Source organism: Halichoeres trimaculatus, unplaced genomic scaffold, assembly GCF_033239565.1.
Source record: "Halichoeres trimaculatus isolate MK-OKI-2021-1 unplaced genomic scaffold, fHalTri1.1 fHalTri1_scaffold_8, whole genome shotgun sequence".
NCBI classification, from domain to species: domain Eukaryota; kingdom Metazoa; phylum Chordata; class Actinopteri; order Labriformes; family Labridae; genus Halichoeres; species Halichoeres trimaculatus.
This window is the reverse complement of record NW_027437186.1, coordinates 18,003,516-18,075,604: the sequence shown is the minus strand read 5'-3', so window position 1 is coordinate 18,075,604 and position 72,089 is coordinate 18,003,516. Positions and strand designations below refer to the sequence as shown.

General features: G+C 39.0%; 4 protein-coding genes across 4 annotated transcripts; all 4 read right to left on the bottom strand.

Moving 5' to 3' along the window:
• Nucleotides 1-27,646: 27,646 nt before the first annotated feature.
• On the bottom strand, nt 27,647-34,103 carry mtx2 (metaxin 2). The gene is made up of 10 exons (XM_074676281.1): nt 33,923-34,103; nt 31,982-32,029; nt 31,816-31,862; nt 31,322-31,394; nt 30,881-30,957; nt 30,696-30,788; nt 30,541-30,579; nt 30,323-30,448; nt 30,115-30,191; nt 27,647-29,561 (listed from the first exon to the last, which is right to left on the bottom strand). The coding sequence occupies exons 1-10, from the start codon at nt 33,960-33,962 to the stop codon at nt 29,402-29,404; spliced, it is 780 nt and encodes a 259-aa protein (XP_074532382.1). The 5' UTR covers nt 33,963-34,103; the 3' UTR covers nt 27,647-29,401.
• A 3,544-nt stretch (nt 34,104-37,647) lies between these two features.
• On the bottom strand, nt 37,648-39,023 carry LOC141795447 (homeobox protein Hox-D4b-like). The gene is made up of 2 exons (XM_074676330.1): nt 38,588-39,023; nt 37,648-37,961 (listed from the first exon to the last, which is right to left on the bottom strand). The coding sequence occupies exons 1-2, from the start codon at nt 39,021-39,023 to the stop codon at nt 37,648-37,650; spliced, it is 750 nt and encodes a 249-aa protein (XP_074532431.1).
• Nucleotides 39,024-60,066: 21,043 nt separating this feature from the next.
• On the bottom strand, nt 60,067-62,404 carry LOC141795494 (homeobox protein Hox-D9b-like). The gene is made up of 2 exons (XM_074676397.1): nt 61,717-62,404; nt 60,067-60,311 (listed from the first exon to the last, which is right to left on the bottom strand). Exons 1-2 carry the CDS (start codon nt 62,402-62,404, stop codon nt 60,067-60,069), a joined length of 933 nt encoding a protein of 310 aa, XP_074532498.1.
• A 4,430-nt stretch (nt 62,405-66,834) lies between these two features.
• LOC141795523 (homeobox protein Hox-D11b-like) lies at nt 66,835-70,522 on the bottom strand. The gene is made up of 3 exons (XM_074676431.1): nt 69,494-70,522; nt 68,584-68,722; nt 66,835-67,000 (listed from the first exon to the last, which is right to left on the bottom strand). Exons 1-3 carry the CDS (start codon nt 70,104-70,106, stop codon nt 66,907-66,909), a joined length of 846 nt encoding a protein of 281 aa, XP_074532532.1. The 5' UTR covers nt 70,107-70,522; the 3' UTR covers nt 66,835-66,906.
• Between the last annotated feature and the right edge of the window lie 1,567 nt (nt 70,523-72,089).

Sequence of the window (72,089 nt, the reverse complement as noted above, 5' to 3'; positions counted from 1 at the left end):
TGTCTCTTCTTATTTCCTGTGAGACCTATGCACCTCTCAAGCAACAAGAAACCTGTACCTCAAACTGGCTCTCGATGACATTTAGGATTTCTGATTCCGGCGCAATTTAAGACTGTGTTCATTTTTTTATCTTCAATCCACTAAGAGGAACACTCTCAGTGGATTCATGATTTTCCCTTAACATTTAGGCTTTTTTGGTGTACAGCGATGTCAGTTTGGGAATCAGGGGATCAGCTGTGAAAGCATCATGAAGTATCCTCTGGAGACTATGAACATCCACAACAAATTCCAGGAAACTGGTGCAAAGGGCTCTGTCAGATCTACCTCTGCATCTCTGTCTATCAGACACAAAAAGATTTAAAAACTCCTCAAAGTGAAAGGAGTGTTGTGAAATGTCATCTAATGAAGAAACCTGCATATGTAATGTAGCAACATTTTTTCCACCTTTGATGTTTGTCATCTCTCAACCAGCCTAATACTTTGTTAGTTCAAATGGCACGCTGATGTTTAAAGAGAAGTCACCGCATTGTTTCTCTGTGTACAAAAGGAAACTGGTCAGAGAGCTGACGCACACCCAAAGGTTGTGCTGCAGTTATTTTTTCCGTCACACACTGGTCAGCTGCAATCTCTGAAACATGACGTTAGATTTCAAACCAGGCACACATCACAAGTCGTGTCCTTAAAAGGATTTCCTCCCGTCATATCTAGAGGGAAAACACTTATCTCATCCAGCCAATCCCTAATCAGACTTCTCCAGTCCTTCCCCTGGTTTGTAGTTTCCCTAGCAACAACCCTTAACTTCCTCCATTCCAGAGATGGATGGTTTTTGGAAACAGATAGGGTCAACCTCTGAGGAGGGTGGATGTACTGGTAAGTTTTACACTTTCAGTTTCCTGTACGATGCTGTGAAGTTTGAAAATCAGAGTTGAGGTTTTGGTCAGAAGTTTCCATTGGTTCAACAGGAAGGCAGAGGTTGAAGGGCTTCACGGAGCTATGTGTGTGTGTGTGTGTGTGTGTGTGTGTGTGTGTGTGTGTGTGTGTGTGTGTGTGTGTGTGTGTGTGTGTGTGCTGCTACTGTTTCAATACAAGGAAGCCAGTGTGACCCTGAACAGTAGAAGAATTCCACAGCTGCAAAAAAAAAGAAAAAAAAAAAAACTCTGTAGTAACTGCTGCCTTTTTTTTTTTTTTTGCGTTGACCTTTCTCATGTCACTTTGTTGTGTCACACATAGTTTTAGGCCCCGCTTACACCTTAACATTTAATCTGAAAACGCTAAAGCGCAATGAAAAAAAACGCTGTTTACACAGAAATGCTGAGGGACTGAAAACACTGTAGTAAGCATGCCAGGCCTGTAGTTGGCGCTATAACTGTCTCATCCAGAAGCAGCTTTTGGTAGATCTGGTGTAGTGGCGAATAGGGGTGGGTGATACTTGGAATTTTGGTATCGATCCGATACCAAGTAAATACAGGGGTAGTATCGCCAATACTGATTCCGATACTTTTTACATGAAATGTAATGATCATTGAATGATTTTGTGATTTTTGCCTTGAGTTGGTTGATTTTGATTATGATTATGGCAAAACACAGCACAAAGATTTTAGGCAATAGAAATGCTTTTTATTAACTAACCCCAACAATAGAACAAAATGTTAACAGTATAAAAGTAATGAAATAAATATCCTACCACCACAATTGTTTTAGGAAAAAAAATCACAAGTGCAAAATAACAAAAAGGTCCCTCCAATTTGCACAGAGAAGTGGCAGATGGAGGAAAGTAAAGTAAATTACTGGACAACATAAGAGAAACTGCAGTATCGATTTCATCATGCTAGTATCAATCTGATACTAATACTCATCTTGGTATCGATACTATTGATATTTAAATCGATACGCCCACCCCTATTGCCGAATACTCAGTGCAGAGAGGAGCAACAGATGCACATTACGTTGACAGACAGTCAGCAGATTTAGCAGATGGAGCAGCACAAGGACAACCTAGTGGTCTGTGATGATCATAACAACGGTACCTTTGTTGTACTGTTGTACTTGAGCTTGAGCCAAGTGGAGTGTGACGTTAGCATTTCCCCTGAAAACGCACGCTTACTGTTTAATGATGTCGGCAGCTTTTCAGAAAAAAATCCACTCTAGAGGTTATTTTCAAAAGTTTGCATTTTAGGTCGGCCAAATCGCCATTTCTGTGTAAACACAAAGCCGAAACATAACAAAACTTTTGCGTTTCACTCTACAACCGTTGTTGCGTTAACGGCCCCTTAGTGTCCTGTAGGTCAGTGGGCCTGATTCATAAGTGCACACACTGAGTGGATGACTCATTTTAGTGGATCATGTGTGATAAAAATGGTATTGATAACATTTGTGTCTAAAAAGTACAGTCAAAAATGTTAATAATTGGGGTAAAGTGAGAAACAAGGTCACAGAGAAAACTGTTGAACTCTTGTACAGAAGTTTGTAAAGAACAGAGAGGAGGAAAAGTCAGACAATGCTTGTGAGATGTTTCAAACACATATATTCGTTGCTGAAGTGGTTTCATCATTATAAAGTATGACCTAGAATCGCTCCCCGTGGAGCAGCACAGAGTGCTTTGGCTGATTTAGAAATTTTCTTTTACAGCTGATTCAGGGATTATCAGCAGCAAAGCCAAACAACATATATTCATCACGTGACAGCAGTGAGGTTTTTCTGGGAGTCATCTGACATAGGAGAAGGACAGTCTGCTTCAGGCAGAGCAGGTAAAGGGATCACGGGTGAGCAGGTTGTAGCGTGAGTGAGCATCAAGCAGAAGTCGAAGGTCTCTGTCTTTTTCAAGTTGTGGCATTATGTGGCCTTATCTTCTGCTCCAGTTCGGCTTACACCTTGAGTTCATAGCGTACCTGACCTAAAGTTGGAGTCAGAGTGGCTGGAGCCCAGAGAATCTGTCATGCTTGAAGTTTGTTTTTGAAAATTTGTCTGGCTAATGATGTGAGCAAATTCAACAATTAGCGAATTCCCAGATGAATCGAAAGTAGTGCAGAGATGACGTATCAAATGTTTTAGCACTCCATACTACCCTCTGCTGACAAGATTTGACAAGATGCCGATTCGATTTTCCAGCAAGCTCCTGCCCACACTGCCAAAAGTACCAATAGCTGGTTGAACGGCCATGATATTAATGTGCTTGACTGACGAGCTAACTCAAAGGACTGAACCACATAGACAGGTAGATGAGACATCAGACCCAGTGACACAGACAAACTGAAGGCTGCTGTCAAAGCAACCTGTGCTTTCATGCCTCACCTCAGCAGAGCCACAGGTTGATCCCATCCATGCTACACTGCACTGAGGCAGTAGTTCCTGCAAATGGAGCTCAAGTATTGAGTAAGGAGATACTAAGTTAGAGGTTTTCTTTAATGGTAAGCCGTAACTCACATACTGAAAAGGAATAAATGTTTGAACAAGAAAAGCACTAACAGAGCGCTGACCTCCACTAAGCATATTGTGATTGTCACGCAACACTTTAGTCCTACTTTAATGTTATACTTCCTTTCATCAGGCTGTCTGCTATTGTGTTGAAAATTTTGATGACCCAGTACATATTCCATATTCCAGATCTTACTATCCAAAACATTGCCAGGATCTAGATCATACTTTTACATCTGTCGAAAATTATCATAACTTGTCTTGTATTGTTTTCCAAAACAATCTGACCATTTATCATGGAGTTATTTACACATATGGTGAAAACGGCCCTATCTCGCAACGATAAAGAATCCTTTAGAAAAGTCCTGGATCTAGACGGTGATCCAGATCAGCTCCAAAATTTAATCACTTCTTTCTTATCCTACTTTGAACAGATCCTGAAAATTTCATCAAGATCTGTTCATTACATTTTGAGTTATATTGTTCACAGACACACAAACAGACGGCCAAAATCTCCCATAAACATAACCTACTTGGCGGAGGTAAATATTTCACTCTGTAGGTAGTGAATTTAATTTATATAGTGTATGCTTCACTTTTTTAATAAGCTCAAATAAATAAAATGATTTACTGAGATGCACCTGGGTTTTGTTTGTTTGTTGTTGTTTTTTTGTTGTTGTTGTTGTTTATTTTCTTAGTGTCATTACTTGATATTTCTCTTTGCGCTGTTTTTGAATTAAAAATCAGTTTGAAAATCAAACAATCAAAATTTGTCTCTGTAAACACTGAAATGCCTTACAGATGTTTTGGAATTGGGGTGGTAAGGGTTTTTGTTTTGTAGACACCCCAGACAATCTGCAAAAGTGGCTGCTATTCTGAGTCAGTGTCTGTAGTGTGTGTATCATAATTTAAAGTATGAATTATCATTGAGACAGTTTTAGAACAGAAGTATTAAATGTGATCCAGCAGGAAAATTGTTTGATTAAATGAGGGTATCATAAATGCAATAGAGGTGAAATGAAATGCTGTCTGTATAAAACTAATTTAGTTATCTCACTCCTTCCTTATCTCTCTTCTTTGTCGTCATGACATGCAGCACCCCTCTTGTTAATCTCTCCTGCTCCCTCTCCACGTCAGTTTCCCATCACTTGTAGTTTTCCTTCTCTTTTCTGCGAGCCTGATGAGAGCAACCAGAAACACTGAGTTTTGTTTTTCTCTCTGTGTTCCCACAAAAATCTCATGATGAAATAAAGGACTTGACCTGAATATGACGGAACACAATAGTTGGACAACACTTTAATGGATAAGACCAAAACCCATTAGGTGGATGGTATTTTCTCAAATAAAATCTCTCTCAATATCATTTGGTTATCCAATAATGTGATTCAGTGTCTTGCGTGAAAGGAGGAGGAACACAGAGAGGATCCAGTCATGCACAGCTGACAGGTGGACCAACAGGATTACAGTCGAAGCTCCTTCCACTTTCACACTGCAAAATCTCTTGAGAACACCTCTAATCCGTCAGGTGTGAGATGCATATTTTTCTTGTAATCCCAGTTTTTTCATTCTTCTTTTGTTAAACTCTGCATGTTACATTTATTTTTAGCCAAGCTAGTGGTGTGGCTGCATAAGGATTGGTCTGTTTTTCTGTGAGCTGCTGTGGTTCAGGCTGAACTGTTGGTGTGCTGACCTGCAAGAAATTTTCCAAACAAAATAATTCTAACCTCCAGAGAATAGACGCTCCCACATTTTATCAGATGTTTTCAGACATATTTTAGTTTCTCAGCAAAATACCTCGTAGTTTTTGGGTTGTTAGGAATATTCCACCCAGAAGTTTAAGTAACATCTAAAATCAAATATGGCTATAAACTTAATCCAATAAGTATCTAAAATTATATTTTTACAGATTTTTTATTTACCTTAAACATTTTTTGGCTCATTTATTCTTTTTCAGGGATCAAAGCATCAGCATTAGCAAAATGAACCAAATACAACAAGGTACTCACATGAACGCAGGGGGCGCAAGCCTGGCGCACCCTGCGCAGTGCTAATTTCGTGAGGTGCACCGCCGTGCACTGCCAATTTGACAATTTGGTCGACCGTCTGCGCAGAGATGGGTGTGACGGCGTGCCAGGGGGAGTTGACGGCGCACCAGGGGGAGGTGTCAGCAGATTCATGTTGACGCAGTGACAATTTCGTGCCAAAAAAGTGCGCTGAAAGCTCGCCAGCTCCAACCTGGTCTATCCTCGGCGCAAGGCGGAGCGCACCCCACGCAGCTGTAATTTGGTGACAGGCGCACATGTGCGCACATGTCATCAAAGCCTCAGAGGCAGGTTTCCAGAGTGTCAGGTGCATTTTAATGCTGTAAACAATCACAGCAATCAATATTTAATTTAACCGTCTAAACCGGCATATACATTTATATCTATATTAATTTTCCCGTCACATCTGATGTCAGATTAAAGCCGTTTGTCATAATGGAAAGTTAACCTGATGGCAGCTGGAAGTTTGATGCACATCTTACATTTAAACAATAAACAGCCTTAACATCTGATACTGAGTATCAGAGTAGTAAAATTGAGCTTTTTAGAGCCTACTGTACTCCACTGTACACTGCTCATTTATGGTGCAACTACAGTAAAGCTAAAATGAAAAAGCTACAGGTAGCTTATAATGATGCTTTCAGAATATTTATTAAATTACCTCGATGGTTGAGTGCAAGTCACATTTGTTTATAACAATGTGCCCACATTTTATGCTGTTCTTAGAAACTATACACACAAATTCATAGGTCGTCTGGTTGATTCAGACAACAAAATGATAATGTCACTAACTCAGCTTGCAATGAGCGACACTAAGTTCACATCCTGCTATTGGAAACATTGGTACAAATGTCTCTTTGTGTTTTAAATTGCTGTCATTGTTGTATTTCTATGGATCTAAGGGTCTGGAATAAAGTATAGCTAAGTAGGGATGCACGTTGTTGAATTTTTAAATCATATTTTCTGCGTTATCTCTTTTCAGAAGCATGTCTTGTAGATCTGAAGATTGAAGCACAGTGACTGTGTAAAAGTAAAAGTGTGTGTTAATTTTTTCATGTTATTTACTGAACCTTTACGCAACTCACCGAGATTAAAATTGTTTGTTTTTCAAGAGTATCCTGTTTACATGCAGTTTAAGAAATCAGACTATGAGCTTAGTAAGACCAGGACTGGACTAAGCATAGCTCGATTGACACAAGTGGATAATGTGATTCTCACCAGACTGAGGTTTAACTGGGCAGGTCTCTGTACACCTCGGCATTCAGCATAAAACAAATTTCTCCAGGAAGAGGAAGTAGTTGACCATGAGAACCACTGCTCTCCAACTCAACAAACACCATGTAATGTAATTAACATGCATAGTGTAAGAAATATAAAAAGCTACAGCTGTTCCCATCTTCGTTAGGATGTTGTTTCCTCTTCAGGTGAACTGAAGCTAGTTTGATACACACCCAGCTGCCGCCTATTGAAGCAGAGTGAGACTTCTCGGCAAGAAGTCTGATTCTCTTTTCTGCATGTTTTCCCAGACAGGACTAGACCCTCCACTGTGACAGTGCGAACGAGCTGTGACCTTAGTCAGATTTCTGCGTGCATATAAACCAAGAACTGAGTAAATTATTTTGTTCATGATTCACCAAAAGTAATACAGCATGGTGGATTCAGCCCACACACTAAAGTTTCTGGGTGTGTTTTACAGACTCCTCCGCTCTCCTCTCCTGATAATCAGCACAGAGAATCTACTTCTCAGAATTTTTGTCCCAAAACAGATTCTCTGACAGCTGAGAGGAGGGGAACAGCTTTCCAGCCTTAGTTCTACAAGCTACAAATCCTCTTTCTCTTCCTCCCCATTTACACAAATCCTCACCTCCATCTCCCTTCTCTCTCTCTCCTCACAGTTAATACTTTCTACTTTATAAAGGCTTTTCTGTCATGCCATCATGACAATCTGCTGAGGAGCAAAAACAATGTTGATGTGAGACAAACAACCCAAAAAAGCAGAGACAGTAAAGCTGTCTGAGCAGTCGGTGTGGTTAGGGTCAGTTAGCTTTTTGGTTTAGCTGTAATCTAAAGTGGTACAAAAAAAGAAGCTCTAAGAATCTCGATCAAATGCTCAAATGTTTGTCTGTTAGGGATTGTGTCATCACCAAACCAATGGTATCTTATGAAAAGTCAAGGTTATACAAAGTTCAAAAGAAGTCAATAAAGCTTTGGGGAAATTGAGCAATCCTTCCTCCTCTTCATCACATCTGTGTGAGTTTAAAAACAGCAGCACAATCACACAAGAGCCCAATCACCAACAGCAGAGCTCTGTTATGGCAACTACGCTCTCTGGCAGCAGCACTGCTTGCTCGGGCTCTGTTTGATCTCTTTCTCAAGGGTGCGTCCAGATGGAGGTGTGAGAGGTGAAAGGTTGAATTGTGTTCATGTGTGCTGGATTCCAGGAGTCATACAATGAAATATTATCACTAATACAACATAAACAGAGCTTTGGTTTCAGACCCGAGCTTTTTAAAACACAAATTTTTCATTTTAGGTATGTTCATTTCTGCCCACTGAAAATGAACTAATGAATTAACTACTCTGAGTGCAGTTATTAACACATTTCCCCTGACGGTTTAAAGTGTTAAATACTACATGTACTCCATGCAAGGTTTTAATAGTTAACTAAAACAAGACTAAAAAGGAAAACTATAGTTTAAAATACATTCCAGTTAACTCTAACTAATAAAAACTAGAAAAGAAAACAAAAACAATAATTAAACTAAAACTGTATCTTGTGTTCACAAAACTAACTGAAACTAACTAAAATTGAAGACAAAATTCCCTTAGTTATAGTTTTTGACAATATTAATAGCCTTTAGGATTTAAATGAATCTGAAACATTTTCCCAACCAATTTTACTACAGTTTTCGGCAGTTGTCAGTGCTGTACAGCACCATCATAGCGACGTACTGGGACGAGCTTGTTCACTGCACTGACTGGCTGTGCGTTGTGCGCTGTGCGCGACCAAACGTAGTGGAGCAATGAATCAGAGCTTCTGTAATAGTTTAATTTGTCCCTGAGTCTGACTTTATTGTTACAGAGTCCTAGTTTCTAATTATCAAAGCTCATATTATATTGTTTTATATAATTTATGTTTTTATTATTTTTATTTAATTCATGTTAACATTATTTTATATAGTTCATGTTTATATTTTTATATTAAGTTTATATTATTTTCATGTGTTGAAGGCAGCAGCCAACAGTTCAGTATCAGCATTGACTGAGCAGTGAGCTCCATGTTGGACTGGAAAATAAACAGTATTACAAAATATTTACTCTGACCTTTTTGAATCCTGCACCTGGTTAATAAGGTATGAAAAACTAAAACTAAACTAAAACTAAGCCTTGTTGCAAAATTACAACTAAATAAAAACTAGAATGCCTGCTCCAAAACTAATTAAAACTAAACTGTAATGGAAAATAAAATGTCAAAACTAACTAAAACTAAACTATGATGGAAAAAAATGTCAAAACTAACTAAAACTAAACTATAATGACAAATCCAAAACTATTTTAATCTTGACTCCATGTCATGTTGCATCTGTTTTGCACACTTAAACTGTTTCTAACTCCCTTTTTTTATTATGGTCTAGTTTTGGGGGTTAGTAGGTCTTAAAATGGTATTTAACAAGTGATTGTCAGAAGTCAAAAGTCACCTCTGAAGCACTGAACCCTGAAGTGTTTCACTTTTTCAAAGCAAATCAACTTTGAAATAACTTTCAGAGAATCAAAACTGTTGGCTGGGTCACCTCTAGGTGATGGATCTTTTTAAGTTTCATATTTTATGAAATAGTTTATGTTTTTAACAAGAAAATAAATCTTTTATATCAATAAGGTTATTACAAAAATATTTAAAGGTCCCATATTATGCTCCTTTTCTGCAGTTTAATATGGATCAATGATGTCTTCATGAAAGACATCAATGATCCATCAGACTTGCCCCTGATTGGTCAAAAAAGGGAATCGCTGACGTCGGCAAATCCCAAAAATCCAAACCGCTCGTTTTAGATCAGGATTTTATATTCACAAGCACTACAAAGTACAGGTTTTGTCATTAAATATCACATTTTGTGGGCTGGGAGGAAAGCTAAAGACCCACAAATTTCACTAAAAGACTTATTAAAGTGATTTTTGCATAATATGGGACCTTTAAGCAAGAGAAATCACAAAAACAAGAGGAGGGACTTCAATACACAAAACAGAGCTGTGCCTCAGTGGTGGGGTCAATTGTCTCTCAGAGGGTTCAAACAGTGAAAGTGAATTAAGTAATCCATTTACAGCATTCAGTGCTGATCATCAGAGTTGTTCTTGCACAAATATAACACTTTTTTCCTATGTTTGTTTTTATCTTGGTAAATATTGTGATCATGTGATAACCCTGGGCCCCCAAAATCTGACTCAGACAACAGTTTATTGTTTTAATTTGTTGTAAAATTGTGAAAAAGTATTTAAAATGAATAATATATATGCCAGATGAAAGAGTAGATTTAAAGGTTTTTTTTTAATCATCCAGCAGTGAATATTCAATAGGATTTTAATTTATTTTGTGATGGCCCAAAATGTGTCCTAAGTTTTTGTCAACACAGTCAGGTATTTATCAAAAAGCAACAAAATCAGATAATCACTTGGTCAGCTTTATTCCTGAAGACCCTCCTTCTCCTGATGATGATCTGCCAAAGGCTATAAGGTTACATACAGGCCGTGCTGGCTAAGATGATGGCTAAATTTATGTACAGCAGCTATTCTGGTGTCATCCCCTTTTCCATTTTTGTAGACATTTTCCCACTTGTGCTAGAATTTAGCTTTGGTGCTACTTATCAGATGTTGTCCTGCTGACATTATGAATGTAAAATTTAACACTATTAACTGCAGCTTAAGGTCACCGTGCTGTTATTTAGGAGCATGTTAGCTAGCTGATGTTAGCATTTAGCTCCCTCTGTCACAGAGCAGCTAGCTACTGCCTTTGATCTAAACTGTTTTGGTTTCATATCATGAAGTATTCACACTTCAATGCTCTTCAGAGACTAAATAAATATCCTGAAGGTCCTTTGGTAGTTTCTAAAATGTGCTAAAAATCTTTTTTATTGGTTCTTTTTGTTGGTTTTTGTCGTCTGTATCTGTGCATTGTCCCTGTGCACAGTGTCACTGTCCCCTCTTCATAACTGTCATGAAAAGGTCAGCAAAGGCCTGCAGGTAGAAGAAGATGACGTCCAGTTATAAACAAAACAGACAGTGGGGGGTCTGATATGGGCTTTACCCTGGGCGACAACAACATCTGGTGAATTTTGTGTGTGTGTTAATCTCAGTAGAGTGTGTGTTTAAAGTGCAGCAGGATGATCTGGGAGAGGAGAGAAAGAGGGGGGGCTAAGCTTGTTGTTAGAAACAGATTCAGAGGAAGGGGATGGGAAATCCCTCACTGTGATTGTCTCTGTATCTCCCTATGGATTTGGAGTCAGTCCCCCCAACAACCCCCATTCATCCTACTCTGGCCCTCCTACAGTTGGAGTATAAGCAGCGTTTCCCAGACAGCAACAAAAAATGATTAAGAAGAGGTTAAGCTTGTGCTAATGTTCACAACATATCAAAAAAATTCCCCGTCCAAAGCAATGAGATTATTTTAAAGTGCTACACAAACCTTTAGACCTCCGCTCTGATTTTCATCATCTATAGACAAGGGATTCAAATGAGAGTGATGAGATTTTAAGGTTAAAGGACAATTCCTCTTCTTAGCTTGTTTTTAGGCCTGCACAATGTATGCCATGCTTTGGTTGTTAGTGATCTATCAGATCCAAAGTTTAGGACTATAGCTTTGGACTTCAACTTACATCAGGGCCAGTCTCCACTAATGGTGCTTTTAGGCTGTCTTTTTGTAAACAAAACTAATACACTTTACAGAAAAGCTGTCAGCTGGTTTTTGTCATTGTGTTCTCAGCAGTCTTTTGAATATCGTTCAACTTTTTGAACATCACTCTGCAGTTGTTGTTGTTGACTAAATGATACCATTTTTGGCAACAACAACAACAACAACAAAGCCAGAAGGGGAAAATGACTACACACCTCTTTTGAGGGTTAGATTTCCAAGTCTAAACCCGCTTGCGTAAAGACAGAAATCTTCAATGAATAAAGGAAAATGCTGTCAGTGGACACAGGCCCTTATGCTAAATTAGCTTTTCTAGTTTTTAGATCTGTCACAGAACTTTAGTTTTCATCAAGAGTTGCTTCCCTGCAAACAACACAAAATGTTTGTAATGTCCTAAATTACAAATACTTTTGTTACTGTTTGCTAACCAAGCTTTTGTGACTGGTGTATTAACCCCAAAGTGGATCTTTGCTTGTAGGAAAGTTGACAAGTAGTGAACAGAGATAGAGGTGATGTCAAGTTGAACATACCTGAATAAGATTTCTAAATCTGGAGTGCAATAGCACAGGGTTTTTAAGTTTACCCTGATGGTTTCTGTCAGCCAGTCATTCATCAAGAAAAGATGTCCAACATAACAAACATATCAAAACAGACAGAAGTAGAAAAGACATTATTACGTAACAGTACCCCTCTCAAACCCCTAGGTAGACTGCTCAGTGCTTGATTTGTGCCATTCCTGAGAAGAAGAAGTTTTATTTCTTATTGTTTCGTAACATCATAAGTTCAGTTTCACATTGAACACATTCGAACATCTGTAAACCCTCACAGTGATTCACAGAAAAGATATTTTAAACAAAAAAAGGGACAAACAGATTATACTGGGCTAAAGTTGGCAGTGCTAAAAAAAAAAGGGCCTGCGTGCTGCTCGGTCAAATAAATAAAAGGTTAGCCACGGATAAATCCAAGCAAACGCAGCAAGAGGCCAAAAGGCAACACCAAGTTCACCTGGATGCTATTTCTGGCGAAATGCTCTCACAACAGAGGCGGAAGGATTGGATTTCAGCGCCGAGGCCCAGTGGCTCCGAGCTAGTGGCTCTGGGCTAAAGGCTAATCGGACACGAGAGACGACCAGTCAGGCATGATGAGAAGGTAGAGAGAGAAAAAAAAACAAATAGAAAGACGGAGCAAAGTAAGAGAAGGGGGTTCTGTTGCTAGCAGTAATACATAAACAGCCAGAGGGATGAAGTTTAGTCAGTGGCCGGGGGCAGCAGTCCTATTTGATGCCTGATTAACAAATTAATCTGCAGTCCTACTCAATATGGATTAATGGGCTAAATATAGCTCTCATTAATCTGCCATAGAAATAATGACATTAGCATCATTAAGAGGATCTGGATAGTTAGCATTATATCCCACTGCCCACTTTACCTCTGTGTGTGTGTGTGTGTGTGTGTGTGTGTGTGTGTGTGTGTGTGTGTGATAGAGGAAAGTTTCTCAGATTAACCACTGAGCATTGGCATCGTATGGAGTAATACTTAAGTGGTTCAAGTCAATTAAAAGTAAAGACTGCCAGGCCTGAGGGTATGTTAGAGACACTGTTTAAATAGCACGGTCATAGAATAATAAAGTAAGGGCAGAGGGTTTGCTGTGGATCCTTAAACAATCTTAAAACGTTGTACATTTCATTTATAGCATGTAATGTCCTTAAAAAAAAATTAAAAATCTTAATTTTGACTTTAAAACTTCTTCAATTTTAGGTATCATTTTTATTTACATACATCTTTCTTAACCCTTTTAAGGAGGTCAGTTGATTTAGCCTTCTTTGCTGCCAATAGAATGAATTTGTTACACTGGAAAATTCACAAACCAAATTGTTGAGTGACTGTTAAATCTGGTTAATAAGAGAAATGTTGTGTTTGTTTTTGTCTTGTTTTGAAACCTGATTTTACCCTGTATAGATATATAATTTGAATATTTTGGCAATGAATTGAAAATGTATTTGATCACGAGCATGCGTTGATCTGCCTTGATGACATGTTATATGCTGTGTTGTTGTGAATGTGTCAGCATCTGTATCTGTCAAGGTCTGGACCATAGACTGTAAAAATTGGACGTCCTCTTGCTCGGCTCGAAGTGAGGTCACCACAAAAACTGCTCCCCCTGGTGGCTGGCTGCAGTATAGGTTAAAAAAATCTGGTTATCCAGTCATTCCAGATGGGCTGTGGTCAAACTTTGCAAAATTAGTACTCCTCGTAGAAATGTTTCTCACGTCCAATTGTTGTGGTGATAGTTATAGGTGGTTAAAAACAAGGCTTTACTTAACGTTTAACGATGACTGACAGCTGCCGTTCTTGTGTATTTTTGGGGGGGATCGTGAAATATGTCGAGAGGTAGAGTCAAGAAGTGATTAGACTCTCGAAAGAAAAAAATTATTATTATTTTTGTCACTTGGCTCCACTCAGATCCTCCCAGAATCCCTCACAGTCTCTACTGCACAAACTCTGGCTGCAATTGCTGCCAATGGCTGCGCCTGTGACGGGCGAATTTTGGCTTAAAAACCGTACAGTGAGAAATGGCGGAGCCACGTTGTCCACTGTATATACAGTCTATGGTCTGGACCTGTGTTTGTATTGTTGTCATTTATAAATATTAAAAGTATGAAGAAAAAAAACCTTGTGAATCAATTTAGCTATTTTAAAGACTTTAATGCCCATTTTTATGTTTTTTTCTTCTTTTTGAGCACCTGCACACCCTCTGTGACTCAACAGTTACTCCCTTGTTACAGATCACCAGCTGGCAAGCCCTGCATGTTGTCAACCAGCCTGCTACACGTATGGATTTAGGCATTCACAAAGCACCTCCCCACCCCATCGCCCTCTACCATTTCTGTTCCACCCTGTGTCTTCCTTAGAGATCCTAAAAAAGATTCACTGCAGATTAAAGCTGATGAACTTTGAAACATTTATGTGCAGCTCCTCTGGTCATGTATAAGAGCAGGTTACAAACAGATTCTCCCTGTAATGTTTGTCTGATCCTCAGCCCATTGGGTGCAGAGTTTTTTCTAAGAAACCTTTGCACATGAGTTAGTCCAGACCTCTAAAGCGTGACGGGGTGAATGTCTGGTTATGTGAGATTCGTGACTCTCTGATGAAAACCTTAAATCTCATTTTTGGTGGTTGTCATGCTTTGCAATCCTGCATGCCTCTCTCTAAGATTTGAAGAGCCCCACAGACAGTTTCACTTATAGAATTTACTTTTGTTCTTACGTATGAAAACACAGACATGTATTTTTTTTAAGTGGACTGCAACAACTCTGCACCCTGTTGGAGCAGAGTTAGAGGTAAACACAAGTTTTCAGGCCTCAAACTTGTCTCGGTGCCTCTGCTCTAAATGAAAAAGATATTTGACCATAAAATCTAAGCCTTCAGCATTCAGCCACAAAATCTTAGCCTCTATAATAGCCTGTGTCAGTTTCTTTCATCAGCTACACATCAGTAAAGAAGACAGCTCCAGAAAAGGGTTCTCCTCTTTGATGTTCATTGACTGACACTTGAATATGACATTTGTCACAGTCCTTTTAGATGTCTGAATAAAGAAAACTGTGAAGCTCAAGTACGGCAGCACTGGATCTGTCTCAATGCAGCATTGCGTCATTCGTATTTATCTGCAGGTGATCTGTGGGAAGAGTAAGTGCACTGCGACGTAAACCTGAAAATGGACCTGGTAATGTTAAAACACACTGACTGTGAGGGTGTTTCTGCATGAGGCTCAGAGATAAGAAACAGTGAGGAGGAGGAGGAAGGGTGGGCTAAAAGAAAGACAATATGTGAAAAAGAGGGTCTCTCTCATACACACACACACACACACACACACACACACACACACACACACACAGATGTCGGTGTAATGTGCAAAATATGGACATGACATGTACATGAGAAACACATTCTTTCACACCCAAGCACACACTCTGTTCTCATGTTTTCAGTAAATATCTCTCTCTCTCTCTTTCTCACACACACACACACACACACCACTAAATTTCCAGCTGTGCAGACACAGCCACTCAAACTATAATACAAGGAAAAAACACAAATATCAGCGGTAAAAAGAGGGCACAGCGTCTTTTCCCTCTCAAACGAAGCTTAATGCCCCTGGAGGACATTAGGAATATTATATTTGTGAGTGTTTGTGTTACTCAAAACCAGAAAGCTGAAACCTTACAGAAGAGCAGGCTGTGTGATGTTATCCGGGGTGTTAGACGAACCATTGGTAAGAAAAACAACCACCGAAGAACACTTGAAGCGGCCCGGTCTTCAAACAAAATCTGTTTTTCTGAAATGCGCAGAATTGGACCCCTGAATTCTTCACTGTGAACTTTTTTGAGACTTAAAGCAAGATGTTTTTGTGTGTGTGTGTGCAAAGAGGAAAAAAAATAACATAAAGTGAAAGTGAATAAAAAAGCTTTCTTACCTTTCTTTAAAAACTGGAAGAGCTGAAGAAGAGAGTGTTCTGCTTTCTTCAGACTGGACCTGATGTTTTCATAGACCTCTGAGGTGTGTGTGTGTGTGTGTGTGTGTGTGTGTGTGTGTGTGTGTGTGTGTGTGTGTGTGTGTGTGTGTGTGTGTGTGTGTGTGTGTGTGTGTGTGTGTGTGTGTGTGTGTGTGTTTAAGGTCTGTTGTTAATAGCTCTCATTATGATCAACCTCTAATCAGTAAAAATAGCAATGTAGGTCAGTGTTTAGTCTGCACACACACACACATATACACACACACACGCACACTTTCTGGGTGTTTCACATGATCGTTAAATTTCATGGCACATGTGTGTATGTGTGTGTGTGTGATTACATGGTGTAGGGGTCTTTGAGGCCACTTAAGCCCTGTGGTCACATAGGGGCCTCCACACACACACACTCACACACACACACTTACACAGAGCACAGAGTGAGGTCATAGGAGGGAGAGTGACAGCTACAGGAAATGAAACACACCTCAGATTACACTTAAACAACATGAACTAACATTTAAAACATGTGGCTTTGCACGGCTCTGGGTTTCAATCACCGCGGCGTGTTTCTTGATTGAGAACTTTCAGTCTCCCGTCGCCGGCTTTAAACACAAACACAGAGGGAAAGAGTGTGAAAATGTCACTCGGAGAACACCCAGGACTTTCTCTATTTTTTTTCACTCAATCTTGCTCTTTTTCGTCTCCTTCATTTTCTTCCTGTGGGTGTCTGCGCACTCTGCAAAGAAGCAGATATCAAGGCTTATTTTTCCCTCTCTTCATAAGAAGCCATCTGCTGCTGCTGTTTAATATTAAAATGGGGTTTTCAGAGTTAAGTAAACCATCACAGTAAACACACACATGCATCTAGTAACTCTTCACTTGCTGTCACTCACCCGACATCACAGGAGCAGTTCTCCACCGGGGTATCATCGTTAAAAAGTGTGATGCTGCCTCACTAACTTCACTGTTACATCCGTGCAGAGCCTGAAGTGAGCGATGAAAGGAGTCTACGTGCTAAAGCAGCTGCAGCTCATACAGCCTGTATAAATGTGTTTATGGCTGGTTAGCTGTGTTGAGTATTTAACAAGTGACTGATCATAACAAAGCCACAACACAGTGGTGAAAACTGAATTTAGTGTGGAAGAGTTCCTGATGTGTCCACTTGGGGCTGGCTCTATACACCAAGAAGGTCCCATAAACCTCTGTGTTAAGAGGTGCACTTAAACTAGAACTAAACATGTTTAATTTAATCATAAAAATTCTTGAATTACACAGAATTCATGGGGTTAATAAGCAATAAATCACACAACCCATGATTATAACTCAACCTCTAATTTCACTAATTAGGGCTGTGACTGAATTAAAAATAACAAAAATGATAGTGATAATAAAAATAATACTTTTTATTTGCCAAGTAATTTTCATCACAGTATTTCAATGTGCTACAGAGTTAAACAAGATAGGAAACAAGTCTAACTGCCTTCAGGGAAAGCATTTTTTTAAAAAAAGGTTTTGAAGCCCCTCCTAAAGAGTCATTGTTTGTGGAGCCCTCCGGTGGTCGAATAGGGTATTCCACAGACGAGAAGAGGCTGAGCCAAAAGCCTGATCTCCCATGGTCCGTAGCTTGGTTCTGGGGGGCTGGGGGGAGGTAGTTGTTACCAGAGTGGGGGCGTGACCAAGGGGCAACATCCGTTTAGCAAAAATGAAGCCTACACGGAAGTGCTAAATGTTGCTGTTCAACAAGAATCCACTTGAGGCTGGCTGCAGAAAGACCGTAAGTCAAGTACACACCCAGCCATAAAAACAGACTTTTACGGCATTAAAATGCATATTTACAGCCTGGTTCAAAAAAAGTCCTGGGTCTAAAACACTGATTTCACTATCAGCACACACTGTACGGTGAGTGATTTTTTTTTTCTAACTCTGCGGTTTAGAAGTTTTTAGGATTGTTTGATTTTCCAGTCAGAGGCACAGCTCAGGTCAAGTGACTTACGAGCGCCCTGTAGCTGTTTGAAATGAAACTCACAGCTGGCGTCATGAAGAAAGTGGCTGCGTCCACGGATTGGCTTCATTTCAAATGTCAGGAACAGATGGGTGACGTCACAGAGGCTAGATCAGTGTTTTATACAGTTTATGGGTGTGACGTGGTTTGGGATGTGAGTAGTTTTTTGAGGTAAGAGAGATTAGCGTTTCTGTGGATGCAATGACATGTTAGAAGAACCCAGATTTGTGTCTGTTTTACCTCTCTCTTTTTTAAGTTGCGTTTTTGGGCATTTTTGCCTTTGTTAGATAGGACAGCTGAAGAGAAAGACAAAATGTGAGAAGTAGATAGTGGGATGCAATATGAAGCAAATCATAAAAGCAGGGAGGTTTCTTTTTCCCGACATCTGTCCTGCAGCCTTTTGGAAAGTTGCCCTTTCAGGTATCCTCTACCAGCAAAAATGTATTTGAAAGAGGTATTGATAGAAGGTGGCCAGTGAATTACAGGGGGAATATCTTCTTACGACATAATAAAGCAAGATGACAGAATTTAATAGTCATGACAGTGATCAAACAGTGTTTCAAGAGGGGGACGTTATCTACCCCAGAACTAAATAAAGACCCTATCAAAACACAGCTCTCAGAAAGCATATTTAGCCTGCCTTGCTATTGGGATGATCCCACCCCAGTAAAAAGAGCACATGGCTAATGCTGGAGCACCATGTCCCACTTCATTAGAGTGAAATCCACATTTTAAGAAGAAAAAGAGGAAAGGAGATGGAGAGAAAAGAAGCTGATTTCAATGGGTCTTTGACCCCCAGAGCTGAACTTTCACAAGAAAGTTTGAGCTAATACCAGCAATGCAGATTCAAATCTAGCTGGAATCATACATATTTGTGTTTCTATATAAAGGTATAATATTAAGAATTTTATCGGTATCTCTAAGTGGATAGTTTTAAGTTGCTTGTCAATGAGTCTAAACTTTTCCGAAGTTTGTTTACAGGCAATTTGCAGCTGAACTATAGCCACAAAGTTTGCTTATTTCTGTTTCTTGAGCTGAAATGACTAATACTAAGTGAAATCCCATCTTAAGACACAATGAATAAAATCACCCCTATAGCTTTATTTTCCTGCCACTTAGAGATAAAGAAGAGGGGGATTTGACAAAGCAGTTTTCACACATTCAGCCAACATGTGCATGAATTCACAAGACGACTCAGACCATGTTGTTCCTCTCTGAAATAAAGATTTTTCTGAAACAGTTTTGCATTAAAACAAAGGAAGGAGCAGTGAATGAAAAAAATGAAACATCTGAGAATCATAAAAGAAAAACATACTTTAGAGTCATCAGTATGTGGTGCTCCTTCTAAACTTGTCTTTCAGTCTGAAAACAAAAAACCTTTGTAGTACAGAGGGATTGCTTTAAAGTGGGTGACTTGCATGATTTTTACTGACAGTGGTTACAATTGATTCCATAATTGCATTCTTTCATGGTGGGGAAAACTCTCGTACAGCATCATACCCTCCACAATTCATCTGTATACTCAGGATGTCTAAACATATATTTTTGTCAGTTTGACTGAATATGCTCCTGCTGTCTCAGGTTACATGCTGACCCTGCAGCACAGCCACTGATTACTGTAAACTAGACACAGACAGATGTTAATGGGCCATACTGTCTCCAAATGACACCGAGATCCTCCTTCGAAACAAGCAAAATAATTGCTGTCTCGACCACAAACCTCGTCATAAATCATCACTGGCATCAGAGACTGACTCACAAAACAGGAACATTATAGATTTTTAAACACTGGCACAGAATCATCAGATAACAGCTCACTTACAAATTGGATTTAAAGGATTTCTGGAATGAGGCCTCGCAAGCTTTGGTGGAAGATATCCAACGCAGAGTCCGGGCTCCAATCCAACGTCTTTGTGCTTTTTTGTGCCCAAATTTGTCGACGGACATTTGTACTTGGGTAATTGAGAGTTGGCATATGCAGCCCAGATTGTCTTACCATCTCATTATTGTGAAATAAACACCCAAATATGAAACTCTCTACCTCATGCATCAACATGAACTCTTCCTACACCTGGCTGTAGAGCAATGAGGTGTATTTTTCTTCTTCTTTGTGGGGTTTGTATACCAGGGTTCATAGTATGCCGGAAGATCTGTATGTAAAACTGTAATAACTAAAAGCAAAGAAGGAGAGTATGAGAGTCTAAAATCTTTAAATATTTAAGCCTTTTACAGTCGAAAACAACCCTCACCGAGACAAATCAGACTTGTGTTTTTTCAACAAGTAAATTCTGACTTAAAGGCTGCTGCAGCAAAGCGAGAATATCAGCAAAAACTGTGAAGTAACACGGTCATTTGGAAAAGACATGAAAATCACAAAGGAGGGAAGTTGTAAAGTGTGTGTGTGTGTGTGTGTGTGTGTGTGTGTGTGTGTGTGTGTGTGTGTGTGTGTGTGTGTGTGTGTGTGTGTGTGTGTGTGTGTGTGTGTGTAGCGTTAAGAGGACGGCCTGTGAGATGAGGAGAGGGGATTATCGACACACAGCTAATCTCTTTATTCCACTCAAATCTGCATTGCCTCAAAAGAAAAACACTTCCTTACACACTTTGAGCAACTGCACACACGCAAACAAGTGTGTCTGATAGACATCATGAGCTAACATGGTGACTAGACTTACACATATGCAGACCCCACATGAATAACACATACACATGCTATCCATGTCTCAAACTCAAACTGTGCATTGCATGCTTACATTTGATGCAAACATACCTATTTAAATACAGCTTCCTAATCTTTCTGTGTTAGCTTTTTTTATTTTAGGTAAAAGTTGTTCGCTGGTTAAAAGAAACCCACATAGAGAAATATTTTAATGCATATGAAAACCTTAACTGACAGCAACATGTGTCTCATTGTTCCCCTCTTTGGAGTTGGAGACTGTTAATAGCTATGAAGTGATGATGGTGACTTGACTTAGGGTTGAATACTCATGTCCACACTTTTTCTACTTTTGCAGACTGGTGCAGACTTTTGCAAAAGTCGGCACGTTCCAAAGGCTATCCAAACAATTCCCACAGTCTACAAACAGGCCTGTTGCTTTTTTTTACATGTACACATTTCTAATATCTTTGTGTTCCTTGTCAAAAATGACCTGTCCATTAAGACCCATCATAAAACTAAAATAATACAATCATCATAACTTTTTTGGTGTTGGAATGTCTTATTTCAATGTAAAGACTGGATCTACAGGAATTTTCATACTGTTGAGTAAACACAACATTCAAACTGCGCTCCTCCTCCTTGGCTCAGTGCCAGCAGCAGCACACACCCACTGCTTCTTAATGCTCACGAGCCAAGCAACTACCTGTAGCATCACATTTTGAAGTGGGAGAGCTGTGCACCTGACTTGGCATGTTTGCACAAGATGATCAAGGGTATTGACACATGACACATACCGACTCGCTTCGCTCTTTATACCATGCTGCTCTCCAAGTGCCTGAAAGCTTTATCTGTTTGGCGTTCATTTCACTTTGGTTGTGTTTTTCAATGTTACCACGCTTACATTCTGGTCAGAAACATCTAATACAACCAAAACATCATCATACAGGCAGAGTAGAGGGTTTGAAGCAGATATAGACACTGACACACATGTATAAAGACCCAAAAGTGGCGATTAAGCGAGATTATTCCTGTAAAAGTTGACGTCTTATTTTAAGGAAAATCCTTCAGACACTACTTTAAAACCTACTGTTGCAAACAAAAAGGACTCATGTGTTTCTTTATCAAGAAACTGTGAATGAATTCTTGATTAGATGAAGAAGAATATATTCATTATTGAAACCACTGAGAAGATTAAACTCTGTTAAACCTTAAAGGCTAGAACAGGCATGAGCAAACTACGGCCCGGGGGCCACATGCTGCCCGTTAAACGTTTTAATCCGGCCTGCCGAACTTGAAAAAATTAAATGAATAAACCTTGTTAATGTTTTATTTTCCCTGCAACTCTGATGATTCCCACTTGATGGCGCACTGTAGATACATTGGCTTTGTTGAGGTGAAGCGTAGGCCTATTACTCCATGTTTGCACTTTACCCTCTGACCCATCAGCCCTTCTGTAAAGATGAACAGACCTAAGAAAAGGAAAGTGGACAAGAATGTAGAGTGTTCAATAAGAAGTGGACAACTAAATTTTTTTATACTTAACACCAATCATCTGCTGTTTGCCTCATATGCCAAGAAACTGTGGTGGTTTTTTTAAGAGTATAATATTAGCCATCACTTTGCCACAAAAAAAAAACAGAAAAAAAAAGTCAGTTTTTTTTTTTTTTTTTTTTTGTTTTGAAACAGAATAACGAAAGAACAAACCTACAATACCTAAAAATACCATTATAATTCCATTCTCTCATATTCTATTTTTAATTTCATAACAAAATCAAAACAGCGAAAAATAGACCGTCATTTGTTTTCTGATTTTTGATTTGAAAGCGTAAAATTGAATAACAAGTCGTTATCCATTTTCCAATTTTGGATGCTAAAACGGATATGGAATGAACGAATGATACCCTGATAGTTACCAAAGCACTCCATCCATCTACTCCTGGTCCGGCCCCTCTGTCAAATGTTAGAACCCATTGTGGCCCACGAATCAAAAAGTTTGCCCACCCCTGGGCTAGAATGATAATAAAATACACATGCATGGTTCAAATAACACCTTTAAGTTTTGTCTGAAATTCACATGAGTTTGTCTTTAAGGAATGTTTTTGAGAATTTAGGATTAGAAAGGGTAAAACAGGAAACAGGACCGGAGTAGGGGGTAACGTGGGAAAGCGGCTGCAGTTTGGACTTAAAACCCAGGTCGACTCCTTGAGGGGTGAATGCCCTAACTGCTAGGTGGCATTTCACACAAATGTGGGCTCAAGTTGCACACATCTTAGTTCAGCCTTTGTGGGTCACTTTGACACATACCAATAGTATCTTTTATTTTCATCTAGATAAAAAAGTATTTTAACATTTTTCCAAATGTAATATATTGAGATTGAACTTTAAGCTTTATGTGCACACATCAACTCAAAAAAAACCTCAGGTTTGTTTAATGAAATTTCACTCATATCTCATGAACATACAGTAGGTTACATCAACGGTTTTAAACCATGGAGTTATTACTGCATTCATCCCAGTGAGTCTATTTGGCTTTGGTCTTTTAAAATAACAAACACAGTATGTCAGCTTAAGGTTGAAGTGGTATTTTTGAGCGTAAATTCAAACCCCCTCAGTAAGATAACTCCCTTAGCATTGTTCAACAAAAAGAGCTGTCTGAAAATAGTTTTTGTCTTCATGCCATCCGTGGTGCGAGGTTGAGAGGGGCAGGGTTTCCTGCAGTGCTGGTACTGCACTGAGCCACGACGGGGTGGAGGCAAATCACAGTGGATGGATTGTGGGGGATTGTGTCATGTCATATTTCACTAAATCAGCCGCGTAACCCTCGATGAAATTACTTTTTCTAGGTAAGAATGGTTGGGCAAAATGTTTATGTTCCAGTTTTTTGTATTCTTGTGAGAGCAGTTTCATCACACACACACATACATACACACACACACACACACACACACACACACACACACACACACACACGTCTCAAGCTCAGTCTTTGTCTCCCTCGGGTCTCCAAATCACGAGCACCTGAGACGTCACAATGATCCTGTTTATGAGAATGAGATCAGAGATATTCTGGGTCACAGCACCACACATGACTTAGTGCACTGGTTTTATCAGATTAAAACATACACACCATATGCACATACATACATAATGTACATACACCCACACTCAGAAAGGCTCCAGATGACAGATCATGACTCACTCAGATAATTAAACTGTGTAATTATCAGCCTACAGTGTTTTAGTCTATTTTCACGCTTATTTAGGAAAACTCTTCTTATTGCATTTGGAGATAGCTCACCCTCTTTTACACACACATTGTGCAAATCTGTCTGCTTTGGGATCTGCTACTGACTCTACATTAATGCCTGCCCCAAAGTTATGCTAGGGAAGGGTTTTTTTTGGTCATTTTTTAGAGTAATATCAACAGGGTTTAAGTTGTGCTGATCATTTTATTACAATAAATTGCCTTTTACTGAATCATCTTTTTGTTATATTATTAGCACCACCTGTGCTTAAAAGTTTGATGCATTCTGTCATTTCTCCAACAATAGACCCATTTGTTTCATATGCACATCTCATATGATGTATCATTGTGTAGCATGCATCAAGACAAATAACAAAAATCAGCATTAGAAGCAGAGCTATTGGTCACTACGGCAATGAGAAACAGAAATCAAAGACATAAAAAAAAAGATTTTACTCACAACTCCTCTCTGATCCAGGATTTTCACCTAAAACTGCAAAGCAATTAAAATCAATCTAATTTCATAAACTATTCTTTTACTTAGCTCATTTTGTGCTTGATGATTTGCAACCTTCAAACTGCAGCAGCAGCAGATGAATCCTTTTCTGTTATTATGCTGCACTCTGCTGGAGAATAGTTGCCATTACAACCCAACCCTGTGTGTCCCGCAGATTTTGTTTGTTTATTTGTTTTGTCTTTTTTTTCTTTATAAACGAAATAAGTTTTTATCACAAAAGGTCTAATGCTGCTGTCTTGGATTTCATTCTGAGCTATAGGATCTGTTTTCCACATTTTTGTGCCATCCACTCTGAAATCATTAAAAAGCATTTTAAAAGTTGGATGCACTGATTTCTTTTGTTCATTTCAGAGCTTTAGTTGTAAACTGCTTAAATTCTGAATCTATGTGTTTTGACTGAGTTTAACACTACTTTTGAACTGATCATCCATTTCATTCGTCGTAAAAATAGTCATCACAGTTTATTCCAGTGTGTTTCATAACCACGACAAACCCCTCATAGGAAATTTTCCCTCTTACCTTCAATGACATTTAGTTATTTTCTGCCAAGCAAATTGTTTGAGCTTCTCCTTGGATTAACAATCAGAGGACTCAGAAAGCCAAGGGGTGGCAAGAAATGTGTCTGACCCTCCTGAAATGTTAAACTACAGCTCTGGCTCACTTACAATTTCTCTGAAATCAGCATCTCTACATGTTTGACAGCCATTCCATTCTAGTGTCTGTTGAATTCCAACGCAGGCACAACTCATTCTACTTACTAGGGTGTTGATTAGGTGATCACCTGAACCTAATCTTGTTTAGCAAGGAAAAGAATGAAAACCACTGCTGAGGTCATCACTATCCTGTATGGTAAAAACAGTACCTCAAAAGTAATTGGAATCACACAAAAAACGACTTAACATGCCAAAACAGTTGAAAAGACAAGCTTTGAGTAATGAAAAGAAGAGTTCAATACTGGCTTTGCTGGCAGAGGGATACAGTGAACGTCTGAATTTCTAAGACGGCAGTTCATAAGAACAAAGACGAGCAGCCGACATTGGGGACAACAAAGCTACAAGCTGGCAGAGGGTGAAAACGACTCTCCACTGACTGGGGTGACTGTCAACTCATTCAAATGTCACTCAGAAACCACAGGATGACATCAAGTGACTTACAAAAAGAATGACAAATGAGAGCTGGGGTGAAGTGCACAGCAAGAACAGTTCGAAACAGGCGCCTTAGAGGCAGGGCTCAAGTCATGTAAAGCAAGAACGAAGCCCCTCATCAATGACAATCAAAGAAGAGCCAGGCTGAGGTTTGCAAAAGACCATATGGATTGGACCGTAGAGGACTGGAGTAAGGTCATCTTCTCTGATGAGTCCAATTTTCAACTTTTCCCAACACTTGGTCGACTAATGGTTAGACAAAGACCTGGAGAGGCCTACAAGCCCCAGTGTCTCGCACTTACTGTGAAATTTGGTGGAGGATCTGTGATGATCTGGGGGTGCTTCAGCAAGGCTGGAATCGGGCAGATTTGTCTTTGCAAAGGACGCATGAATCAAGCCACGTATAAGGTCATCCTTGAAGAAAACTTGCATCCGTCTGTTCTGATGATGTTCCCCAACTCTGAGGACTGTTTTTTTTCCAGCAGGACAATGCTCCATGCCACACAGCTAGGTCCATCAAGATGTGGATGAAGGACAACCAGATCAAGACCCTGTCATGGCCAGCACAATCTCCGGACCTAAATCCTATTGAAATCATCTGGAACGTGATTAAGAGGGAGATGGATGGTCACAAGCCATCAAACAGACCTGAGCTGCTTGAATTTTTGCGTCAGGAATTACATAAGTTCACCCAACAGCAATGTGAAAGACTGGTGGAGAGCATGCCAAGATGCATGAAAGCTGTGTTTAAAAATAAGGGTTATTCCACCAAATATTGATTTTCAAAGTCTGCCTAAGTTTAAACATTAGTATTTGGGTGTTTAAGGTAAGTACAAACTTGGTTTATTGGCGTTATTTGAAGTCTGAAACACACAGCACCCTTTTTGTTATTTTGGCCCTTTGTCATTTTTTAAATAGAAATGCTAAAAATGACAATGCTCTTTTTTGGAATTTTGGAGAAATGCTGTCAGTTACGGAAGGGTATTGCATTCACGTGAAGAAAAAAAAAACTCAGGTTTTTCAGAGTAATTTATTCTTCGGTTTGTTTTTTGAGGTAATTAATTTTGTTTTTCTGATTAATATTTTTTTTATTGGTTTGTTTTTTGTTATAATTTTTTCTGTTTTTATGAGTATTTTTGCGGTAATTAATTTAGTTTTTCTGATTAATATATTTTTTTTATTGGTTTGTTTTTTGTAATTTTTTTTCTGTTTTTTTGTGGTATTTTTTCCTCCTGTTTTTAGGAGTCATTTTTTTTCCTGAAGTATAGAGCTACTTCGAAATCCCGTGAGAACCTCCAACCTGCAGACACTCCCGTGGATGTGTAGTGGCTCCTGTGTCCCGCACATAGGCTAAATGCCTTATCCTTAATTTTCTACCGGTCTGTACTGGGTCAATAAAACAAACCAACAAAAAAATATTAATCAGAAAAACAAAATTAATTTCCACAAAAAACAAACCGAAGAATAAATTACTCTGAAAAACCTGAGTTGTTTTTTTTTTTTCAAGTGAATGCAATATGCTTCCGTAGTCAGTAGTGTAAAGAAGGAATCTTTTTTTTTTTTACTCAAACACATGCCTATAAATAGTAAAATCAGAAAAACTGGTAAATTTGCAGTGGTCTCTTTATTATTTCCAATGCTGAATAACTGGCTATTTGTGGTGCAGCATTTATATTGAACTAAACAAGCAGTTATTTTTCAGGAGGATGCTCATGGCTGCTTGCGTGTCACTTTGGATGTTTTCTTTTGTCTGTGACTGTGGACAAACATCTTCCTAATAAGCCCTAAAATTGATCAGTTCAGTAGATTGGAATGTTTCCTCTCTGTTCAGTTTCAAAGTTATTAAATATGATAAAGAATACAATACTTGGGGGGACTTATTTGAATTTGAAGTTAAAGTGGCGTAGAGATGACCCTCTCTCTCATTTATTGGTCATTCTTACACAAGTCTGTATCCAGGTCTGGCCACCCCCACTCAGAAAAGTCTGCCTCAGGAGGGAGGATGATAAACTCTGAAAATGTCTCTGTAGACCTAAAGCCAAACAGAACTGATGACCACCAGACTGTTGTGATGGCTCTCTGTCTGTAGGCTCCCCAGCTTCCTGTGCTCCATCATTACTCTGGCAAGTGGCTCATACATTTTTTAGTACACTTTTCAATATATTTTGTTTGTAACTGTACGAATAACAATCACAGGTTGTGTCTCTTCAGTTTATTTTTATTGGAGTTGAGTGAAGAGATTTCCCTGTCTTTCAGAGAGAGCAGGACAGTGTGGGTGAGGACTGGGATGAATTTTCTGCTGTGGGAGTGCCCCAGGAAAACACCTCCATGATGGAAAAAACTCTCACCATCACACACAGAAAATCATCAACAACCCTAAAGAGACTCTACATGATCTGTGTTCAAACCACACACAAATAGCTACTTCTTCAGAAACAGGTTTTTGTGTTTTTGTTTATTTTTGTGTATCTGCCTGCAGCCTGACCCCAAACTGTGCAACGCTCAGACCACTGCAGGTCATCATTCATGATGTCACAGCTCCCGGAAGTTCACAGGTCACTGAGCTCACAGGAAACCTGGACGACAGACGCTCGACCTGTGAGGGCAGTCAGAGGTGATCAGACATCATCATTGAGCTTGTCTGTGACCTGAGGGCAGGAGCACACAACTGTCTGTGAACCCAACCACCCATCAGGCCTAAAAATAGATTTTCGGATGTTTTCTAATAAACTGAAGCTTTAACCTTCGTTTTGTTGTTATTCACTCACTTGTTCCAACATTTTAAAAATACCAAAATATTTCAAAATTCAAGAATGTGTCTGCTAAACACCTTTGATGAATCTCAAAAACGAACTTAAAAAAGTATGATGCTTACAATATGAGAACATGCCATTAAAACAGCAACATGTTATTTATCGAAATGAAGACAAACATGCAGGATGACTTGCAAAACAAGTCGTGGCATGAGAAAAAGCTTTAAATTGATGGAAGATAAATGCTTATGGGGAAAAGAGCAACCTCGGAAAAACTCAGGAGTTTAAATGTGATGACTTTTATTTTGTAGGCACTTTTAATTCACACAAAGAAAAAAAATAATTGGAAAAACTAAGGAATAAGTCACATCCTCTTCATTATCATTATATTCATGTGATTGCGATTTTTGTACAGATGAAAAGCAAGTAGATTTGACACTACTAAGATTTCTTACAATATCATGGAGTTCCTGAAAAGGAAAAAAAGACGAAAAAAGCAAGCTATCTCACCTCAAACCCAGCTTAGCGGAGTACTGCCTTTTGAAAGGCAGCCCTGTCACACTGCAGTTAAATTCAAACCCAACCTCTCTGAGAGTCTGAAGGTTTTTAAATGCACCATGATGCAAGTCAGAGTAAACAGTAGTTCCTGTGTAACACATTGCAAACAGCAGACACACAAGAGTAGATAAACATGCCTGTGCTGTCCACCTGCTGAAATGAATCAGATCATCAATGAAGAGTGGCGTTGCTATCACCTATGCTAAAATTAAAAAGGCTCCATGGTCTGATGAAAACTTATTTGATGGCTGCTGGATCAGTAAAAACAGTTCAGCAGATAGAAAATGCGCCATTTATCCTGTGTTTAGCTAACTAAAAGCATTTCTCAGGGTCCTTAAGAAGAACCTTTAATGTGAATTTAGCTTACTTTAATACTAGCAATGCCTGGAATTGTAGCACAGAACTTCAGCCCTGCTAAACTCATCTGTGACACATCTAAACTCTTAAAAAGAACTGGCTCTTTTTGACTCCTGTCAGCCGCATGCAACAAAACACACATACAAAGCAAAAAGGAGGTGAAGGACGACAAGATTCACAGCAGGACAGGCGTGGGGAATATAAGCTGTTTTTAGCTTCACATGGCTACGGAGGGAATGAGAGACAGAAGGGCAGAATGTACAGGATGAGAAAATATGAAGGACGGTAATTTTTTTTGTCCTTCACGAGCTCTTGTCATCAAAGTAGGTCTGTTCAATACGTCTGCAGAAGGACAGCAGGTTGCTGTAGCTCTTGATCCTTTCTGCCAGCTCACTGCTGGTCAGCCTGGTGGTCAGGATGGTGAAGAGATGACCAAACACCAACGCATCCAGCTCTGTGGGCCTGCAAAACACACACACACACACACACTTCAGATGTCACTGTTGCAAACTCTTTAGGTGTTTGAAGTTTATGTTGTTGTTGTTTTTTACCAGAGTTGCACGTAAAGTTAGACTCTCTCCTGTTTCAGAACATTATTTAGCAATTTACATTTTCAGGGTATTAACATCCTTTATGCACCAAGATTAATTATCTCTGTGTACACTTGTCTGAACATCCACATCATCTTTAAGCAAAGATCACTTTGGAGTATGTCAGACTATAATGTTGCTGTAATGATTAATTCAGCCTTTTACATAGATAGACAAAATTGTACTTAAAGTGTATTACATGTAGTTGAAACTGAACTGTGGGATGCTGTTTTATTTAACTCATTTTGTCTCTTACAATTTCTAAAGCAGCCATGACAGCATTACAACCACAAGGGGGTGCTACAGCTGTAAGATGTTGTTAACCCTGCCCGCACTATGGCAAATAAGGCTCAGAGCAGAATTTGCAGGTAGTCAGCATATTGCATAAGTAAACCACCTCACTTTGCCAGAGGGGATGCACTCACTGTTTGTTAAAGAAGTACGGTTGTGTTCCCAGCCTTTGAGAGAGGGCCTGGCAGCACTGACTCACATCCTCATAAACCTGAAACAACACGGGACAAAAAGCTTTTTCAGTTTTTCTCAATTCTTTGTTCCACAACAAAATTATAAGCAGTTTACTTGCTAGCATGAAACCAATTTCCAGTCACAAGGTATTTAGCTGAAGTTTCTTACCTGTTCCAGAGATTTGCCTCCCCAGCCGACAGCATTCATCTTCCTACGAACCTCCCACTGCTTCTGATAGGACAGGATGTTGCAAAGAGGCCACGAGTACGGACTGCTGTACCTAGGTCGAGTGATCTACAGAAAAACAAGTATTCAAAATCTAAAAGACAAAGAATATCCACAGCATGAACTCTTTATTTGATCAGTTTTAAGGTAACAATACTTACCTCAGCAGCTGTGGCATCATCGCACCACTGGATATACAACTGCAGAGAAAAGAGGGAGGTGGGTGCAAGAGATTATACAACTGAAACAAACGGTTTGATACTGACCCAGCTGTTTGTGTTGTTCCCTGGCAGTGTGTATGTGATAGTGTGTGTACCTCAGCAGTAAGCAGCATGTTGTTGACTAGCTCCATGTACGCTTTCATCTCAGCCCGTTGAACATCATCTAAGCCATCGCTCAGAGAGTGACCCTGGAAAAAAAAAATCTCAACTATTTTGCTTCTTACCAAAATATATATATATAAAAAAAACTATTATAACCTCTGAAATGAGTGATACACACCTTAGCTTTGGTGAATTGCACTATTGGCCCCAGTTCTGACACCACCTGGTTTCCCACATGAATAAAGGGGATCTTACCTATAGAGAGACAAAAAACCCACATTGAAACTAGAAAGAAGAACATTACAGAGCATCACTGTCCCTAGCCCAGCGCCACAAATTAAAAAAACTCTGCTAGTAGAGGGCCCTTGTCCTTAAGGAGAGGACCCTAATTAAACTCAGTGCTCACAGCTAAAAAAGCTGGTTGTTAACCTACGTAAGTAGACACAACCCAGAAATGAGCCTGGCTACAAAGACTTTAAAAGATTTACAAAAGCATATCCTGAGGAGTGTAAAATTGATATCCTTTACTTTTAGTAGAAGATACACAATGATATGTCAACTATGTATTTTCACCACAGGAGGGCAGTACGTCGACTTTGGCAGCATAGGGTGGACTTACCAGAAGGTGACATGTATTCAGCATTCGCTTTACAAACCACCTGCACAGGTAGACCGCACATCCTGAGGTAGGCCTGGGAGATCAAAAAATGGACTAAGTCAGTTTTTGCCCACTTATTGTCTAAAAACCCCAAATCAAATGTTTATCCTCATTTATTGAGAACCATCTGATTTATTACAAACAAATTCACAGACAGATATTGTTCTTCTTAATTCTGTCCCTATCTTAATCTGGCCAAGTCTATTATCCAAATCAAAGATGCTTAATTTTTGATGAGAGTGAAATGCATGCCATTAAATCAAAGTGCTGTAGAGTTTGATTTTTTAACAAATTTCACATGTTCATTGTGTTAAATTTTATTTAGGGTGTTAAAAAAGATGCAGGTTTTAGTATTTATACAAGGGGTGAAAAAATCAAAATTGTGGTATCTGCAGTCACACAGGTAAGCTAACAAACTGCAGCTTTATGTGAAATGGAAAAAAAAACCTTTTTACCTGAACAGCAAGAGATGAGGCACAGTCTGAGAGCAGAATCTGATCCTCTGTTTAAATTAAAAGAAAGGTTAGAATAAACAAAAAGAGTGTTTAACATATTAACAGCAAGCCCAACGGCCACACATCTCCAATAGCAGTTTACATTTATTTTAGATCAGTGACTTACCCTTCAGGGGTTGGTACAGGGTTGCAGTTTCAGGCCAAGGCTCAGCAGCTGTAAATTTTAAACACAGACCAACATTTACAAAAATATTTTTTAAAAATGCCCTTGCAAAAGTTTATGTTGTCCAAAGGCAAAAAACAAACATTTTTCTCCGACTGAATGACACACCAGTAACTAAATCCAACTGTATGATAACTGACATGGCATGTGTAGCATTTCCCCATATTCAGTTCATTTTGAAAGAAAACTCTTAAGCCCATCTATCCTTTTCATACAAATATTTTTTTTACCATTATTTTTATTTTGCACACACCATTCAATACCAAATACACAAAGTGATAAACAGTGACACACAGTTCTGTGTATCGATAACAGATACAATGCTAACACTAATTTCATGGCCCATCACCATTTCTGAATAAGAAGAATCCAAAATGTCACTCAAAGGTAAAGCGCAGAATTGTCATCAGCGCCACATCGAGGGTTAGACAAAATTTTGCTCACTTAAAGTGTGTCACTGAATTTTATGTAGAGCCATGTACAACAATTGTATCCAACAAATCAGGACAACTTTGCATCACTGCTTTATATTACAACCTCAACTAGCAACGTTTTGTAGTAATTTATATCAATGTCAGTTATGTCTTAAGTTATAAAAAAAAAAATTTGCTCATTGAGTGGGAACAGTAACACATGGCACTGAAAATAGAATAAGCTGTATAGAAAATAGGTATAGAATTGATTACTAAAGGTGCTGCGAGGACTAACCAGAAAAGCTAGTGTTTTTTCTAGGATACAGACTCCATTTCCCATAAGCACCATCACCTTCTGTCAGAAAAATGTGACTCTTGCCGAGGCGTGTATTTGTTTTGAAGCAAATGAACAGGGATAAGTTCTTCTTTTTGACACTACTTTTCTTTGTTCAAGACAATTTTTGCAGGATGCAAAGCAATGAGGGAACATATCTATTAGTAGATACACAGCACTACAAAACCAGTGGCCAAAAACAATATCACTATTGATGATGCCAGCACTTCAAAAAAGGTAATGCGATAATTAATTTCCCTGGTAATTAATTACATTTATGAATGAATAATTCTGTTACTTATTCAATTAATTTTGGGGGGTAAGTAACAAGTTACTATGGCTAATTACTTATTTGAAGTGATTTGCCAATCACTGCACACTACGCCAAAAAAAAAAAAGACTTTTGCAGCATTAAAAATGCAATTTACAACTTAAAAAAAGGCTTGGGTTAAAATTGCTAATTTTTCTATCGGCGAAATGAATTAGTAATTCTGTTGCTTTTTCAATTACTTTTTGGGTAGAAGAAACGGGTACGTATAACTACTTACTTTTTCAAAGTAATTTGCGCAACACCGACGGTAATAAGATACGCAAGTTATTATGGATGCAACACAGCACCAACCCACCAGAGGCAGCACTGAGCACACCAGTAGCAAGAAGCCCTCCGAGTAGAGCAGGTGGAGCGAAGGAGAAGGTATGGCGCGCTGTAACCTCGACGGTTACTTTAGACGTTATGATAGCACACCTTCTGTATGGAAATCAAACACGTTAGCCTACAACGACGTGAATCGGCCTGTATCGTGTCCTCTTGCAAGTGCTGTCGCCCTGTTGGTGTGTATCACCCACACATGTTAGAGTAAACTAATCATCTTGCTCTCTACTCCCATATTTCGTTCCATACCAGGTTTGCAGTTCAGGACACTCTGTCCCGGTCTTTGCCCTGTCGGGCTATTTTTTTAAGAAAAGGTGGAGATGTGAAGCAGTAAACCATAAAACTGAAACAGCACTGCTAAACTGAACGTTACGGTTGTTTACTTTAATAAATGAAGGTCCAGAGAGCTTTATTAATTTTAAGGTTAGCAGGGTAAAGCTAGCTAAAACACAATAACAGCAGCTGGGACAAAGATAAGACATTACCTGCCATCTGCGACACAAAAGCCTCTGCCGCAAGAGACATAGTGATGCTTTTAAAAAATCCTGACCCCTAAATTATCAATTATTAGCGACTCGAGTACAATTCTTCTGCAGACAAGTTAAAAGGACAATCGCTGCTCTGCAGTCACTGACCGGTCCGTCCGTGATAAACGTCCCCCAAACGGTAACGTAGCTGAACTTTCGTTCCGCGTCAGAGTCCTTGTACTGAAGTAGCAATTCATGTCGCATATTCTTTACTACAGTTTGCGTTGGGGTTTGTTTCATCTACGTTGTGTATTTCACTAGGTTTTGAGAGAAGGGGATTGAAATATATCGGGGTACAGGTATTGTAATTCCACCTTGTAAACCTTTGCAACTACAAAGCATTACCAAGTTCACAAGGTGTCTTCATTGTTCTATGAAGATATTAACTGTGTTTAATTATTTTTGAAAAGCATGACCCAATTTATAATGGGATAGACAAAAAGCATTATTCCGTGATGTGTTTGGTAATTTGGGACAGTAGGCAAGATGTCAGTACTATCACTGTTGTTCCACCACTTGTACACTTAACATTGAAGCAAAGTGTTGGTTAATCCATCATGAGGTAAGTTTGTACAAACTGTAAGGTCTGAACATGACAGAATTCGGGAAGTAGTTTCTAATTTCTTCTTAAATAATAAAAAATATGTGCTGATGTCATCACCAGGAAAATACCCTTATTTATAAACTAAAGATAACTTGATTTCTTTTTTTTAAAGTTTCTGTACTTCAACATCATTTATATTTCTATCTTCAGTATATAATGCATTCAAAATTTATACCCTTATGTAAAAATTAAGACAAATCATTTCACGTCTCCTGTCTCTTATTTTTGAGGTCAACTTTCAATTTGATGCTCGCCACACCCTCCAATATGACGTCCCATCGTTTTTTAACGTTATTTTGGTGACCTTCTTCCCAAGATAGGTCCCTGTACTGGATTTGATATTCCCATGACAAGAAGAGACACCGGGCTGTTTTCTTTAGCTGTCCCAAAGTAACTGGACCATTTACCATGGTGGGATCAACCACAGTGTCTGACGTTTGAGGAATAACCATATCAATTATTGATTTCACTGAGTTGTCGTTGGCAAAGCCATTACGGATTATTTTTCATGGCTGGACTACAAAAGCAACTTTTTAAAGACATCCGAAGAGTTAATTGTTTTAACTACATTATAATGAAAGGTTTTGACCCATTCATATTCTTCTCGTTCTCATGAGTTCTTATGGGACTTTTACAGTCTTTGGCTTTTTCCCCTTATTAAAACTGAAGGCTACCAAATGATCTAACTTGATATGAAAGAAAGGAAACAAAATTTTCTTTTTTGATTTCTCTCACAGGCTGCAGTACCATGAAGAGCCAGCCGGGGTCGTCCTTGCTTCATTACAGCCGGGCTGCAGAAAGGCAGGTTTGTGTGATACAAAGACGCTCCACTCATGCGTCCACCAAGCTCTGATACTGTCCGCTCGGACGTTTCAAGATGAGATTACAAAACACATTGAAATCGAAATGCAAGAAGCCTACTAAATACACGAGAACACAAACAGATAACTATACTGCTGTTCTTGGTAACTGTGGCATCTCAGACTCCAGTACTTTTTGTCTGTCAGTGAATATGTGGGCATTTTGGTCTGACTGATGGGTTCTGTGGTGGATCTCCAGCACGTGATAGATATTCCATGTCAGCCCTTTTCCTGCACATTTAACCACGTCTCGAACGGAAGCCACCGATTATGGCCCCCCATTTCCCTTACATCCCGCCGCGTACACACACACACACACACACACACACACACACACACACACACACACACACACACACACACACACACACACACACACACAACAAAGACAGAGAAAAATGATTTCGTTCACCTTAAGTAGCCCATGCCACAGATACGCCGTGCGTAAACAATGCGTAAAAACGCAGTGAAGTTTTTATATCAAATGGTGAAAGAAACCAATGTATTTCTTCATCTTGATTTAAAGAGCATCTAAAAAATGGCATATTTCTATGAATATAATTAACACGACGCCTCTTTTATTCTCTTAAGGAGTATTTTCCTGCTGAAATATATTTTTTCTTTTTTTTTCTTAAAACAGTTGCACTAATGACTAATGTTAAGGATAGGTGTGTATCCTGCTAATAGTTTGTAGCAAAAATTTAATCTCCTACAGGAATACAATACCAAAAAGGGTTTCATTTGTGATAGTCTGGACTATGTATTTGCTTTATTACCTCAAACCGGCTTTTGCTAAATTATGATTACGAGTGGCGTCCTGGTTATAATGTAGTGGAGGATACAACAATAAACGATAAAGATGTAAAATGTGAATTTGTTTCTAGTCATTTTTCATACAGGCTCTGTAATATTTCTGCGTCACATCTGGACATAGCCTTTCACCAGCCCTCAAACAAAAAGCACCCCCACCCCCTTTTGAGGAGCATATGGACATACTTGTGTGTGTGTGTGTGTGTGTGTGTGTGTGTGTGTGTGTGTGTGTGTGTGTGTGTGTGTGTGTGTGTGTGTGTTGAAAAAAATGCGTACATTTACTGTTTGAAACATTTATTTTTCATCATCGAAGTATCAAAACATTTTACATATAAAATCCTTACACAAGAGTTCTTTCTCTTAGCTCTCTGTCTTTCCTTTTTAAAATTTAAACATACAAAACGGAGCAGAGATGATGCGTGTTACAAAGAAAAAAAATATGCCTCTAAATAATACAAATAAGTACTGCGAAGGCCTATAGCCTGCGTAACAAAAATAATAGCATATTAAACTGGAATCATAGCGAACATGTAAGTGGAAATATAATGCTTTTTCAGAGAGAATGTATTACAAAACCCCTCGGTGCTTAAACAGTTCACTTTTTTTAAAAACATCTGTCTGTTTTAACCCTGTAGCCCTGAGAACATATGGTGGATATTCAGTTATCGTCGTGCATTTAAAAACTGTTCCTCCAATTTGGCTGTTTATTTCTCTTCCCAAGTGTACAGATCTGTTCCGTCCATCCCCCCAAGAAAGATACATTCGCTCCTAAATACAACTCTGCGCAATATGGCTACTCATCCTTCTAACTATGCATCATTTTGGATTCGCCTTAGTAGGTACAAAAAGAAAATGCTAGAACATTGCTTTCCCCAACTGGTATCCTCCAAGCAATTTGGATTATGGTTTTAGCCCCTTTTTAAGCGCCAGTTTGTGAAAACCTTTTGGTAATGTGCATATTCATAAGTTAGGCTATTTTACCCTCTAGGTAGCAATTAATAAACCCTGTTTGTGTTTACCCTGTAGAAATTAAAACCCTGTTTTCTCCAAGACACAATCACTCCCAATACATCGTGGATTCAACTAAACTACCCAACGAGATTTATTATTGAAGGTTAAAAATTGACACCCCAATCTCACTTGAGACTTGACAATCTACGACCAAGAAGTTACCAAAAATAGGACCTCAAAAAAGATATGAAGCTATGAATTAAATATTGAACTGAACTGCATACAAAGAAAAGTGAACGCATTTATTAAACCATTGCTGTCTTGTAGATGGAGATCCTACAATTTTATAGAAGTTCATAAATGATACAGTTAGATGTAGCTACCCTGAATCTGTTCATCAGGTTTGGAGACTGAAGGTGCAAATTTGGTGTCTGAACTGTGCTCCCACCATCCTTTGCTCACACGGTTATCACCGTCTTCACGTTGCTGCTGCTGCTGCTGCTGCTGATATTGTTGCTGTCCGTCGTTTTCTTGTTCTTGTTTTTTCCTTTTGTGTTCGGTAGCTTGTTGTCTTTCTTCCAACGCATGCGCCGGTTCTGAAACCAAACCTTCACCTGCCGCTCTGACAGGCAGAGCGTGTGAGCCACCTCTACACGGCGGCGGCGCGTGAGGTAGCGGCTGAAGTGGAACTCCTTCTCGAGCTCAAGAACCTGCTGGCGCGTGTAGGCCGTCCGTAGTCGCTTTGGTTCCGGGCCAATGTGGTTTGGATTTACTGCAAATGATAAAAATTACGTGTCAGAAAATTATTCTTTTATCCCAATTAAATAACAGTGAATTTTTATTTTTGTATTTCTAATTCAGGTTTGGATAATTTTTCGTCAACAATTTATTTTTGTTTGTTAATGATAGGCCTTGAAATGGGTCCAAGAGAATTCAAGTAGTCCACAGGCTTGAAATATCTTATTCTTATCTAATAATGCTTCACTGATTATAAGGCAGTTATCCATTTGTTGATGAGCTGGAAGACGTCCAAGAAGTGATTTTAACTTTTAACTTGCAGACTTCTGTTCAGCTGAAGCCTAGCACATAGGCTACACACGCGCACTCGCGCACGCTGTGGCAGGGCAATAAAACTTTATAGGGGTTGTAATTCTCCCTGACTCTCACTAAGATCATAAATAACTCGACAACACAAAAACGGCGCTCACAAATGGACAAACCACTAGAAAGAAAGAAAGAAAGAAAGAAAGAAAGAAAGAAAGAAAGAAAGAAAGAAAGAAAGAAAGAAATAGCGCCTGATAGACCTAAAACATAATCATTGGTAGAATGAAAAGTATAGAGAGATGAAATGGACAGGACACGATGTGTTGGTAGATTAAAATCTTCTAGCCTTCTCACCATGAGCGACATGCACTTTCTTCATCCATGGGTAGACAACAACAGGCGGCTTTTCTTTCCCCTGGCAAGCCGTCTTCCTCTGCACCTGAGCGGGCTTTGCGCAGGTCATCCAGGCCTGACACTGCAGGTCACCAACAGGGTACCTCTCCTTACCGGTTGAATCTGTGTCCCTGTAGCCTGGATAGGGCGCACCTTGGAGCTGCGCGTGCTCCTCTCCATCCTCCCGGCGGTGCCCCTGCAAAGAGTGTTGATAGCCGGGTTGTTGTGCTGTGTACGGAGGCTGTGGGGGCTGCATAGGCTGATAGCCCCCTCCATAAGTACCACTGTCCTGAGGGTTGTTGTAATACCCCCCTTGGTCACTAAAATTACTGTAATCTTCTTCACATGGCGGGAACTGCGGCTCAGCATATTTACAGCTCACCACGTACGACTCCATGATTGATTTATAGCGAGGCTGGTAGGAGAATACTAATTTTTCTTTCTCTCCCCTCTCTCTGTCTCTTTTTCCCCCTCTGGCATCAAGCCATCCTGCGGCTGTCAAATAGACGGACTGCCACGCGGGTCACATGACCCTACGGACAGCCAATGAGAGGCGGTACTATGTGTTGTTTATGTCGACGTAATAGGATAATTTGGAGCAAAAAATGTTCATTATAGGCCTAATGAAGTTTTGCTGGTGTGGAAAAATAGTAAATAAAAGATGGTTTTGGACTGAACACGTGTAAAATCATCTAGTTCTACTCCGCTGAGTCTAACTATCCTAAACCTTAGAGAGATTTATAAGAAAAATGATGAGTAGCCTGTGCACAAAGGCTTTCTATCTATCTATCTATCTATCTATCTATCTATCTATCTATCTATCTATCTATCTATCTATCTATCTATCTATCTATCTATCTATCTATCTAGTCTCTTCATCACTCCATCTCCCCGCCCCCTCCCACACACAGCACCTACTGAAAACGCACCGTGGACAGTAGATTTATGGCTTTTGGCTGAATGACTTTTGCCCCACACAGATGGCCTGAGCTGAAAAATTAATCTAGCCCATATTGAGCGATGGCTCGGGCCATATTTGGCCTTGTGTGGCTCGGGTCAAAAGGATGGACAACAAAACATGGCCGGTCAGAAAGGACCCCTAATAAAGAGAATGGGATAAAAGGGATCAGACAGTGACTAGTAGTTGGCTTTGTTTTGCCGAGGGGTCAGCTCGAGGTGTCCCGTTCCCCACCACCATCACCAAGTCGGCTTTTTAAAGGGTCAGAGAGAGAGAGAAAATGCATTCCTCGTTTTTTTTTAAAATGATGCCAAATCAAGCTGACGGTTGGAAAAATGTGACAGAGCTGAATAATGAAGCTAAATTACTAAAATCGTGACAGGGATAAGTGAGAATATGCTAAACTAAAGCCCCCACACGATGAATTAGTTACAATGAACATGCTTTTATTCTGAATGCAGTGCATGTGTAGATGGTGGACTTGTTTTTATACGAAACAGTAAATCACAATCGCCGGAATTGTGTAACAGTCAGCCCATGGATTTCACTAGGATTTCTCTTTTGGCTGCTGCTGCTCTTTGAGTTTGCTGAATGTCAGATGTTCAGCCAAAACCTCTTTAGTACAACCTGGTATGTCATTTCTGCCTAATAAAATCGTAATAATACTAATAAAGACAAGAGTGGGGAAATATTTTTGCTCTGCTGCTTGAGGCAATGAAGGAACTCATGCAGAGGGTGTAATGGGTTATGAGATTTTTAGCATGGCTGACTCAAGGTTATATGTGTTTAATCTATCTGATCTAATGACATTTGTGCAAAAGGGCTCATAATAAATGAATGAAAATGACTGAGAAGCTGCCAGGTAGGCAATAAAACGACTAAATTTCTTCATTTTTTTATGACAGATATCATTTTTTCCATGATTTCATGGGCAGTGGTATAGTGACATCACAGGTGTTTAAACATGAAATACAGAAGGTTATTGAGTCCAATGCTTCATCAGCTTCAACAGAAATGCCACTGGATAAAGTACTTAAACTATTCTTTCAAATAGGAAGTTTTAATCACCTCACAGTTGAAGAAAAGTCAGCCATTTCATTGCATAGGAAAGTTTTAAGCCATGTCCTATCCATTTAAAGCAGCACATTATGTTACACAAAACAGTACAAATCAGTACAATTAAAACCCTGGAGGATCCATCAATCAAAACAACGCACAAACATACAGCTTGTAAACCATGACACAACTTGTCACCTCATCAGTATTTGTTGTAAGCTCTGATCAAGTTGTTTTTGGTCATGTTTTCCTTTCCATGTGTTGGCTTTGGGCAGCAGTCAGTATGCTGTGTGTGATTTCTTAATCAAGACTCAACTGAGCAGATTTTATTACCAGGAAATTAGATCCAGTGGAGTAATCACATAAGCATCCGACTCATTTATGGATGCAAATATTAAGGGGTGACCTAACTTCCTTATCTCTTGGCTAAAGCAGCTCAGTGCATATTGACATGTTATGAATATAAAAGCACAGAGAAACAGTTGTTTGTACCAGCTTCTGTTGGATGTTTGATGGACGGTTTGTCGTCACCCATAGACTCCCCTAGAACCCAATCTGTGACTGAGGAAGCTCCACACACATTCGGTTCTACAGGGTATGTATAGGCGAAGGTTTACTCCACAGACGGCTGCTGATGACTTCTTGAGATTTCTATTCATAACTCTACTTCAATTTTTTTTACAACCAAACACCTTTAACACATCCCATAACTTTAAGGACAAGTACCTGTTTATGTTCAGCATATCATTGTCATTTTATAATTCAGTAAAACCATCTAATTTACTGTGGCTGGTAGGTGCTTTACATGAAGAATCATTAAAGTTAAACCCCATTAATGCCGTTACACGTGTTATAAACAATGAACAAGGTTTTCTGACTCAGTCAGCATGGAATCTGTCATGCAGCACAGCTGGAGATTAATTTACAGACTAAAATAGCAAGAGCTGCTCTTGTGCAAGAGAGGGAGCTCAAAGTTATCCAAAGGTTGTAACAAGGGAAACTCAAATGAAAGGAAACACATTTCTGATAAACAGCGACATAGAAATAAAAAAAATCAATACACCTATCAGAAAGTCATCTTCTGAAGCCAAAGCTTTATTGGTTAACTGTAATTAAAGTACACCACAGTGTAAGAAACACTTTGAGATTATTCATTGATCTTGAACGCTATCTACCGTTAAACCTCTAGCTCAGCACCTTTATTTGAAATATACTGTGAACTGTCAGCTGGTGATTAGCTACATGGACCATACGCCTAAATTATGCCATATTGTTTATCATCTGGTTGGATAATCGATTTATAGTTTGCCACCCTGAACATTTTATATCAACAGGGGGACAATCTGTAATTCAATAGCTGTCCTCTCCTCTTCATATTTTCACACCAGATACACAGCCTGAAAGAATAGAAGCTGGCTTTGTGCCAAAGTAGGCATACAGACAACCAGTATTTTCAGAAGCTACCAGCTGCTGTGTGAATATGACCAGAATCAGGATGGTGGCAAATGGCAATATTCTAGACTTGGACCTCAGGACTGGGCCAAAATATTAAGTATAAGGCGATGCCTGAATTTCACTCTCAGATCTTGCTGGTTCTGGTCTGCAGCTGCTGTTCATGTTTATAATTCAACATCAGTAAAGTTAAGCACCAAAGGCTATAGTTTCTCTAGTGTAAATTATAATTTGACAATCTGAAATGACAGGCAATTTTCACATCATGACTAATAACATAGCTATTACAGTTGTTGATGCTTTTGTTGTCACTGAGTGCTATTTTTGCTTGAGAACATATTAAATATGAGGTAAAATATATTGATTCTCATTCTACACTATTCATCAATGTCCATGCTTCACTGAAGGCAACATTATCCTCTTTTTCCATAGCCACATCTTTATTCCAGCTCAGTAATCTATTATGGCATGTACATGCAACATCTGCACACATGATATAAGAGGTGTTGTGTATTTACTGTAAGCCTTGGCCACAGGGGTTTTCTGTTTCTAGTTCTTGCCTTGGGCCATTTTCTGCACCCTGGCTGGGATTCATTTGTGCTGTTTATGTTTCGTAAATTCCCATGGCCTGTCTGAATCAAGGGCTGGTGAAAACCCTGCTCTGAACCATTTGTTGTTGAAGCAAAAAGTGTGGTTTATATGGATGGAGTGAAAGGGACAGCCAAACTTTGGGTAAAGGAAGATTGGTATCCTATTAAACAGTGGGAAAGGTCAACACAAAGGTCTTAAAACTCAGATAAATGCAAAGGGATTTGACTGAGTAATGACACCTTGGAGCATCCAAGCTATCTGCTGATTTATAAACGGTCAAACACCTATTCTTTTGGAGACTATTAATCCATGCCTTAGTTGAAAAAAGACTTTGACCTAAAACTTTCATTTTTCACATGTATTCCAGGCTAAACTCACGTGCTGAATAGGGGTTTGAAGAGTGGAATCATTAGCTTACACCCTCTGAATAGCTCTGAACTTTGGTGGACTCTTTTTAGAGGCAACAACAACAACAGAGTGATGCTCTGCTTTTTGAAAGAAAGAGCATTCTTCTTTAAGAATGTAGCCTAGCTGCTGTCAGGTCGCGCGAGGGTCACTCAGAAGCGTTGACCGCTGGTTCACCGTTTCATTAGTCCTCGCGCTGGACAGGGCCACGCAGGGGCTCGAGCCGGGGACCATGCAGAGTTCAGGCGGCCTGCGGGAGTCGCGAGCCCATTGTTTCGCGCGGTTTCTCGCTCTGTATTGATTATTGTTTTGTAAAAGCAAACGGTGGTTTTGTGATAAAGACAAGTAGCCCACTCGTATTTAATTGTTCAATGTATTATTTTCCTTTTGGCATTACTATTTGATACAACCGGCTGTAGATTAATTGAACTCCCGCTCTGCTACATCCTACTCTCAATCCTCTGGTTGTGCATTGATTGACTTTGGCATGTAGTAGCAAAATAGCTCTGTGCTACTCACTGATATGTTTTGAAAGCCATTAGCCTAACTTTCTGAATATTTTTGGCAGCATTTATATTTTAAAAGTTACAGTCGAAATTTTAGTTTTACAAAGGTTATGGGCTGTTTAATTTCTCACCTATCAATACCACAACTTTTCTGAAAGCTCCTCTGGAGCCTTTTAGACCAACGGTTCAATAAATTCCCTTCTCATCCAGAGCTCTCTCTGTGTCATATAAAGCCATTCAGATTGAGCTTTTCTTTCGGGGGTCGTTTCACTTTTTCATCTTAGACAGGCTGACCGCTGACTCACCCCTCCGCCCCCGGCCCTCTGCCGGGTCAAAGCCGAGCTAAGAGCCGCTCTAACCCGGTTTAGACATTAACTGCGACCTCGGGCCCTGCATGAGAACCCGCGTGCACAGTCTCCAGGCAGCGCGAGCGAGCAGGACACAAAAATTTCAGACCGAAAATAGAATGATAAGAGCGGTCTAATGAAACTGTATTCAAAAGCATTTGAGCATATTTAAGACTTCATTTTTTTGTGATTGCACCTTTCAAAACGCACGCTTGCACGCTTTCAGAAAAAAAAAACCGGACCAAAGACATGGGAAAATTTTATAGTCCTGCCCGGCACGTTTTGTTGCTTGTAATTAACCAATTTTATTTATTTATTTATTTATTTATTTATTTATTTATTATGTAATATTATTATTATATGGGGGTATTTATCTGAGTTTTAAAATAAGTCTTACTGTGGCACAATGTGAGACCTTACTGCGTCATTCAATACTTTTGAATACTCAAATGCCTATTCTCATATAATTCTTGGTCATAAAAAAAATCTAAAGGAAGAGGAAATAATTGAGTGAAAAGGCTAGCACATTTTTTTGTATGTTACAAATTAAATTGACTAACCTTATTGATTATGGTTTGTTTTTTTTACATCACTTCTGCACAATTTTCCTGTAAAGGTTGATATTTAAAAACGAAAACAAAACAACGATTCTTCATTTACAATTATAACCAGATCTGTTTTTAATTATATTTGTGTAAGTTGCGTTTTGATAAATAAATGCAAAGGCAGTTTGCGTTTTGTACAGCTTTGGACGTTCATCAAGCAATGTGACTGCTCCTATTGATTTTAAGGGGGATTATTATTATTACTATTTTTAATCTTATTTAATTTTTTATTTTTTGCATTCATAGCATAAAGTCTTGTGTCATGAAATTACTTCTGCTTGCAGCCTGTAGATACTGGACGCTCTTCGCTAGAGCGGAAATAGTCGTAAAATTTATCATCTTTGGGGAGTGCTACAACTCTTGATAACTGTTTACATAGCTACAATTTAAACAGAAGTTTACAAGCTAGATAGGAATTATTTTGAAATTTGATTAACACCATAACTCCAATCTGCTAATGTCAGAATTAACTAAAGAGAAAACTTTAAATTTAAAGACGAATTAATTTTAAGTAATTCTCCTTCAGAAATTACAAACGATTTTTTTTCCCTCATCCTTGTCCTAGGTAGTCTTACAAGGACTAACTGGCCTCAAGTGAGAGTGTTTTTATTATTATTATTATTATTATTATTATTATTATTATTATTCAATGCGTCTTTGAATGGGGGATTTGGATGTAAACTAAAATCGTATAATCCCGAAAGAAGTTACAAGATACAGCCTGCTTTAGGATACCCCCTTGAGAGCACACATGCCGAAATCTTGAACACACACACACACTGACAAGCTACCATGTCGTTTCATGTGGGATAAAACTATTTCTATTATTAAGAATAAACAAGAAAAAAGGAGATGGCTCACAATGACCTTGAACATAAAATATGATAATTGAATTATTATCCTTCCTCTCAGTTTGGTCCTGATGCAGCAGCTGTGGAGGTGCTGCAAATACCACGATAAAATAAAAATCAAATACCTCCAGATTTAAGTAAAATCAACCAGTTATTTCAACAAAAGGAAATAATTAAAAGATATTGAATTTCATTCTCCTATCTCTTGTGCTCTTGTAGTGAAAATTAGGAAGTAAATTGCCTATATGTTGGGGGTACAGGTGGATCTTTGCATGGAATCCTCCTGGTAAAAGGGCCTTTGGGTGCTACCGGGACCAGAGTTTGATCCGGGGAACACCCACCGCCGTTGCACCAGTTGCCCCCTGCCTCTTACAGTCATAACTTCATAACCGTGCCAAATATGAAAACAAGTCACACTTACTTGTTCTGCTGTGATCTCGCGTTAAAACACGACCGTTCGTTACTGTAAAATCCCGTATGAGCAGACCAGAGCACATTTTTGAATCCTCTTTCTGCTCTGTGTTGTTCTCTGCGCCACACAAAGAGCATTCTGTTGATTTCAGACAAATATCGGCTACCAATCCCATCTGGCCGCCTGTCGGCTATCCTCTCTGAGTTATATTTTGGGGCTTGTCAAACCGCGGGCAATAAAACACACTTTATTACCGTCACGTGCTCCGTTTTTTTTTTCGCTGCTCCCACGCGGGTTCATAAATTATTAGGCCTTGCACCGTGAACCACTTTATTCGATAATGGCGCCAATGGAAGAAAAAAACCTTTAATCTCTGCGGTTTCTCCTCCTGGAGATGAGATTGAAAATGTTCGTCTTGTGGTCACTTTATCAGCGTGTTTGGTTGCAGGGAATTAATTCCTATTGTCCGGCAAATCTTTGGATATATATTTTTTAAAGATAGGGAATCAAAACGTCTTTATTTTTGTCCAGGCTCTAATCATGTTCTAAAAGCGTTTTCAGTGAATTAAATCCTTTTTTTTGCATTACTATAAAATGTTAGGAACTGTGCTCTTATCAGATGCTGTGTTGGTTATATATATATACATCTGAATCCGTGCGTAAAAATCACACTTCTTGTGCGTAAAACCAAACGTTTTTATGCCGTCACTCTGACTCAGACCCCCGTGTGTGCTGTGCTACAGTTTTTCCTCCACCACAAGCGGAGACTGAGTGCTGTTTGCATTTTTCCGGATGTTTCTGGAATGCTGTTTGGAGCATTTGTTTCCTGCTTTGATTTCCGTAAATGGGGAGCAATAAAACCATAAAGTGGCTCTGTGAAAACACACGGCGCGCCTGTGTGTGGCTAAGTGTCAGCTCTGCGGCTGCTGCTGGGGACATGTAGGTGTCAAAACAGTGGCTTACAACACACCACAGCCCCTTACGTTACGGAGAGTTTAAATACAACCTTAAAAAAAACTCGCATGTATGTAGGCTAGTTATGGTAATGATTAGTAAAGGTATAGTCGTGGAAAAGTCCGCATACCCTCAGTGAGGGCATAAATTAAACAAAATGTACACCAAATAAGGTGATTTTGAATCACTTGCGATAAAACCAGTGCTCTCTGGTGTTTTAAATGCGCTTTCGTGTATTATGAAAATACTCTTTTTTTTTCTTTTTCTTTTTTTTTTTAAATTTAGGAGTGTCTGCACGGGGTTTAACGCCTCTTGAACAGTGATTTATTACGCTTCGACCTGGCGTCCTGCCTAATAACGCCTCCCAGCAGCTGGATCAAAAAGAAAAGTCCCCACCACCACCACCATACAGAAATATCTCGTTCACCGTACGAAATCGCCCTGTTCGCGGTGCATTTAAGGTAACTGGGAGACAGGAACTCTTGTGACCTCCTAGCTGAAGTTGGAGGAATCTGAGAAGAAGATGGTGTCGTCCCTTGAACTTAAAGTGCTCACGTTAGTTTTGACTCTATAGAAATCTTTACATCGTGAGCGCCATCTACTGTTAAAAAATACGAGCTGCAGCAGCAGCAGTTCTAATCCGTGTTGAGACAGTCACATTTACAGCAGGACACAAACGTTGCCGTAATCTAAAGAAAATAAATCCACCTACCCCTTTAAACAAAAGTGCAACATTTTCCAGAGTTTCTTGCTTATGTGTTGCAACCTGTTGAGTGACAGTGCTCCCCAAACACAGTTTAACAACTGACTCAAATAACCTTGCAATACATACTGAACGTTGTAACCGCGATACATCTTCAGTCTTCACTGCACCTTTTAACACACATTTTCTGACTTTTGGCACTCCCTTGTGGCTGAAATCAGTATTGCATGTTGATTAAAGAGTGGAGAGTAAAGAGATTTAAACCCACAATCTCAAACCATCGTTATTATTACAACCACTAAAACTGAGTTTGTTATAAGTTGTGCTTCAATCTAGGCCTAATGGAAAAATAGTTCACCACACAGTGGTCAGTTTTTATAACTGATGAGAACTGAAGAATAAATTACTTTTACTTTACTTAAACACATTTATTTTCAATTACCTGTAAAAGATGTTTTCCTCTTCTGTGAATGTCTCAAGCTGTGAGATCTGAGAAAAAAGAATACAATGTGATCAGAGTTTGTGAAATGCTTTATGATTAGTTTCTTAATAACATGTAGCTCTGCTTCATTTAGTGCTAATTCTGCAGATTCTTTCAGGTTAGTTGTGAATATTTAGTATAGACATCAGACCCTCTGGACAAACCTGCAGGTTGTTTTCTGCTTTGTGTGTCTGAACCCTTCTGCAGCATCCTACAGGGAGAAAGAGAGAGCAAAAAATGTGTTCATTTAGATAAACACTTGGAGAAGACACATCTCTACATTTCTGTAACCGTCCCTCTGTCAGGGCCTCTTTGTGTCTGTCCATCTTATACTTAAATCTAATGTCTGCTTTTGCTCTGCGTCACCGTCCTCCTTATCTTCTTTTGTCTCTTTGTTTCTCCCTCTCACCCACACACACACATGCACAGATTCCCTGCTGCATTGCAGTAGGTTGTAAATACTGACTGCCAGCTGAGCCTGACTGAGCAGCACCAGTGAAATACTGTCTTTGTTCCTATCTATCTCTCACACCCCGCCTTCTGCCCTGCTGACAAAAAAAGAAACATAAAATTCAAAAAAGGAAGTGAAATACTGCCTCTTTGTATGTCAGACACCCTCTAATAAAAAAGAAAACGTCAATAGAAACAAAAACATGGATGAAAGGATTCCCTCTGTCCCCTTCTTTCCATCTGTCCAAGTACGTTTTATTGGGTGGGGGGGACGAAAAGGCTCAGTTTCTGCTGCCAGTAAAGGATTCCTTTCAACCAGCTCAAGAAAAGATAACCAGACAAAGCGGCGAAGGCAAAAATTTAAAGACACATTTTGTGATCTGACTCAGAGGGCATATAAACAATAAACCTAGACAGCTTTCTATTTCTAAGCTTTTGTGTGAATGGGAAGAAACATACTTTTTTCAGCTGAGGGATGCACAAAAATCCTATAAGTTAATTAAAAAAGGCACAGCTGAGTGAACAACCTGCAAATACCCAATGTCACATGCATGTGCATTTGTATTTTTGGAATACTGTTGGAGTACGTCTTGTGTACAGAATGATGGGTGCACCCAGAAGCAGTCTTCATATCTTCATATCTTGAACATAGCATTGGCCTTTATTTGACTGTAGCATATGGACATTTCTTCACCCACCTTCACATTACAATGTAACTGTAAAGTTTTCTGAATGACCATTGAAAATGTGAATCATGCACCATTGTAAAAATGAAAAAAAAAAAATGAAACCCCTTCTCCTCTCAAGACTAGATATAAACCAAAACAGAAGTCCTCTGAAGACAAGCTTGCATTCTTTTATCCACAAACATGTAATGGAGTCACAAGACACACATCAGTCCTGAGGGATGATGTGTCTTGGCCAGCAGCACTGGATAGAGCTGGAATCAGTTGTGTGATGCATCACCAATTAATGGTCTGCTGACATTTTGAAACAACAATTCAAAAAATAGTGTCTAACATTTTGCACAACATGAGGACGATATTAAAATGAGGAGTTTTATTGCTATGCATTGACTTGCAGGGAAAGAAATGCTACCTTTCATTTGCATAGATGAAACTTAAAGAGTCCTGCTGATGCAAGTGTGTATATGAAGAAACAGCAGTAGCAGCAGCAGTACCAGTACAGTAAAGAAACCTGCTGTATAGTTACAAAAATTAAGTTATATAAAGTATAACGTTCTATATCATTGAGTCAGGCTGATATAAGTTGAGTTTATTCATTATGCAGCACAGTTAAGGCCCATCCACAGACAGAAAAAAACACAAGGCAAATTAAAATATTGTCAAATGATTAAAACTCCATACATCTCCATATCTAGGCTACTTGAGTAGTTACTTAATGTCTCTTCATTTTCTCACCATCATGAGTGTTGACTTCTTGTTTAGATGTCAGAGCTCAGTAACTGGTGCGAGCAGCCTGCAGGATTCCATTTCCCTCTGTGGCATCCTGACACAAAGAGAGAACATTTAAAAAAGAAAAAAATATTAAAGATTCAGTCTAAAACCACCTTAAATGACATAAAAGAGCTTGTTAAACGGACAAAAGATTTAAAAAAAAAACATCTATGTACGCGTCTGCTTACGTCAGAGTCGTTTCCCATAGCCACTTAAGAAAACGATAATAATGTCCAATGCTCCTCGGCAAAGTCTGTCTGCTCTGCATGTTTTGACGCTAACAAACACGGTTTAACGAACAAACTAGACCAACTGAGGTATACTACTCATTTAACTCGTAAAATACAGAGAAAGACTGGCTAAAGGAGGCGCGCCGCTGCCGAGGAATCAGTTCTGCGCAAGCGAGAACGCGCGAGGCAGAGGGCTGACAGAGGAAGGTGCGCACTGCACGCGCACACATGACCGTCAGCGACCAATGGCGGCCAGTGTTGGCTCATATAATTCCTTTATGGCCTGTTTGAGAGTGTGCGTGTGTGTGTGTGTGTGACTGTGTGCGTGTAAATCATCTGAGGAGAAAGCTGAATCCGTGGCAGCTGCGCTCAAGAGAAGGCTTCTCTTCCATATAAACAAACACTCGTAAACACCAAAACACGCAGACAAACATACAAATACTTGAGCGAATCACTTATAAAGTACGACTTGGCATCGATGTAATATTCAACACATAGGCTATTAAATGTTTAAATTAAAATAAAAGCTCTTGGAGAAAGCCTCCGTCGTGATTTTTTTGCTTTGTATTTTGAAGCATTTTGTGGTACAGGTCACTGCATGAAAATATAGCTTATCTGAGATCTTACCTGTACAGTTTATTTTCATATTGGGTTATTGCGTCTGGCAAAAATGTAACGCTTCATTGCAAGTTAATAAACAATACTTTAGCCCAGTTCTCTAAATCTGGCGGCATTTGTATCAGTCTTTCACGGAAATAGAATAAAGTAGAAAAAAAAAGATAAAAAGACAAAGAATTTAAAATAAAAAGGCAACAGAATAGGCCAACACACAAATAGCCTGCCGTTGTCCAGAAGCCTGCAGGCCAATATATTTGGTTTAAGGCCTTTCTGAAGCTCACATAAATTCAAAATGTTAAAAAGGAAAAAAAAGTTCCCTATTTTTGGCGGTTTGGTAGGTAAATTGACTCCACTCCTTGTTTTATCAGCAAATGCACTTAGTATGGCTACATACACTGTCTCTTGTCTCTGAAGTTTTTTTTTAGTCTCATGTTAAACAATGAGCATAATGACTCATATAAACCATAGTTAGAAGCAATTCACAGAGTAACAGCGATTAAAACAACTTGAGTATGGCCTATTTAAATCGATTCCCTGCAGAAATGAACGAAACGAAGTGATTTGAAGAACAAACCTTCATTCGGTTATGAAGAGGTGACTTTAAGAAGTCAACTTTCATCAAAAATCATGAATATTTATATTTAAATTATATTACACCTGTTTGCTTTAACGAAGAAATATTTAATATTATAAATAAACCATATATAATGTGACAATTAATCCTGCAGTCAAGTATAATTTTGGCCACTTGGGGGCAGCAGTGTCACAATGAACACTGACGTGTCGTCATTTCATGGGAAGGATTTGAGCAATTATTTGCATCCGCACAAGAAAGGATAAGAGCAAGGGATTTTTTAATTTTTATTTTTGTATTTTGTTTTCTACTCTTACATACCATATTTTTGTCCTCTGTCAAAACCACCATGAAATATCTTGCTTTGTAATCGAAAGCTCTTCAAGTGAGCACCGGAGTACCATGAACACCATAGTTTCTGAGCAGGTATTTAGTGTTTTTTTTAAAGACTATTTCTCTCAAACGAGCTGCCTGCTGTGCGCCTAGTGAAGCATCACTGTCAAAGCAGAAAGAATGAACTACCCCAGCTAAACCATGAGCTGCAGTATTTCCTTAAGTCTCTGCAAATCTGAGTAGAGCATGTTACAGTTCACCATGGTGAATTCACCTCTCATATACCAACAGTGATGGAGCCAAATAACACAGATAAGTTTTCTATTTTCTTAACTAAGAAGAATAACCTTTGGGATTTACAGCCACCTTCATTGTGGCTGCCCCTGAATTTGGCTGCAGTGATGTTGTATAAGACTAAAGTTCGGTTGGAGCTTATATCTACAAGAACTGAGACAATATCTGACTTATTTTGCGTAATAAAAAGTGATTATTTGATGTATTTTGGACATTTTTTTTCTAACTAGCTGTGATAAAACTTTCACACTCCCACCAGTTTCCATTTTAATGGCAACAGCAGCGATTGCTCCACCTGTGCACTTTTACTATTTAAGTGCCCATACAAGTGAAAACTTTTGATTAACTCCACCACCATGATACATCTCCTTTGTTTTTGTTTAGAAGATTTATGATGAGATTTTTACAGCCACACAGCTCAGTGAGAGCATGAGCAGAAATATGAGTAGACAGCATTTTAATGCCTGCATTTATTTAAAAAGCCAGTGATTTATGTCACAGTTAATCAGCAGTGAAAGAGAGTGGGCTTTTTATATGACAAGATACACACTGTTAATGTCTTGCAACAGGAACATTTGTTTCCTCATTTTCCTTTGAGTTATTTGTTATTACCTTGAATATGAAGTGATGGCTTATGTTTAAAACCCTAAGCTGAAGGTAACGAAAGGAACCACTAATGTTTTTGTTTTTGTACTTTATCTTAAAGTTGTGTCACAGAGCTTTTTAAAACCTGCTTGACAAATGCTGCCTCAGACACCTCTGCTCCCATTCACATACCTGTTTCTTATTCAACTTTTTAGTATGTACATTGTTGAAGTACCCAGGATTAATCAGACAAGCAGCATCACTGTTCACACATATGTCATACTGAATAGGTCTTTCTCTTTCCAGCCTTTCAGTCAAGAAATGTGTCACTGAGCAGAAACATGACATTCTTCAATATTCTAGGTGAAAGAGTTTGACTAAGTCAGGTTAAACGTCATGAGATGCATGTAGCCACAGGCTAAGGTAATGTTGGAGTCATCTCATATATGCACTGATAAGCAGTAAAAGTGTGGGCCCTGGAGTCTGCATGAGCTTAGGTACTGGCCCTTCTGTTGTTGTGCTGTTGGTGGCAGAAAACAAACAACTTCAGAAATATAACAAGCTGTGGCATCTTGGATACATCATAATCTCTGCGCAGGGGTTGCACTATCTGAATTTGTTCTTCTGAAATTTGAAACCAGAGCACACTGCTGTAGCTACTTCACACCACAGAGCTGCTTTGATGCGCCTCTATTTTTTCTACACTGCTCAGCAAATCCAACACTGCCATCCAGCGGCCAAGTTGGTAACTGTATAAAGACACAACAGAGCTGGTTTCCCGTTGGATATGAATGTTTCTAATCGGATTTGGTTTTCAACCAAGAAAATTTCTTACATTTTGTTTATATGTGAACAAGAGAATATAACGTAAGGGGCCAGCTGAAAAAAAAAATGAATCAACGAAAAGAATACAAAGTTCTATGGCAATATTTAACTAAATCCAGACCAAAACGCCATGTTAAGTGAAACAATTTGAGACCATACCATTGATAAAAGGGGATCCTGATCAGTGCCGTATTATAGTTTTTGATTTGAAAGACTGAAACAGTAAGTGATTTTTGAAACAACTGTAAAACTACGGGTGCTCCTACATGACTATCATACTAAACCCGCCTCTACGAGTCTTTTTATTTTCAGAATATTCATTTTGCACCAAACTGACCTCCTCGGTGAGATCACTTCATCTGATTGCAGACATTGTTGGGAACATTTAATCTGGGGGTAATAATGTGAACATTACTCCGTGCTGTTTAATTTTGGGAGCTCGATAAATAGCCTATTCCCTTTGCTGTCGGCTATTAATGCGTTTGTTGCGACTTTTATATTTCATATCAGACTTTGAGTTAAATCTAACAGGCCAGCATTACATCCTGGTATCCCCGTGTGTATTTGTGGTGCTGATATGTTAGCATATTACATGCCGGTTGAATGATTTACAGTTCTACAGTTTTATTTAGCAGACGCCTTTGTCCAAAGCGACGTATACTAACACAGGCAAGAATTTTGGCAGAAGGAAAAACCTCAGTGCGACAAAGTGCTATAAGTTTTTTGGCTGCAGGTGCTACTTTAAAGGCAATATTTTTTTTCCATGTAAAAAAAACGTGTCCATGACCACAATTAATCGCCGCAACAGTATAGAACAACATTCAAAAATCAGTGCTAAATATTCACCAAGAGCTGGGTCTAATACCTTCTGACTCATCTGCCCCCGAGGACAAAGAGGAGAATTGACAGATTAAGGGCCTTAGGGTTTCCTGAACGTTTTTATTTATTTTCTATTTTCTCTTTTCGGTGTGGTGCTTTTGCTGCATCCAGACGTGTTTGACATGAAAATGAAGGAGCAGACCAAGCCTGTTTGTATCATTCAGACAGGATAATATATTTGGTGTAATTTAAATTTACCACATTTGTTGTCTCTGTTGGCTTAATTTCAGTTTGAATAAGTTTCTTTTTGACTCATTTCGGTGCTCTTAAAACAATGATATCATCACAAATCGCTTGCGTGAAAATAAAGCAGTGACGCTCCTTTTCGAAAATGAGATAAGATCGGATAAAATCCTTTTTTTCAGTCCTTCTCTATTACAGAAAAACATGGAGTAAATCAGGCGTCGATATTTGAGTTTTAAATTACACGATTAATAACTGGACCATAGCCCTAAAACACATAGCCTATCTAAGGTGGCCAGATTTTCGAAACACCTATGTCCAATCTCAAACCTTAAAAAGCCGGATTGCTTTTGTTTTACTTCGGTGTCTAGTGAAATTTCCTGTGTTTTGTGCTCTCGTGGTGAGTGGAAACGTGATTGAAGCTGTCTTGTCTCATCTGCAGACAATGACATTAACATTTAGAAAGACAGTTGACGCTCCAAGGCAGGAAAGAGTGTCCAATAAAACCATATAGTCATTAAGGCTGTCTGGGCTAAATGACTTTATGGTACTTCTCCCTCTTTCTCCTTCTTCTCTCTGTCTCTTTCCACCTCTCTGCCTGTGTGCACGTCTGTGTGGGGAAAGTCACGTTTATTCTCCAAATGCATGCTGTTGCTTTATGACCCTGCAGTAGGATGAGCGCAGCCTGGATTATATGGCGGCTATAAATGAGGGAAGCTACGAGTCTGTGCTCTGACTTTGACAAAACAAAGAAGCAGAAATGTCTCTCTGTGGACTCCAAACTCAGACTCCACACACTACCTGAGAGGACTCAAACTCCCTGACGATCTAATAATAAAATCAGAATGATGCAGAATAAATTGCAAAGCCTTTCTGAGGTAGAATTCCGCTCCTCTTCATATGCACATAAATTGCCGCTTTTCTTGTATTGTTACCTCGTATGAAACACCTATACTGCAAAATCTGTTGTATATGAGAGCTATACTATAATAAGCGGTAAAATAGTTTCCGGTTGGTTGCATTATTTTGTTTGCAATTTTCCAGAAATTTCTGAAATTTCAATATTTAATACTCGTGATAAAAAGGAGGCTTTTGAAGTTTAAAAGAAAAAATCTCTAGATTTATTTATAATCTTATTAGCATTTTTATTCTAGAAGAAATAGTTGTAGACGCAGTAGTCGTCGGCTTGGGTTATATGTTGCAAAAAAAAATACTGTAGATGTTTAATACTAGGTTTAAATATCATAAGGAGTCACTTTGTTATTATATTTAAATTTTATTTTGTTTTTTGTTTTGTTTTTTAAATTGTAGTGGTAAAAGTAATGTTGCTAAAACTGGGCGGCTTTCACATATCGCAGCTATAAGGCTTCAACGGTATCGTTGTTTAAAATAGTGCGAGTGATAGTGGTACAGGCATAACTGCAATGAAAGTGCACATATCAGATGATAGTGTTTGTAATGTTACATGTAAGGGAGACCGGGGACAGTTTTAACATGTTTGACATTTCTGTCTCTAACTTTGAGCGGTTTTAACCCAGTGTCTTCAAACTGCTGTACAAATTGTCTGTACAAATTGTCTCGAACTGTCTGCCAATAAATGGCCCAGAAAATGCCTGTGCAACACGTATACAAAATGCATGGCTTAATCTCAAAAACAAGGGGTGAAATGTTACAAATGACCCCATAGTCCATGTCAGTTGTAATACACCTTGGGGTGAAATGCAACATGACGAAATAAGACAATGCGTTTCCTTGAACAAATGTTCAAGTGAGGAAAAAAAAAACGTATTCCACGCCCTTGAGAATTATAATACCTCTATGGGCATCTGAGGTTGTATTTGGCCTTTTTGAAAATGGCTGCTCACGTGAAATTAACCAGTTTTTTTTTTCAGGAAAATCATTAATAATTTTCAAGGAGTGGTGGTAAGAATGACATCTTAATTGTATGTCATTTTTCAAAATAAGTATTTTTCAGCACGGAATAATGCGTATGTACTTAAAACGTTATAATAAAGGTTACCAGAACTGCTCTACTTAAAATTTTGGCTATTTTCTGATGGATCAGGCTTTTAGGAATAAACTACAGTAATATCTGAATATTTATAATAAAACTGTACAAAAAGATGCAACTGTGCACAAGCTTCAACAATCAAACAGTGTGTGTTTGTCTAACACCAAAATTTACAAAAATTAAAAATGAACAAGATGTGAATTTTTCGTGTGTGTGTGTGTGTGTGTGTGTGTGTGTGTGTGTGTGTGTGTGTGTGTGTGTGTGTGTGTGTGTGTGTGTGTGTGTGTGTGTGTGTGTGTGTTGGGGGTTATGATGGCACTCCTGGAGTGCAAGCGTCATTGGCCCACGGATGATATGTCATGCACTTAACACTTTTTTAAATGTTACAACTTTCTCCAAACAGGCTTGTTACAACTGTCCTGAGTGCCTTGAGGATGAGCTAGCTTGACTTACAGCTAACAGCTAAAAACATTACTTCCAACCATTAACATAAATTTTAGCTCACAAATGTTGCTGTGTCTGCTTCAAGGAATAACCTCTCCACATGTGGACTAAAAACTAAACTGAGCATGTTCAGAGTGAATTAGGTGATTCCTGGAACTTGGTCCTGATTGGAGCAATTGCAAGTGTTACAACTGACCCATGTCACAACCTTCACTGTGCTTAGGATAAATATAATTGTGTAAGAGACCACAGCTAAGTATCTGGTAAAAGAATCAGTTTTAGTATTGATACTACACTAGCATTATCATTTGTTTTAAGGTGGTAGTCGCACTTGAAATATTGATGGCAGTAATAGCAGTAGTATGTCATTGTTTGAAGGTATAGCTAGTAATACCACTACTACAATATCGCTGTTGACCAAAAACAACCAATAATAGCTTAAAAACTATGTATCCCAAAGACAATAACAGCAAAATTAGAATAATGAAAGTGAAATAAAAAACAGTACTAACAGTATTGTTAACAATATTTATGTAATCCATCCTTTATTTTATCTTTAAAAAAGAGATCCCCACAAGCAGCATTTTGAGCTTAAATGAGCAGATGAAGGCATCATGACCCCAGTCACATCACAGTGCAGTACAGGCCTGCAGCTGAGGCTAACATAGCCTGATGTGTTTCTTTTCTCCCACAGAGAATGTGTTGGGTTTCAGTCCGTCTCGTCCTTGTTAAAATAGAACAAACAAAAAAACACTGAAATATCACTAGGGGATTCCTATAATATCTTCATTTAGTGTACTTGTACATTCTGAATTGTAAATGGGTTGTGCGTTATTATTTAAGATGAAATTTCTAAGTTGATGCTCATGGGAGGTAACAATGAAATAGGAATAACCATCAGAGTGCTGTCACACCATAGCTTAGCAATGACTGGTGTGTGTGTGTGTGTGTGTGTGTGTGTGTGTGTGTGTGTGTGTGTGTGTGTGTGTGTGTGTGTGTGTGTGTGTGTGTGTGTGTGTGTGTGTGTGTGTGTGTGTGAGGAGAGAGGAATGCAGGCAGGCATGACCATACTGTATCTGCATTTTAGACTCACAGTAACAACAGAGATACATAGCGACAATGACAACAACAATAACAACAAACAACAAATATGCCCTCTAGGCTACATGCACAGTTTATAAAAAAACAAACAAAAAACAAGAAGCTTATCCCGTGTGTGAGAAACAAAATGATAAAAGTCCTTTGTGGGTATTATATAGGGGAGACTGGGGTTGGTTGTAACACAGAGCTGGACAAGTTAGAAACAAAAGAATCATGGCTCACTGTGTATAAGACGCTGACCCAACTTTTCCACCGACACACGATTGATGTCCTCAGAGAAACATGGCATTATGTTTCTTTATTTAAGATGTTTGATGGTTTGTTTTTGTTTGTTCTATGATTAAAAAAAATGTACATTTAAATATTTCTGTCCCAAAGAAACTGCTTATCTTGCAGACATTCTTTGTAACTGTCTGCAACTAAGACTCCAACAAAACTGTTAGATGATGTAAAACATGAAAAATTTAAAAGGATGTGATATACTGAGTCTTTATTTTTCTCTCATCCAATAAAGACTATTTTACTGATTTGATTTGGTTTGGTGTTGCTGATCCTTTTCTCCATTGTTTCAGCATTTCAGCTTTTTGGAACCAAGTTAGAGAACATTACAGATAGCCAGAGCCCACAAACCACCATATTGCAATTAAGCCCTTGAACATTTTTGTATTTTTTTTTACCACGTTCAAAAAGACATCCCATTTCCTAACCCTGGAATTCTAAACAGTACAGCCAACTGCTAACAGAGGCTAATTTAAATGCATTGCATACAGCTGAGCCTTCAAAGCCGTAATTGTAGCATCTCACTTTATTGGTTTTACTGTTTTTGTTTGTCTCTCTAGGATATTCAGCTTTGAGAGAAATCTTTCAAAGCTCTGTGAGTGAGATTGTGAGACAGTGGTCCAAACAAAAGTAACTTGAGAAAAGTTACACATAAAATTCCTTACATTAGAAAAACAGTGCTTCATAATCATATCTAAAGTACTTCTTTTTGATAACGTGGTTTTCAGATCACCATCATCTGAGAACAATTTCACATTGAACACCTTGTTAAACGCTTGAAATGTGATGAGCATATGGGAGAGTAATATTATTGTCTACAAGAAGCAAAGGGTGAACATCAGCACATTGACACCAAGTCCAGCCACAGTTAATGTGTCTCGAGTTCATGCAAATGACTTCATGTTACTGTATTTGGTATCCAAAAATAATGACGTCTTCCCTTTGGAACTGGAGCCAAGAAAAGGCTCAATAAATCTTTTCACTTTCTTCCATTAGATGCTGCTGAATCTCACCCATTAATCTCTCCAATTTTGTCTTGTGCTCGTCTCCTTTGGGCCATAGTTTACTATAAGTGTCAGGCTTCTGTTTGTTTAGGGTTCTGTTCTAAAAGTGTTTTATTTTAATGTCACATAAACACAGTGAAACTGTTTTTCAGGACCTAACAGACAGGTGTTTGGTCATAAAATCACTCATGGGATTTATCTTTGATAGTTGCCTTGCAGTTCAGTCTCATCTGGCAAACTGAAAGCACTTTTATGAGGACTATAGCTTCAGCACTAAATCATAAAACAAGATTTTTTGGGGGGCAGAAAGCAGAAGACAATTTATGAGAAGTCAAGTGTGTGTCGAGAAGTTTTGGTTTTGAACATGAGGGATATATAACTTAATGAAAGACAGATGTGTTTTTAATGAGGCTAAGTCTTTGATATCAACTAGTGTGTTTTTTATTCAATTTATGGATTTTGCTGTGATTCTGAGCTTTATTTACAACTACCCCAGGTCGCAGGTTGGCTGTCTTTATTTTGTAACATGCAGATGGAAATTTTTTCTGAAAGAGTTCAGTAGACTGAACAAAAAAAAAGCCCAAAAGACAATGATAGGGATATATTCTTTTCAAAAGAAGTGTTACAACACCTCCTGGTCTCCCCTGCAGGGTATCATCACTGCAGTTTACAAAGACGGCCATTTTGGCTCCCCAGTCCATAGCTTTGTTACAGCTGATTCAGCCAGCTGAGGCTGAAGATTTGGGGCATCTTGCTGCACTTTTATCAGCGACAACCTCATCCGATAGTCTTTTAAAAAAACACCTCAATCTTCTCTTCCAAAGTCCCTCATTCATTCATTCATCCATTCATTCATTCATTCATACTCCTCCTGTCACGGGTCATCAGCTTCTTCATCTTCATCCTTCTGTTTTGGAACCAGATTTTGACCTGCCTCTCTGTCAGATTTAAGAGTCCTGCCACCTCCAGGCGACGGTCTCTAGTCAGGTACATGTTGTACAGAAACTCTTTCTCCAGCTCCAGCGTCTGGTGTTTGGTGTACGGACACCTTTTCTTCCGGGTCGACTTGGCGTGGATCCAGCTGGCTGATGGATTTTCTGCAGAGGGAGAAACAGGGTGGCATAGATTTTTACTAAAACCTTGCAGCAGTGTATTTATGCTCTGTTGGAGTTTGAGTGTGTGTGTGCATATGTTTTTGTGTGTGAGTGGGGATTAGAGTGTGTGTTGGGAGAGCTTCAAAGAATGACATAAAATCTTAGAAAATATCCTCAGGAACAAGTTTTATGAGCCTGAACTTTTGGCTCATTAGAAAAAGAAACAATAACACAAACTCTAAACAGAAAGATAAAAGATAAATATATTCTCATGATTATCAACAGATACTATCCATTCAGTATACCATACTGTCTTTCTTGTGCCTATGTTTCATCTTCCTTCATTTGATTTCAATATAACATACCAGGACATTGTGCAAAGCATATTTTGTGGTTTCTGATGCTGCTTTAATATGGAAAATTTGGAGGCAGCAAGGAGCAATAAATACAGCAGACTGTACTCAATAAAGCTTGAGGTTAAATCCGTGTAAGTGCAGGAAACAATGAAACTCTGAAGTCTGACCTTTGACTAAAATGCAGATTCTGACTGGATCTGACTAAATTTTAAAAGAAAGCAGCAGAGTGACAGTTCAATTACACAGCATCCATCTGGAAATAAAGTATTTGCCAGTTTGCTTAGACATTTACTCTTATCAGTTGTGCATTTTCCATCAAGTTTTAATTGGGTTTGGTTGCCAAATTTTCCTGAGACGTTTTATTTGACAGTAAAAAATATTCTTTTAGTCAGTTATTTGGAACAAAACTTATTTTTAGCATGCAAAGGGTCGTTCGAGTTTATATGCTGCTATTAGTTTAATAAATGTGCATGCACAAACCAATAGCCCCTGTGTATTCTTGTTGTCGTTTAAATGGAATAAATTCGCGTGTGTTTAAGGCGTTTTTGACGGTTATTGCACGCTACAAGATAAATACAAAATAAACACTATTTTGAATAGGAAAAAAAATATTAAAATTATTTGAATGGTTTTTAAAAATATTCCCACCGGCAAAATTATTTTCACGTAATTAAATTAGCACACAATTGCAAAATCCTGCACAATTCTGACCACATAAACGCAGCGTCAGCATACCTGTGTTTTTACCCACACGTGACAAATAGTCAAATAAAAGAAATAGCTGCTTAATTATTTTAATGGACTATAAAGTTTTATATTTAGCCGTTTACTAGACATTTATTGGGCTATAAAAGTCACACACACTTACTTAACTCTACTTAGGCCGCGTTCTCCCTCTCTCTGTCCACACACACACACACACACACACACACACACACACACACACACACACACACACACACACACACACACACACACACACACACACACACACACACCTGTGTATGTACATGCTAATAAACATTCCTGGGTTTGATATATCTGTGCTTTACCCGGGTCAACTAGTGGTTGTTTTTTCTCCTCGTCTTCTTTTTTGGGCTCCGGCTTCCCCCCGAGCTCTTCCACGGTCCCAAGCCGCTCGAGGACCACTTCAGCCGGGCTGCCGAAGCTAGAATCCTCAGGGCTGTCCACGTGAGGCGGCGGTGAACTCTCGGGTTTTACCGCCTCGTACCTCGGGCTTGGATTAGAGAGGTCACCCTGAGCTGGGAGACACCCAGGGAAACTGGTCGAAGAGTGTGACAGAGTGGTCTCCGATGCAGGAGTCCCTCCCTCCCAGCAGCGGACGAATCTGCTCTCGGTGGCCGCCGATGATGCGAGTTGTTCGGCGTGGGTCTGTGATTGAGGGCCGTAGTAGGGGTGGTGGTGGTGGCTCAGGAGATGATGTGGATGGAAAAGGCCGGGGATGGAAGCGCCGGGAGTGGACTGCAGCTGCGGGGAAGAAGACGAAGAGGATGTAGAGGTGTTTGTCCAGGGTGAAAAGCCATTTAAGCTGGCTTGTTTGTTGGAAAAATGTGAAAAATCCGGAATGTGTGAGGCGGGGGTCCCCTCCTCCTCCTCCGCTCCCCGGACTGGCTTCGTGCAGCCGGCCGTCGAACCCTGCAAGCCTCCCGGGATGAAATGTGCACCATAGGGCTCGTCGGTCTGAAGCCCCATCATGGAATAATAATTCGTTAGCGACATGTTTATTTTATTATTTCAATAAAAAGACACTTAAGTGCGACTGTAAAACGTTAGATGGGCTAGTATAGTGGCTTACATCCTCCCCTAAAATGGTAGTAATTTTTTTTTCCTGCCCTTACCTTCTTCTCGGCTGCCCATTGGATAATCTTTGGATCACATGGTTAGACTGTATTTACCCAGTAAAGGAGATAAATCTAATGATTCTTTTGTGCTCAGATATGTGACAGTGGGTCTGCTAGCCGGCTGCCAGCTGGCCCTGGATATGTAGCATTTAAAAACTCTGTAGTGGAAACACCGTTTTACAAGCTGAATAAAATGTAGCAGTGAGCCGTTTACAAGCTTGTTTGAAGTGTGCGCGCGTAAAGAGTATCGGGGTTGACTTCAGCAGAGGAGAGCTGGGCTTTGGCTTCTTTTGTCTGGACAAGTCATTCTCTTGATCTTGAATCGTGGGCTAATAATTTATTTTTTTTTCTATTATAATACCAAAGAACATGTGAATATTTTTTAATGGTTGTCCTAAACTGTTCAGATTGACATGGTTCCCATGTTTTCCCCTTTTTTATTTTTTTATTGGGCTACTAATAGAATTATGAATATAATCTTTGCCTTATGAACTTACCTATAGGCCAGCTTACGGTGTCTTTTCTCTTCTTATGACCTACATTATGCCCCCGTCTTACTGTTTTTTTTTCCACACACATACAATGCCTTCAAGTTAATTATAATAATAAAAATACAAATAACTCATTCTGGACTGGATCTTTCTAAGGTGATTCAAACTTGATCAAATTTACCCCTTGGTCCTTTGCTCCCCTTCATTTGTTGTTGGTGAAAGTGAAATCCTGTTGGCTGGGGAGGCAATGACGAGCTTATAGTGGGCGGGAATAAAGTCGCAAACAAACGGGGCTTTTCAGAATATTTTCCAGCCGCCGATTTTTACATAGATCTGCGTCAGTGTCGTTTATGCACCGTTTGCGCCATCTGCTGGTTGTAAAAGCTGAACCTTGAACTGGATATATTCATTAACACGCTTTGTCGTCATACTAATTTAGACTGTTAGAGACTGTTAATAGGAGTCTAGGTGCGTCATGGAGCATTATTTTGTAATATGTTTATCTACATCACCTATAAGGAGTAAATAACAAAACCAAAGTAAAACACTGCTTTAATGTTCATCTCTATTTGGTGGCTTAATAAAGCAGATAACTTTTTGGACTTCTACTGAAATACGTGATTTTATATTTGATCAGAATCTTTTGACAGTGTTCAACAAGGCCTGTGAACATAAAAGTTTAATACCCTGAAGAGCTCTGCTGTGTGTCAGCAAGCAGACCACTTTACTGCATTACTTTTATTTAGGGCATTATCAAGTTGTATAAACTCTGTCAACGCCCGTGAATTAAAAATGGAGCAACACATAAATCAGAGCATCATTAACTTTATTTGGAGGCTCAAGTAGTTGGATCACGTTTGTTGATGCAGTAACTTCCTCCAGGTGGCAGTGTCAACATGACTGTTGCTGTGATGGACATGGGAGGACATCTGGAGCTCATAAAGCTGGTTGTAACAGTTGTAGGAACAAAACAAAAGGACACATTGATTAGGTATTTCTGAGATTTGTTTGTTTTGGCTATTAGTTACCACATTTATTTTACTTGTATTGATTTTTACAGCTGAAATTCCTTTGACTCCTTTTATTTGGAGAATCTTAAATGAGGATGTTCAGCATACCCTTGAATATTTGATGTTATTGTGGCATCAAAATGTTTAAACCATTTCTTATGCCTAATACAAAACTGTAGAGCCTTTAAGAGCAACAGCATTATTTAACAATTATTCTCATTCTTATTCTTATTCTTATTCTTATTCTTATTCTTATTCTTATTCAATTGAATTAAATCTGTACCTACTACCAAGTGATAGGCAAATTGATAAGTATTTATTAAATGTGCTCATCTGCTAATTGAAGAAGAGCAAAGAACTTTATTATTATTGTGTTTCTTTTTCCTTTTTGTCATGACTGTCTTTATAAACAACTCCTGGTATGGCTGATATCCTTTAACTAGCTGCTTATTGGCACTGCTCATAGTAATATTGCAACTTCTGCTATCTCAGTAATAATACTTCTAATACAACTGGATGTCTCTCTTTTTTACCATATGTGTTTATATTTACCCCAGTGTCTGCTTCTGATGCTTCTTATTCTTACTTTTTCTTCACGATAGAGATACATTATTTTAAAAAAAGGTGTATTTGAATGAAACAATTAGGGATATGCCAGTGTTGGTGTAACGAGAGACACAGCAGGCCAGTGGTCCAGTTTATTGTAGGCCATTAGGTTAAGTGCTGCAGTTCCAACCAGACACAATCTCTCCTTTCATGTCCTTGTCTTATTTTACGTCACACACAAATACACAAATACAGACTCATGCACAGCCCCCCTAAACCACAAGCACACACACACACACACACACAGACACACACACACACACACACACACACACAGACACACACACACACACACACACACACACACACACACACACACACACACACACACACACACACACACACACACACACACACAGGGTGAGTGTGTGCAACAAAGGAAGAGACACAGCAGACAGTCTGAATTGCCCCAATAAAAGTCATTATAGGATGAGGAAATGGTGGTTGTGACGATGGGTCTGTGTTGTGTTGTGTTGTGTTGTGTTGTGTTCCGTTGTGGTTGTCCTTTTGCGGTTCAAGGTTCACCCCCAGCCTTGGACTCACTGTGTGTTTCTGTTGTCTGGTCCTGAGTTGTTCAAAGTCTGGGTCAGAACAGACAAAATGAGCTGTTTGCTGCTTTTACTTATTTTCTTCAGCAGGCTGAGACTTGAATTCATATATAAGTCACACTTACCTTATATTAAGATTGTAACAACAGTTTGGGCATCGTCCTGGTAAATGTGATCTTTTTTTGATTGCATTATCCAGCATATCTTTAATCATAACAATAACTTGCTTATTGTGTTTTCATTATATCAGATTTATAAATAGAGACATCCAACAGGAATAATGTTTTTGTTGAGGGAAAAAAAACTCAATGGTTTAATTCTCCAAGTCATTCACATTGCTGTCCAGTACATCACGGTCCACTCCTACTCCATGATGCAAAGAAATGGAGATGTATTTGTCCAGTAGCAACCAAAAGTATTTTTACCTTTTATGAGAAGGTGAGGAACCCTGAATAAAAATATTTAAGATTGATCTGAATAAGACTGATTTTACTAGTTTTGTTATAAAAACATTATAAAAGAATGATCTCCAGAATGGTGGATGCCACAACAATTTGTGGTCAGTTGATGTTAACACTTATCCTCAAAAAAAACTTTAGAATGTAAAACATTCACATGGATGAAATTGTTGTTGATTAGAGGGGAAAAATGTCTGTAACTGAAACCTCTGTTCTGGTTGATTGAGATCCCTTTGAAACTGTGTAAATATAGCAACATAAAACTCAGTGAAAATCATTTATATGTTTCTACTCCAAAATTTTGAGTCAGGATTAGATAAAATACTGGGGCATGCCTGCCTCTCTGATAAGTTGTTACTGATACTTTTTCATTTTATGTGACATTATTCCAAATTTAAAAAAAAAAAAACATTAAACAACTTAAGTCTGAAAAACCCACCACAGCTTTGAATATTGAAGTTAAATGCATTTACAACTATGAAACCATATCCTACAGTGGTTTTAATCACATTATTCAAAATTAAGCCACTCTTCTTTTTGGTTTTTGTATTTTAATAGATAAACTTGAGGAAGAATATACTTTTTTTGAAAGTTCTTACTCTTCATTGCTACAATGAATCCAAAGACAAATGCTGAGGAAGGTAAAAAGAAAATCACAAAAGTTGATAACATTTTATCCTTTCATAAATCACATACATCCGTTAACACAGCAACATTATACCATCCAGTTAAAGACACGAAAATTGAATAATCATTGTAGATTGTCTTTGCTCATTTGAAATAAGTAAACATGAATGCTAACGAGATGGCTTCAATCTGAATGCATGAAGACTGGACTACAAAACAAAAGTTTCACCTTCCACACTCATTTACACAGCACTTATTAGCAGCAGTTCATCGTTGATGTTTCTACACTATACTATAATGCAGAAAAAGACCTGAGCAAGCAAGAGAATTGCTTTCTTCATTTTCTTCATGAATCTAAGAGAAACTGTGTGAAGAAGAAGCCAGAGGAACATTTCATATTTACAATGACATGTTAAGAAAATCAGGCTTTAGGAAAAAAAAAAAAAAAAAAAAAAGTGGTTTTCTTTGACTGAAGGTATGCACATAAGGAAAACTATGGGCTTTGCCCTGAGCCTCGTTATAAACCATTTCATGGTTAGGCTTGCATATTATTTGTCTGCTCTACATTTGTAGAGGTGTCACAGTTAGTGCACAGCACTGAGAGAGACTTTCCTTTACTTCCCTCTCTTCAACCAATCCATCAGAACAGGCTGTATCCCGTGTAATACCGCAGCCTCTCTGTTTTGAGTTTCTTCTCTTTCATTCTTCTGTTCTGAAACCAGATTTTCACCTGTCTGGACCAGCATCATAAAGAGAAACATATTAATGTTAAGGCAGACAGAAACATGACATAATATTAATTTGACATCAGCTGCAAAAACATTTTTTTCTGGAGAAAACAGTTTTCAGAACTTTTGGAATCTCACTGGATGTTATTTGATGGACATATGCTCGTCATGGAAAATCATTAGCTTTTGTTGCTTGTCAAAGTTTGGTATGTTATGTTATGATAGTAAAGCTATAAAATGTGTGTGTGTGTGTGTGTGTGTGTGTGTGTGTGTGTGTGTGTGTGTGTGTGTGTGTGTGTGTGTGTGTGTGTGTGTGTGTGTGTGTGTGTGTGAGAGAGAGAGAGAGAGAGAGAGAGAGAGAGTTCTTTTTACATAATTATTAGTCAAACTTGCCTACAGTCCACGAGCACATAATTTTCTTCTATACCAAAAATCCAGTCTACCTTGCAACAATATGAGATGAGCAAGTACTACTTGGGGCAGAGACAATTTAAGGTCATAATTATGGTTTTTAAGTTTTTTTTAGATGTTTTTTTAATTGTGTAGTTTGCCTTTCTGTTGGTGTCATAGTATTTTATATGACACTTCTACCATTTCAACCAATTAAAGAATAAGTCCCATTGAATTGTCAAATGGTGTAATTACAAAAGCATGACAAGCATTAAATAATTTACATTCCTATGATTTATGCAGGTGTAGTGATGAGATTAATTGTTCGTTATGAAATATGATCTCAAAGTGTGTTCAAAATATTTCAATAAATATAAAAATACTATGGGCTTTTGTTGTACTGAGAAAGGAAGTATAAAAGTTATTTTTGGTCGCTCAGTTTAAAATCCTTTTAAATTTTATTTTCACAGTGCAGCAGGCTGCTGAAATCATATTCATAGTAACTTCTTTGTTGAATATACTATTTTTTATGAGAAACATTGTCAACACCAATTGACATTTATCAGTTACATCTCTTCCACCCATTTACTTATTTAGGTAAGTCCCCACCAGTTAGCATTTACAAAGCACTGTTCTACAAGGCTACCATACATATACCTTACATACCACCAAACATGGCTCACTCTGGGTCCCCATGATACACGCAGAGATTTTGAAATTGTTACTGAAATCTTTAACTTGACTTCAGTAATGCCTCAGAGATATTTCCAATTTATGGTTTTATTTATCATTTTTTTCTGCTTTGATTGAATACTTGATGTAATCCATTTTTTATTGTTAGGGAGATTGCTGTTTTGTAGGCCACTTCATCGTCGATTCTTGCCCTACACCACTTAACTTATGGATAGCTTGTTTTTAATCTTGTTTCTCTATTTATTTTAAACTGCCTGATTTTATTTGTGCTCTCTGTTGTCTGCTCTTCGGCACCTGTGCAAATGGCGTTCTCCCTCAATGAGTTTTTCCGAGTATTCAAGGGAAAAAATGAATGCATCCCCCTATTAAACACCTCACGTGATTATCCTCTCAAAAATTGACATAAATGTTTATCTCTGTGTGTGTGTGTGTGTGTGTGTGTGTGTGTGTGTGTGTGTGTGTGTGTGTGTGTGTGTGTGTGTGTGTGTGTGTGTGTGTGTACGCACCTTTCTGTGAGGCGCAGGAGACGGGCCAGCTGCACACGCCTGTCCTTGTTGATGTAAATGCTGAACAGAAAGGCCCTCTCCAGCTCTCTGATCTGCTGTTTGGAGTAAGGACACCGCTTTGTCCTCTGTACACGGGGTCCTACTGGGGATAGAAAGATCAGACGCGTTGATGACTGACCTCTCTTTGAACACAGGCTGATTTGATAACTTTTTGTTTTAGGTGAAAGTCAAGGTCAAAACAATGAGTTTGAGAAGTTGGCATTACCGCCTTATAATGCACCCATTAGAATGTGTAAACATACTAGGAAAGGAGGGGGGGATTTCAAAGGCTCTCAGCAGGTGTGATATCTATTTCATGCCAGTTAGTTCAGGGTGCAGCTTAGATTAAATTTAAAAGAAAAAATAGGGGAAACAAGAAGAAACCGTATCATTGACTATTAAATGTTTGCCTATGTGCTCCAGGCCTAGTGTGTCGTTGAGTAAAATTGTCAGGACATAAAAAATAGAACATAAAACAAGAAACACTTTTTTACATGTTGGTCAGTAGCATAATATGAATATTTGGATGTAGCTACTGTAGGCCTAGAACTTTCAGACTGAATAAGACAAAAAATTAGGAACAAACCGTTAAATAATCATAAAGATAGGCTATAGAGTTTACTATTCAGTCTTTCTTATGCTTTTATTAGCCTGAATAAACAACTACTATCCTACCTTGTCTAGCCTTTCTTGTATGCTCAGTTTTGGGTCTATTTTGGATTACAGCACGTGCCAAAAATCGAGGGTTCGTTCTGGTAATTTCTTGCAAACATGGCCCCGCCAGGTAGGCCTGACTAAAACAGTCACATAAACACATAAACCCCCTCAAAATTACTGATTAAGAAAAGCAAGGTAACATCGTCTCACTCACTCAGTACATGGCTGTTACCTCCTGCACTCCCGCTGGATAACGGCGTTTCCTCCTTCCCGGGCTGCAGTGGCTCTGACCCCGCCTTCACCTCGCTGCTCTCCCGGCTGTCACAGCTCGTCCAGACGGCTGTACTCGTCCCAGTCTTCCGTTGAACAGTCTCCGCCTTGGGATCCACTCCCTCTTCTCCATACTCAAAAAACTGGTCGAAAACAGGGGGTAGAATGTTGTTCCGTGCGGCCCGGAAGAAGAGCTGTGAGTCGGGGTTGAAGGTGGCGTATCTCCGGGGGAGGGTCAGCGGGTCCAGCGAAAAAGTTTGTGCAGGAAAACGGGGAGCAGATGCGCCGTACAGAAAGCATTCCTTACCGGCTTTGAATACCGGTTCGGACGGAGAGGGTAAACCTTCGTGGTAAGAACTTTCCCCCGGTAAAGTGAAGCAGGATGTCTGCGGCGAAGCAATGGGACTGTTCGTCTGATGGAGGGTCCATTTCCATGAAGGCGGATAGTGCTGCCGTGGCTCGTGGTAGCAGTAGCCCGGATAATCTTTGTCACCCTCCGTTAAAAATGGTGAGGGTGTGGAACCGCTTGAAGGATAACTGCAGCTTGGTAAATACATGGAAAATATAATAATACTGGGAGGAAAAAATGAACTTTAAAGGTGGTGGTCCAGCAAATGCCCAACAAAAAATGATGTAAACATAAACAGGGCCTGATGTGTCCCAGCTCCTCAATTTTCTGTTAAACATGCAACTTTAAATGTCTGCAGAAACTATCAAAACTGAACTTGGCCTAGTATCCCTAAACTGATCCATATAGTAACTCAAGAAAATCTATGGCATATATATGTTAGCCCTAAAGGAAGAAACTGATCTCCACATATCTTCATCCTCCCCAGACCACAATGAAGCAGGACAGAGAGGAAACATATCTTTGGCCTAAACTGTGTCTACTGAGTATAATTAACTTAACATACAGTCATACAGTACAGGCTGGGCTGCACGTTTTTGCAACGAGGCCAGCCCCACTCACACACGCCCGCATGCACACGCACACATGAATCCTTTTATGGCCTTTGTGTAAAACGAAAATAAATTGTTAGGAGATAATGCAGAAATTTAAGGTGTGTATGCACTTTTATGTCTTCTGTCTATAATAAAAAGAGATTGAGAGACTGAAAAAAATCCTTTGTATGATGTCGGTCCTTTGAGCATGTGTGCAGGTCATAAGACTTTTTGACTCATAAAGCAACAGCAGATGTTCAATGAAATTTTCCTGGAATTATCAGTGCAGGAGGAAGCAGACAAACAAGATTTTGAACGACTTCAATGCCCAATTTGGACATTTATAAGGTCGGGTGGTCGTAGCTAAACATGTTAAGTCAGAAGATCAAAAAAAAATTCAAAATCTTTTATGAACACGCTTTTCTTTTGGGGCAGACTGCAGTCTGAACAGATGGGAAGTAAAAAGCTGCTTGTAATGGAGCCCATCACTTTACTTGTGTTTTAAAGTAGTAAACCTGTACACTTAGCAGATAGCATTAACGGTATTGCACAGAGCTCCACAGGGTTCATGTAGTCATGTCCTTAAGAAGTAACCACCACTCTGCAAAAAGTCCCTTTGCTGCTATAGGGGATTTTCCTTACTACTATTTACAGCAGATATGCATATAATCAAGAGGAATGGTATAAATGCATTAAATTAGCATGAGGAGACAACACTGGGGCCGCATAAATGAGTTCCTCTCTTGCAAAGAAACCATATAATGGGCCAACTGTGACGCTTACTTTGATCAGCATGTGCAGTGATCGATGCATTAATGCACTGTCACACAAAAAAACATGATTCGGCGGTGAGGCTTCTGGACACATGCATACTCATATGAAGCCACATTTTAACAGCTCACATATTTCATAAGCTACAAAGAAGGGACTATATGAGGCCACAGCCAACGTCAGAATAAGGAAGGCCAACACATATGTGGAATTCAGACATTGAGATTATTCATCTGAGATAAACCCCTGACAACCATGCTCAGAGTTCAGTTTTTTCAGTAGCCTGCAGACATCATCATCTCAGGTTCATTACTTCATGAGAGAGGAAATCTCTTTCTTGACTTAAAGTGAACACACCTATGGGCTAAGAAACATGATGATGAAATTCATCATGTTTGTGCATCTATACAATGGTTAACCCCTTTTTTCGTCAGCCGACATGATGATCCACTGTGCTTTGTGTCTGAAAAGCACAGGTGTTGATAATAAAATGGCGGCTGCATGTCATTAAGGTACTTCTATTTCAGAGTCTTGGTTTTGTTCTCCCTGACAGTCATAGACAAAGTGTGCTGTGAAAAAAGCAATATGTCTAGTTTTCTAGTGCACTAGATGGTGATCAGTGTTTGCATGTCTTTGCAATTCTCCCTCAACAAACCACAGGTCACATGAAGGTGATTTCTAAGGTTTTCTCCAACGTGATTTTCCCAGTTTGTCTCATTCAAACTTGTCAATTTCCAGTTATTTTCCATTTCATCACACAATAATCTCCTTAGTGACAGGTGTCTGGTTTCTGTAATTCTGCTAAAGTGGCCCACAGGTAATCCGAC

Excerpts from the sequence above, each read along its gene's own strand:
- LOC141795523 (XM_074676431.1), bottom strand. The coding sequence starts at position 70,106 with ATGTATTTACCAAGCTGCAGTTATCCTTCAAGCGGTTCCACACCCTCA. Across the intron at positions 68,723-69,493 it reads AGGTAACAGCCATGTACTGA|GACCCCGTGTACAGAGGACA; the intron begins GTGAGTGAGACG and ends TATCCCCAGTAG. Across the intron at positions 67,001-68,583 it reads CTCCTGCGCCTCACAGAAAG|ACAGGTGAAAATCTGGTTTC; the intron begins GTGCGTACACAC and ends ATGCTGGTCCAG.
- mtx2 (XM_074676281.1), bottom strand. The coding sequence starts at position 33,962 with ATGTCTCTTGCGGCAGAGGCTTTTGTGTCGCAGATGGCAG. Across the intron at positions 32,030-33,922 it reads TTTTGTGTCGCAGATGGCAG|CTGCTGAGCCTTGGCCTGAA; the intron begins GTAATGTCTTAT and ends TAAAATTTACAG. Across the intron at positions 31,863-31,981 it reads CCTGTACCAACCCCTGAAGG|AGGATCAGATTCTGCTCTCA; the intron begins GTAAGTCACTGA and ends TAATTTAAACAG.
- LOC141795447 (XM_074676330.1), bottom strand. The coding sequence starts at position 39,023 with ATGGAGTCGTACGTGGTGAGCTGTAAATATGCTGAGCCGCAGTTCCCG. Across the intron at positions 37,962-38,587 it reads GAAAGTGCATGTCGCTCATG|TAAATCCAAACCACATTGGC; the intron begins GTGAGAAGGCTA and ends TATCATTTGCAG.
- LOC141795494 (XM_074676397.1), bottom strand. The coding sequence starts at position 62,404 with ATGTCGCTAACGAATTATTATTCCATGATGGGGCTTCAGACCGACGAG. Across the intron at positions 60,312-61,716 it reads ACAACCACTAGTTGACCCGG|AAAATCCATCAGCCAGCTGG; the intron begins GTAAAGCACAGA and ends CTCCCTCTGCAG.